The sequence below is a fragment of the Micropterus dolomieu genome, linkage group LG06, assembly GCF_021292245.1.
Source record: "Micropterus dolomieu isolate WLL.071019.BEF.003 ecotype Adirondacks linkage group LG06, ASM2129224v1, whole genome shotgun sequence".
Taxonomy (NCBI): Eukaryota; Metazoa; Chordata; class Actinopteri; order Centrarchiformes; family Centrarchidae; genus Micropterus; species Micropterus dolomieu.
The window spans coordinates 18,543,664-18,615,178 of NC_060155.1; the positions used below are offsets into that span (position 1 = coordinate 18,543,664).

The 71,515-nt window shown below is 41.1% G+C and overlaps 5 protein-coding genes across 8 annotated transcripts in view; 3 read left to right on the forward strand and 2 right to left on the reverse strand.

The window, feature by feature from the left end:
* Window positions 1–3,810, forward strand: part of LOC123972334 (phosphatidylinositol 4-phosphate 5-kinase type-1 gamma-like) — a 14,105-nt gene extending 10,295 nt beyond the window's left edge. The window contains exons 15-18 of one of the 2 annotated variants that reach the window (XM_046051778.1): window positions 1–348; window positions 957–1,031; window positions 2,163–2,249; window positions 2,360–3,810. The exon at window positions 1–348 is cut by the window's left edge and continues 202 nt beyond it. In XM_046051778.1, coding sequence (XP_045907734.1) covers window positions 1–348; window positions 957–1,031; window positions 2,163–2,249; window positions 2,360–2,362 — 513 coding nt within the window. In that variant the 3' untranslated portion in view covers window positions 2,363–3,810. The remainder of the gene's footprint in view (window positions 349–956; window positions 1,032–2,162; window positions 2,250–2,359) is intronic. The other variant, XM_046051779.1, reaches the window with a different exon arrangement.
* Window positions 3,811–10,792: 6,982 nt separating this feature from the next.
* LOC123972067 (ephrin type-A receptor 4-like) lies at window positions 10,793–34,276 on the reverse strand. 2 transcript variants are annotated; one of them, XM_046051283.1, is made up of 19 exons: window positions 34,120–34,276; window positions 33,349–33,416; window positions 30,715–30,912; window positions 30,340–30,450; window positions 29,565–29,919; window positions 21,561–21,716; window positions 20,346–20,879; window positions 18,738–18,862; window positions 18,434–18,593; window positions 18,215–18,326; window positions 17,341–17,399; window positions 17,038–17,151; window positions 16,739–16,924; window positions 16,563–16,624; window positions 16,179–16,388; window positions 15,703–15,879; window positions 13,372–13,559; window positions 12,973–13,158; window positions 10,793–11,740 (listed from the first exon to the last, which is right to left on the reverse strand). In XM_046051283.1, the coding sequence occupies exons 1-19, from the start codon at window positions 34,274–34,276 to the stop codon at window positions 11,623–11,625; spliced, it is 3,276 nt and encodes a 1,091-aa protein (XP_045907239.1). In that variant the 3' UTR covers window positions 10,793–11,622. The 2 variants fall into 2 exon arrangements, with proteins under 2 accessions (XP_045907239.1, XP_045907240.1); XM_046051284.1 differs by lacking the exon at window positions 10,793–11,740 and having other exon boundaries at window positions 12,969–13,158; window positions 13,357–13,559; window positions 34,120–34,222.
* Window positions 34,277–41,820: 7,544 nt separating this feature from the next.
* On the forward strand, window positions 41,821–43,856 carry ccl20l (C-C motif chemokine 20-like). 2 transcript variants are annotated; one of them, XM_046051297.1, is made up of 4 exons: window positions 41,821–41,905; window positions 42,052–42,172; window positions 43,389–43,466; window positions 43,552–43,856. In XM_046051297.1, the coding sequence occupies exons 1-4, from the start codon at window positions 41,824–41,826 to the stop codon at window positions 43,697–43,699; spliced, it is 429 nt and encodes a 142-aa protein (XP_045907253.1). In that variant the 5' UTR covers window positions 41,821–41,823; the 3' UTR covers window positions 43,700–43,856. The 2 variants fall into 2 exon arrangements, with proteins under 2 accessions (XP_045907253.1, XP_045907252.1); XM_046051296.1 differs by having other exon boundaries at window positions 41,824–41,905; window positions 42,055–42,172.
* A 7,772-nt stretch (window positions 43,857–51,628) lies between these two features.
* Window positions 51,629–54,250, forward strand: LOC123972073 (eotaxin-like). The gene is made up of 4 exons (XM_046051298.1): window positions 51,629–51,750; window positions 53,363–53,442; window positions 53,586–53,694; window positions 53,903–54,250. Exons 1-4 carry the CDS (start codon window positions 51,644–51,646, stop codon window positions 54,018–54,020), a joined length of 414 nt encoding a protein of 137 aa, XP_045907254.1. The 5' UTR covers window positions 51,629–51,643; the 3' UTR covers window positions 54,021–54,250.
* A 7,475-nt stretch (window positions 54,251–61,725) lies between these two features.
* LOC123972071 (C-C motif chemokine 13-like) overlaps window positions 61,726–71,515 on the reverse strand; it is a 66,609-nt gene continuing 56,819 nt past the window's right edge. Inside the window, exons 2-4 of the mRNA XM_046051295.1 lie at window positions 62,912–63,020; window positions 62,699–62,813; window positions 61,726–62,216 (exon numbers count right to left, since the gene is read on the reverse strand). Of these exons, the coding sequence (XP_045907251.1) occupies window positions 61,955–62,216; window positions 62,699–62,813; window positions 62,912–62,978 (444 nt within the window). The 5' untranslated portion in view covers window positions 62,979–63,020 and the 3' untranslated portion in view covers window positions 61,726–61,954. The remainder of the gene's footprint in view (window positions 62,217–62,698; window positions 62,814–62,911; window positions 63,021–71,515) is intronic.

The window sequence follows — 71,515 nt, forward strand, 5'->3', positions numbered from 1 at the left end:
ACACTTGCTTCGTCCATCCGTCCGTCCACGAAACCGCTCACCTCTCCCGCAGCTGCTCAGTCTTCCACTCTTTCTTCTCCAGCCTCTCGTTCAGCCGCGCAACCCACACTTCTCACTTCAGCTCCAAACACCTCCGCCCTCTCTCCTGCCTCTGCGTTCACTCCCATCTGCCCTGCATCTCCTCACTCCTCCACAGAGAGCTCCTCTCACCGTCTGCCCTCGACCCCTCCCTCCTCCCACCCTCCAAGCCCCCAGGTGCCTCAGCCACGTACATCGTGCAATCAGCTTTCTGTGTCCAGCAGCCACAACTCATTGGAAGGGGAGGTGCCAGTGTCTGACATCTACTTTGTAAGTCCCAATTATGATTATTAACCGTTTCAACTAAGGATCTAATGCATCAGTTCAAACCCTGCAGGAAGTTCTCTTTATTTTTGTTTTGTTGTCAGCCCTTTCCCAGAGAGTAAAGAGCATTTTTCTTCTTCTGTTTTCCTTTGATTTACTGGGTCTCTTGCAGTGGCCCAGTCAGGACAGCGTGGTAGAGTTATGATGGTGAGGGGGGGAGGGCGTGTGTGTGTTGCACGTACTATGGGGTTGCTCTCGCTGTCTAAAATGCTTTTTTCCAAAGCACGAGGCTGCCACCAGTCATAGTTCATGCTTTTGAATGCATCAGCAACACTGGGGTTGTCTCTCCTGCACAGCATGATGTAGTTATATTTGTCAATCTACAGTCATGTGCGCTGTCAATATCATGCACAGCTCTCCATAATTCTCTTTCATTGTGTGAATCTTTTGTTATAGCATTCTTTCTCCATTTTCCACTTTCTTTCCGTTCTCTCATTTATTACAACTTCATTTTCTCCTCTGTTGCATAATAATTCATTCAATTAACTTTATTTTCCTGTGTGCACATTACATGCATTTGTGTGTTGATCTGCGTGTGTGTGTCCATCCATCAGTATGCAGATGGCAGATATTGGGTGTACTCTCCGGTTCTTGGCCGTCGTAAGCTAAACTCTAGCTCAAGTTACAATGTAAGTAAGTAGTTAGAGTCATTTGTAATGTTAAGAGGTGTTCCCACGCATTGCTGCTAACTGTTCCATTGGGACTGTCACAGGCACAGCTGCTTATGGTTCCTCAGAAGTACTTAAAATAAAGCTACAGTGCATTTCACATGACTTATTTAGCATTAACGTCTGCAAAAAAAACAACAACTTTGCATTGTAATAACTGTAGTTTCTGAAGGGCCGTCATGTGCATTTAAATGGAGCATGCATCTTCATGTAACATGTTACCAGGAAATGGTAATTTAAATGTTTAAGCCTCTTGAACCTGCAGTTAGTTAACTGTAGCTTGTATTGCACTTTTCTAGATCAAGCTTAAGCGTCTGCCGTGTCGCACTCAGACAGAGGAGCTGACAAGCTGAGTAGTGTTGTCAGCAATTGGCTAGAATGAAATTTCTCTTTCTGACATTGGAAATCACCTGTTTATTAAAGCTCCATCTAGAACATCTTAAAACCTCTGAAAAGTTGATTGGATTTCAAATATTAATTATCTTTCTATAACCTTAGATATCTATGACTAAATAAGCAACAATGATGTTAAAGGTAATTATTTATTAAGAGTTTCACAGTCAGAAACTCAACTAATCTGCTTCATCGGACATGTGCGGACATGGTTCAATCAGATGGGATTGACAGTGCTGGCAACATAAGCAAACAACCCCACGGCGGTCAACAGATTTTGATTGAAATGCTTTTAAACTCTAATTAGTGCAAAGAAGAATGTGAGATCGCCTATGTCCAATTTAGTCCTGCCCACCTCAAAATACTGAAAAAAGGCAGAACAAAAATATCAATGCAGAAATCTGTGAAATTGTGTGTTTATTGAGGATCTGTCATAATAAGGTGTTGATTGAGAAATTTTCAGGTGAAATTACACCAACCCGAGCCAGGATTTGGCTGTGAGCACACTGAGCAGTTGAAAATTTCATCTGAAAGCAGTTTGGAGCTCCCAACATTCAAAATTGTACCGGGCAGCTTTAAACTATTCAGTGTCCTGAGGAATGTCTTAATAAATGTATCTTTCTGCAGCTCCTCTCTCATCTTTCTTCTCTTGTCTCGTTTCTCCTGTTGCTGCCGTCTGCTGGCTGTGTTTGATAACAGCAGACTCAGGAGGATCGGGGCTGGGTGTACTCTCCTCTGCACTACGGCTCAGAATCCAGAAGGGGCTCAGATGGGGAGAGTGAGACAGTAAGTGTACAGTTCATTCATTATTCATCAGTACTTCACAAACCAGAGATGACTGAATAAACAGTTTTGTTTGCGGTTTTCCTACTTTGTCTGTCTCTCTGCTCTTTCAGTAACAGATGGGTGGAGCCAGAGGCCAAATACAGAAGCTGTGAGGTTTTGATAAAACAGCCACCAGGACACTGCTTGCCCAAGCTGCATGTGAAAGCTTGCTTCGCCAGCAGAGACTATTGGAATGAACTCATAGAAGCATTCAAGTATACAACAGCACAACCATGCATATACTCACATACATTTAAATGAACATACAGATATACAACTATCAAAATATTATGCAACGAAAATCAAGAAGCATCAATTCCTGAACAATCTGACTGTCATCAAGCAGAGAAATGAACTTAAATCATATGGTACAATCAGCTGAGTGGCACTGTGAATGATTTTGGTGGCTGTTAAGTCAGGTATAGCAGTCCTGCTGCCTGCTGTTTTTAGTTTTTTAGTGTTCACGAGTCACGCGGCACTGTGTCAGCTCTGGCTATGCAATATGGGCATACATGTTATTGATTTCTCTGTTTGACTAATGCATAACTACTTCAGAGAGAGTTTATGCATTTATTTTTCACTAGGAGAATGTTAAAGCTGTATATGATTTTATTTTTAGCACTTTATCAATGTACATGTGGCTGAGGTCATTTGAAATCATATATTTTGTTCTTATGTGTCATCAGTTGCAAAGTTTCAAAACACTCACATAAACACACAGTTCAATATTTTTTTTTGTGCTGAGTATGCACAGTGTTCAGTTTTAACAGTGGTGTGGTCCACTTTAGAAACGTTGATCTGACAATGAATGGTTGTGTTCAAAATGCCTTATTGACAAACTCATTTTCATAACAGTTTTTGATATTTCGGTCACATGTAGGCCTAATCGTTAAAAAAAATATATATAAAATATAAATATACAGAACATTTTATTGTGTGAGTAAATACCAAATCTTTGAAGCAGATATAGAAATCATGCATTAACACCTTTTCAGAATTTACAACCAACACATCAAGACAAAACAAAAGGAAAAAAAAATCTAATGATCTTTTGTAAATTGTAGATAAACCGTGTGTGTAAAGCACATGCATATAAGTCTGTACTCGCCCTCATGTCTCAGTGTGTGCATGTTGTTTGCATGCAGATTGATGTGTGATTGGGAGAAATGTAGTTGTGAGACTCTTCTGTTCTGCCTATTTGTCAAAAGGTGTAACTTCTGTTTATTGTTATAAGCCATGAACGTCTGAACCAGCTATAAGCATGTTGGCTGTGTGAGAAAAGTGACCCCCAGTCTTTAAAGAAACTGGACTAACCATAAATGACCAAATTAAACAAACTGAGCTGAACTGAAATCTATTTTCTGAACAGTTTAGTCAGAAAATAAATCTGCTGTTGCCACCTTCCTTCCTCCATACGTGGTGATGCTTGTTGCAATATGATTGACCATTATGAGACTTCCTGACTGTGTCGATAAGCACTGCTATAACAGATTACTGTATTATTTGAATCAGCTGAAGCTAACCTGCCTGTTTGTAGGAATCAGTGTCTGTAGCTTATCACTGAGTAAAAGAAAATAAAGATTACATTGTGTAAAAAAATATATTTTGGTGGATTTTTAATATAATTTTCTAAAATAACCAGATTCACAAACCAGCTAACAAGAATATTATTTTAGTTGTAAAATGTTATTTGCATAATTAGCCCACTAGATGGCACCACGTCTCAGTAAGAATAGTTATTGAGTGAAATCCCAACTGTGTTTTGGGCTACTCGAAAATTGCACTGTGAAATTAAATTGCACAAAGACATCTCCCCACACATCACACATTTTACCTCACAAATAATGATATGAAATCTTAATTGCTTTAGCAGACATTTTATTTATCTGCACAGACTTTGCTGTTAAAAAAAACTCTGGAATGAAACAGACAAGGATCAATATGGCTTCAACTAAAACAGCCCATAGGGATCTCAGCTGGCTCTCTGCAGTAATATGCTCTCTATATAAACCCACACATACACTCACACACAGATAAAGGAAGTAGGAAGATTTGTACAGTAAAGTAGAATCAGCCAGGTTATTCCTTTATCAGTCCTGCGGTGCGACTGATTGACTGAAGTAAAGAACTGGCTAGGAAGGATATGGCTAATGACATTATAAAGTTTTTCTTATCGTCAACAAATCCCACAGCTTGATTTACATTTGCGTATTCCTCTGTGCGATAGACCTCCATTGTTATCCAAAAATTAATTAATTAATCAAATTCAAAAAGGGAGCCACACTGTACCTGTTGACGTGTTCCTACCAGGAACATGGACATTGTTTGGAGTTCACTACAAAAAAAGGCGGTTCACAAACTTTTTCAGTCATGTCCCCGATCAGACGCCAAAAAAAGTACCACTACACGTAAACGGATTTAATCTATATCAACCAATAACAATATTGGGGGAGCAACAAATAAAAAACTACCCCAGTTGAATTTGATTTATATAAAAGAAATGATTCAGGTCAACACAATAGCCTCACTCAAACTCTCTCTTCAACTTATTCCCACTCCATATTTTTCCCTGGTCATCCACGCTCCCCCTAGGGGGCGTTGTTACTCTACGCCCCCTCCAGGTATTTCTGCCCCACAGTTTGAGAACCACTGCACTAAAGAACCAAATGTGTATTAATCTGCAGCTGAAAATAGTCCCTAACAAATGCACTATCAACTCCCGTTGGAGTAATATTTGCTAAAATGCCAGTGCCCAGTTGTTTCAGGAAATTGTTATGTCTTTTTTTTTAAACCAAAAGCATATATGGACTTACACATGGCTGGTTTATGAAATATGAAACATCATCATCCTTATTCATTAAGTGCTGATGGGAAATCAGGGTGTCATGGTGGTACCACACCTGCATGGTCCTTTCCGGGTATGAGTTTGAATGTTCTCCTAGTGTCCACTTGAGGCTGCTCTGGTTTACTGCTGCAGACCGATCTCATGCATGTCAGATGGCTTGAAGAGTATAATAGATATGAATGTCTTTTTCATGTCAGACTACTCCTGCTCCTCCTCCTGCTTTCTGCCAAGTGCATGCTTGGAAAGGCATCAGACACCTGTGACTTTGAATAAGAACAGTATCATCATCATTACCATATAAAAGCACACAAAAAGACATACATAAACACAAAACATAAAATAAGGAAGCAGTAAATACAAATGACCATAAAGACAGAGTTCCAAAGTTTTCATTTAAAAAAAGATTTCATGAACTTAAAGAAACATTATGGAGCGGCAGCATCTGTACTTGGGGTGAAATGGGTCGTCGCAAAGCTGCACTTTCATCTGCAGGAAACATAAACAAATGCCTTTGTTGTTTCAAAGGAGAGAGGGGCGAAAGCCACAACAAACAGGACGGGTGTGCGTGTGTGTGAGCGCATGTGAAAAGACGACAGAGGGAAGAGGAGAGAGAGAGAGGGCAGATAGAGATCAAAGCAGGGGGTATGTTTTGAATCTCCGTGTGGGAGGTGAAGCCTCACCTACCCACAATGCCTTGCCTCACTCCTTACAAGCCACTCAGGTTTTTAGGAGCATCACTTCTCTTAGCAGCGAACATATTATGATTCTACCTCCTCATCTGTCATCTCCAGATATTCTCAGAAAGTCTTGAAACAGTGTGATACATAAACTGCTTCTCCCACACGTGTGTTCTTCAAGCATCATGGCGTTGCAGTGTAGAAAACATAAAGTCTACAAAATATCAACAGAGACTTTATTGCGCTTCACTGTAGAAGATTGCTACTGAGTTGGATTAGAGCCCACCCCCCATTTCCCCATCTCGTGGAGGGATGAAGTGTTTCTTTTCAACTCAGCGTGAGAAGCTGCAAACAGATGTCCGTCTGTCCACACAGAGGGAATGTGGTGCCCTCTCACACAGATGAAAAGCCATGAAAGTCTCTGTGTTGCGTTGTCAGTGTCTTAAGGCAGTGTTTATCTCTGGCAGGCTGAAGAAAACAAAGCCATCGATTTCTAATCCTAATCCCCTTCTACTGCTTCTCTCCTATTGATCATCTATCCATCCTTAATGAGGTGGAGGGATAGAGGGATGGAGGGCTGGTGAAGGGCAAAACTTTACCCTGCTGGATTGCTGCCGTCTTTTTCCCTTACAATATCTCTTTTCAATCGGTCTCTCTAGCTCGTGGGGCTTTCATTAACTGGACGTTCTTTATGGCGGTATGGAATATAAATGCAGCATGGCGCTTTTGTAGAGGTTTATCAAACCTGGAGGCTCGCAGAGCTGTGGTGGTTCGCCTAAACACTGAAATTGGATGACATGGATGAATGCATTTGACAAGCAGAAGCACATGCAGACACAGTGAGAATGAATTTGAGTTGCAGTCCAAACACCAGTGCTGGTATTTCTGCCTGTGTAGTACACTGTCTCTGAGTCAGTAATGTTCTCTCACCCGTTTCCCCTCTGCTCTGCTTATACAGGATCTAAGAATCTGTCCCTCATCCACCTGATCTAAACTTATATTATTGAAGCTTTGGAGTTCCCTCCTGTTGGTACATGTTTATGTCTGCTCTCGCTCATCTATGCCTCTGTCTAATTCAATGTTAGTTAGTTTGAGGCTCGTGTGAACAAGACTCAACCTGCCGTGCAGTGAACCTTAAGTGCAACAGTTCGGGTTGTGACACAGGGACACATACTTGGCAGCAAGGTTTGCCGTATGTCCTTCTCCTAGGATTAGTCTTAATTTATTGTTATCTTCAAGTTCTTTAAAATCTGGTATTAATAGATGGTATTTCTCAAAATATTATGCTTCTATATGTATCACATTTCAGAGAAAATGTTGAGAAAATGTGTCTCTGTCTCCACCTCACCTGTCATACAGTGCTTACAGACTCTCTCTCTCTCTATGCAGGTTAGGCAGATACTAGACAACTGTGGTTTGTCTTGGCTCCAAAAAGTATGATGTCATCAGTTGGTTGGAACTGACCACTGAGCGCAGGGTGAAAAAGCCAAAAGTTACATGTAATAGGAGCCTCCCTGAAGACTGTTTGACCTTTGCACTTCATTCCTGCTGAGAGCCATTGTTTTGTTCTCATTATATTGTATATGTTCTTTGTACTCCATAGCAAGAACTTTTTCAGCAATTAATTGGCAGTTTGGGATTCACTGTCTTCAAGGACACATTTACTTTTTACCTAAATCTTAAGGGCAAGTTTTTAGTGCAAATATCTCATTTGAATGGCCATATTCTTAAATTAGGCTTCTATACGGCTAAGGAGGACCAGATTCTCATGTGAGTCATTAACTGGAGTAACCTGTCAAGTAATACAACAACCTTATTATTGTCAAGTTTCTCTCTGACTCATTTTGGTTATGACAGAAAAGAAAAGATCCCTGTGTACTCCCAAATTTTCAAATGCTTGACCCTCTGTCCTTCTGATGCCTAAGACCACAACAAAATTTGAAAGGAAGGGCAAGCTGTAATACCATGTAACATGACCATCGTAAGCAATGTTATTCTGTGGACCCACTCATCTCCTAAACCTGGACAGACACAATGTCAAATACTGAACTAGAATGTGAGGAAGAGAGAAAAGGTCTGGAACACCTGCTGTTGATGTTAGAGATCCTGAGACGTTATTTGTGTTGTTTGCGCACAGACTTGTAGGATTAATGTTAATCACAGTTGTATTTCCTTTGGGATCATGGGTAAACAATGAATCTGATGTGGGAGGTCCACTAGCCACGCCCCACATTCCTCAGACACCTCAGACAGCAACTCACGGACATCCTGGACAACCCCCGAAGAGCTTTCAAAACGCAACCAAGTCTTGTTTTTACAAAGAAAGCATTGCTTTGCTTGCAGAACGCTGGAAGAAAACTGGATGATTTTGGATATATAATGCATGTCACTGCAAAAATGGCACTCTGGGGATGTTTCTCCCTAAGTGTGTGATAATGGCTGCAGCAGAAGTCATTAATAGCAGGCTAATGTGTGTCAGATGGTACCTGTCCAGCAGCAGCAGCAGGGGAGAGAGATCCAGGACACGAGTGACTGGCCAGCATAATGAGAGGGACATGGCCTGCCAACTTGGGCAGCTGCTTCTCTAGTGGGACTGTGTGTGTGTGTGTGTGTGTGTGTGTGTGTGTGTGTGTGTGTGCACGTGTGCATATCTCTCTTCTCATTTTCCTGTGCTCTTTTCTCTTCTCATCAGCAGCATCTAGAAGCACACACACACTTACACACATACAGATAACCTCATCTGAGTTACCGTGGGAATGCCTGTGGCATTATGTCAGTCATTGAGGTGATGCCTTTAATCCTGAAACAAATCTAGACTTTGTGCTGTGTGTCTCTGGCTGTGTGCGAGTGAGCGTGCCCGTGTATAAATCCCCAATCTCACACCCATTAGATTACGGCTGGCCGCGCAGCAAAGACACCCCACTGCCACTCCCACATGGAAGAGAAGGCAGGATTAGCCAGCTCCATACCCGCCCTAATCTGGGGACAAAAACCCACAATTGCCTCCCACTGAGATGCAGAGACAGAAAGATTCAATTTGATCTGCCCTCCTCAATGTAACAAGAGTGTCTTTTAGGGTTAAAATGACTACTGCTCACTCTACCATCGGTCAATGTGGATTCAGCCCTAAACGGTATCCTTTCTATCCCTATGATCGACCCCTTTTATCACAGTGTGGGACGCCTTCCGGCAGTGCTCTGTAGCAGTGAATGCAAACGGAAAAAAGCTTTTCCATATCATAAGTCTTTAATCAACCGTTAAACACTATCCACTGCAGGGTACAGATGTGTATTTGTGTGTATATATGTGCATTTTTCCATCAGTCTAAAGCACGCTAGCGGCTCTGTGAGGCTGTACTCAGGCACAGCAGTGCTTTGTGCTAAATGCTAATGTTGGTGTGCTAACCACTTACAACAACTACACTTGTGATATGATGATGTTTAGCAGCTGACAATGAGGTGAATATAATCAGTTTTGCAGGTATTTGGTCATGAAACAAAGGAATGGACAAATGACCTTTTTGACACGGCTCTAGAGGAAAGGTCAGAGGATCCATCCATCCATCCATCGTCAACCGTGTATCCTGCGTACAGGGTTCGCGGGGGGCTGGATCTAATCCCAGCTGACATCGGAGGAAAGGCGGGGTATACCCTGAACAGGTCACCAATCCATCGCAGGGCCACATATAGATAAACAACCACTCACACTCTCACTCACCTAAGGACAATTTAGGGTCACCAATCAACCTAGGCCGCATGTCTTTGGACGGTGGGAGGAAGCTGGAGCACACGGAGAGAACCCACGCAGACACGGGGAGGGTCAGAGGATCATCAAAGTTAATTAAATTCATCCTGAGGTGGACATGAATGTCTGTACCAATTGTCATGTCATTCCATAAAGTAGATGTTCAGATCTTTCAGTGTGAACTAAAATGGTGGACTGACCGACACTGTTATCCAGAGTCATGCTGCTCTGTGGTCTGAGCCGCTCAGTAGGGAATTCATCCACCGTTTGCATGCCGTTATTTTTCTACGAGAACAGATGCCATTCTATCACTTTTCAAGTAGAACTCAGCGTGTGAGGCATCATCACAAGAGGCTACCTGCTAAATGTGTTGTCAGTGTCTCATTATTTGACAGAAGCCGCCTGTTTTATTGCCCCGAGGCAAGCACACTCTCCCTCTGTCTCTCTTCCTCTCTCTGTCTTTTACTCAGAGGCATCTGCCTCATTAACCACCATCAGCATTTTGTTTGCTGTGTGTGATTTGGAAGTATTAGGAGTGAGGCAGGGGGTTTGTCAATGTGTGCGTTAACTTGGTGTGTGTGTGCAGGCAACTCTCATTAGGCTGGAAAAACTTGGGCATTTTTTGCTAGAACCCAGATCATATCCTCTCTTCCTTTATATTTCAAAGACTTCCTCCAATCAACTCCCTGGTGCGTGTGTGTGTGTGTGTGTGTGTGTGTGTGTGTGTGTGTGTGTGTGTGTATGTATATATATATATATATGTGTGTGTGTGTGTGTGTGTGTGTGTGGTGGTGTAGTGGGAGACAGATGTTTGCTGATTCGACAAGTTTGCACAGCAAAGTCAGCCCAATTTAGCCGACAAAAAACATGATGCCACACAGACGCTCACGGTGACAGCCCACTCTTAATTTTCCCTCCTTTTAATTCAAGCTCTCTTTCTCCTCTCAGTTTTTGCTCTACTACTCATCTCTCTGTCTCTGTCCTCTCTTTCACACACACAAACACTGTGTGTGATTACACCAGCAGCATTTCAGCTGGGTGTTCTTCTGGAGTTGTTTTCCTTGTTACAGGCACCTCTGAGTCTCAGCTTTCACAGAAGACACTTTCTTCTGCCAAACTCAGAAATGATAAACACAAAGTGCTCGAGGCTTCATCGGACACTGTTTACATTACAACTGATTCAAAAGTTCTGTTTATAAAAAAAATTAAAACCTACATAAATGGATAAGTTTTGGGATTTATTGCAATATGGCAATCATAACAATATTTCCTCAGTGTTTCTATTTTACAATGTACAAACTAGATAAAAAAAGACCATAAATAAACAAAATTCTTCATGTAGCTAATTCTTAGCATCAAACAAGAGACATATACAACTGACACAGATGGATGACATTCTACTCTAAATGTCTAATTCAACAGAAACAATAATTCATACAATTAAAAATAAAAATAAAAACATTTAAAAAACACAAGCAAATCATACAGTTTGTTAGTATGATCTTCCAATATGACACAGGTAAGAGCTCGTAATGATACATTCTGTCCGGCTCCTCTCACTCTCTCTCTTGGGTAACTTTGCATATTCAGAATATTCAAAGACAGGGGAGATTCCATGTTGTGTGCATTCAGGCAACATACGCCACACACACCTCACACACACACACACACGCAGACACATGAGCAACACATTTTATTCAAGTCAAGCCCAAAGCAGCAAAAAAAAAGTTGGAAGCCATTCTGCTTATGCACAGCCTTATGTGTCAGCCTTCACAAAACAGATAATAAAAGAATGAAAAATAGAACTGGATAAGAGGATGGGGCTTCAGTCTAAGCTCGCAGTAGCTTAATGCTATCTGTGGCCACGTCCAGATCATGGTTTTTTAGAAAACTCCACGGGATAGAAGTTCACAAAAGTGCTGCTTTTCTCTCTCTCTCTTTTCTCTTTTCACACCGTACACTTACTTTGCTCCACTCCTTGTATTCCCACTGGTGAAAAGGCCCTCTAAAGTGCATGGATGAGGTAAATGAAATTCTTCTCAAAACAGGTTTGTATCCACTCTTTGGCTCAGACTGGAACCATAGTGTGTTGCATGTGCTGCATTTGAGACAACATTTCTTGCTGCACACTAGCAATTAGTATGTCCTGGTGAGACGGCGTGATTATTCCAAGTCTGTCCATCTCCCTGTGGGTGCAGAGACAAAGATGTACGTTAAAACACACAAAACCACACCATGCAGTATTCAAAGGATAAGGCCGGGTTGGATTTTTCTTTTTTTATCATCCATTTCAGGAAAATTGGCAGATGCTTTTGTCCAAAGGGACTTTTTCCTCAAACACATACATGAAGCTGTTTGGGCTTCAGCATCTGCTCAAGGACATGTGAACAACCATTTTACCACCAGTCTGACAATTAAGAGCCAGCCCTGTCTACCAATTAAGCTGTAACCATATTATCAAGTTGTCTGCGTAGCCAAAGCCTGATATAGTTTGTGCCTTTGTGTCATGCAACTCCATTTTCATTCAGAACTAATACAAACACAGAAGAGTAAAGCAACAAAGCATTGCAATGTTAACAAGAAATCACATCCCTGAGCATGCTCAGTGACAAGAAAATGCACTTACAAAGGCCACATTCATTTAAATTAGGGAAATATATCACCCAAGCATTGGTATGATTCTGGATGACAACAGAGCTGTGTGACACAGAGAAAACATTACACAATACCATTTTAGTTAAAGTTTAGATAAATTCACTGTTGGATTTGGGATCTTAAGGAAAAATAAAATGGTGAAACGCGAGTTATCATTTAATTAAAGGAGTATTTCACTGTAGGTTTCTGCTCACATTACACACTAAATAGGGCAAGGTACATCAAAACTTTATTTTGATATAATGCATTTGATCTACTGACATCTTGACAAAGTGTAAAGGTGTCAGTATGTTTATTGGATCGCAGAACAGCGCCCAAAACCTCCTCACTCCACACGCCGCGGTTAGCAGGGTGTGTGGAGGTGAGAAAGTATGTTGAATTTAAAGTTCTCTTCCAAACTTTTTCATGCATTCTTTGTTGAGATACTTCATACAAACCTGTTTTTTGCTGTTTTATGCTCTGTTCTTTTATGTTTGCAAATACATTTTGCTGTTTCATGTTTGTGCTACTACAATACCACAAAATACAGCAGGTGTTAATGTTATTATGAAGACTGAATAAGTAGGATATCTTTTCTCATGTGACAGATTTTCTCCTTCTGACAGTAATATACGAAAGAATTGCTGTTGCTTGTTTTGACTCAAGCATGACTGTTGAGTAAAAGCAGAGATGTGATTCTGTGTGTGCAAGCTTAAGTTTTTCCGCTGAGAAATGTGATGAGTAAACGCCATATTAATCCATTTTCACACGGACGTGCACTTACTGGTGTGTGAGAGCGAGGAGGCTGTCAAGGCTGGTGTATCCTGCTGCTGCCAGAGTGTCTCTGTACCTCTCCAACCGGATGGACTGCAGCCACTCACACACAGACCACTCTGGCACACACACCTCCGGTACGACTGACACACACACCTCTGAACTCACCCCCGACTCTAGCATAGTGGCTGTGGGTCTGTAAACAGAGAGAGAGAGAGAGAGAGAGAGCAAGCAGGTTGGTGGTGGCAAAGTACTGAAATGGAAGCACTTTGCATGTAGGCATAATAATCTGGGTGAAAGAATGCAGATGTGGGTGTGAGTCCAGTATGAATGCGGATATCAAAGTTTATGTACCAGTATGTATTTCTACATAATCATTTATGCCTGTATTTACATTAATAGTATGCACCTGTCCCCTCCTGTGCGACGCAGAGTACCAGGGTTACGGATGAGTTTATCCAGCATGTTGAGTATCTGGCTGAAGGTTGGTCTCTCTGCTCGCTCTCTCTCCCAGCAATCCAACATTAACTGGTGCAGCACCATAGGACAGTCCATGGGAGCAGGCAGACGGTAGCCCTCTTCAATCGCTTTAATCACCTAAAGGAAGGACAGAGGTGGAGGTTTAATATTTTTTCAACAGGCTAGATACAAAGATAAGGCTTTCACGAATGCCGAACTAAAACAATAATAAGAAAAAATAGAAGTTTGCACAGCTCAGTGTTTGTCCCAGTTCCACACTGTACACTAAGAGTATACAGTGCACACACTATACTGCATACTTATTGTCATAGTATACTGTTTTTACAGTTAGTATAAAATAAATCATTGTACTTCGAGGATTGGTACAGGAAATAATGAAACAGACATCAATCAAACTGCCTCTTTGAAACACCACCGCCCATTAAATTTCACAAAAAGAATGTAAAGCCTTTTGCTGAAAATGTATTACTTATCTGGTTGTTTTCCAAGCTCTCTGAAGAGCTGTCTCACCGCCATCTGCAATTTATTTTAATTTTTTGCAGCTGTGAGCAGCTCCTCTATTTCCTTTGTACATTATACTGTGGGACAATACTGTTCATCAGGGGTTTTCAAAGTCTGACACTGCAGGCTCCCCGCTCAGACACAACTGAGACAACTGTGCTTCTTGAGCCTTAAAAATATTATACTGCAACATTAAAAAAAGGTTCATATCAATGGATTTTGTAACTCCTGTTCTCCCTTTGTCTTACTCCTATTTAGAGGATAATATAAGCACTAAGTTTTGGAACTATAGTTTAAATGGTTCGGGGATTTAAACAGGTAGTTTATTGTTGCCATGAAGTAAGTTAGTTAGCTGTTATTTTTTAGTCTTCATTTATTTACATTCACTTATCGATGCTTATTCATGATGGACATCGGAGTTAGGTCTCAGCATTTACAAATTGCTCCTCAAGAAAGAAAAAGAAAGCAAATAAGATGGATAAAGTATCTAGAGAATGGCTCATCAGGAAAGTTTTCTTAGACTACAGCTGTGCTGCAGATGAAATCAATCATGTTTGAAAATTTCCATATGCCAGACTGGCTCTTTGACCTACTCAAACTTAACAAGCTTTGATAGAAGAGTGATTGCAAATTTGCTCTGAAACTGGATTTTTGTCTCAGATCACAAAAACTGTTCAGAACAACTAAATCACCCCTAAATTTATATAGTGTGTGCTTGGCCTGAGGAACACTATGTAGCCGTTTCTATGAAATTTATGAGTCTAAATGTTTATCTCCAATAAAACATCCTGTGACTGGTGAACAAAATCTTGGCCTTCTGCTGGGTGATTTAAAGGCTTAATTTACTATATTTTAAATGGTGCAAAGGTCAAAGACACTGAGTCAGAATTCAGTATGTCACCCAGAGGAATTTATTTTCCTCTAAAAGTTTTCTCTTAAAACATCCTGAAGAAGTGGCTCCTTTTTCATTTATTTATCTGTCAAAATTATGTTAGTTTAAGTCCAATTGGTGGACTGTATGGAAGAAAAAGTTTAATTTGAACATTATTTCTCACAGCACACAAATTATCTTTAAGAAAACTGTAATTGATGATAATGTTAATGGTTGTTACTGTGTTCAGAGACTGTGCTACGAACGGTTATTTAAAATGGGAACTTGACAAGAAACTTGAGAGTTCATATTTTTGGCCATCTTCCTTTTCAGTTAACATTTTACTCATCAACTTCATAGCTAACATCTGATAGACATAGTTTCACAACAGAGTGCACGGGGGCGACCACATGAGCAATAACACAGACAGCTTTTAAGCAAAAGCCCACGTTGAGCGCATTATATTAACCTCTTATTTGGAAATGAATATGAAAGTGAATCTTTGAGTTATTACTCAGACCATAAACATTCATTAGATCTACCGTACCTTATATACTTGTGTACATAGTTTTACAAAGCAATGGGAAATCTTAAAGAACATTTTGGGTGAAGTCTAAATAACTGTTTAAAACAATATGGTTAAGTCGTAAAGTTTGTCTACATCAGACTATGAAGTTGGGTTGCGACTTGTGCTGCTAGTAAGTGCAAGAGTAATCCATATGCTTGATCTAAATCAGTCATTCTCTGAATTCATTATACATTAACAGTGGAGGTGACCCAGTATTTTGATTTCACATTTACCTTAAAATTTACAAAAGCTTTCATAAATGAGCTCACTCTTTTGTCTTTGAGGCAACTCATAGTTCAGACAATAAAAGTATTACTCACGTCCTGGTTGTTCATGTCCCAGTAGGGTCTTTCTCCGTATGAAACCACCTCCCACATGACGATACCGTAACTCCAAACATCGCTGGCCGTGGTGAACTTCCTGTAGGATATGGCCTCCGGAGCGGTCCATCTGATGGGGATCTTGCCTCCAGGTGAAAGATAAGTCCCAGTGGCCTCCTAAAAACAGCAGTAAAAGTCATTTTGGTTTAGTAAAAAATTGGAATTAGTTTGTTTCATTTGTTGATTTTTGGCTCAGTTGATTTCCCCATTGATTCATTTATCTGAATCGAGAAAATAGATAGATAAATTCAAAGGCATCTTTTAACAGAAACAAGTGCATATAAATAAACAAGCTGTAAAAGTTTAAGTGATGAACAATAATAAATGTGGAATCAAGAGAATAACAAACAGCAGATGGTATGTATAAGTTCACATCCAGTTTGTGTGTATATATATTATTTTTGCATGTGTCTTACCCTTGTAGTGTAGGCAGCCTCTGGGTCTTCCTCCAGAACCCGACTCAGGCCAAAGTCAGACACCTTACACACCAGGTTGCTGTTGACCAGGATGTTTCGAGCTGCCAGGTCTCTGTGAACGTAGCTCATGTCTGACAGGTACTTCATACCTGAGGCGATGCCACGCAGCATGCCAACCAGCTGGATCACTGTGAACTGGCCGTCATGTTTCTGAAACATTGAAATGTAGAGACAGGAGAGGAGGTTAACATAAACATCTGCAACTAGCTGGACAGTCAGCACTGATCTGTGATTTGGTACATTTTCAGCAAACTGGAAAAATACTGCTAAAGGCTGGACTTTTTTTCAGAGTCAAAATAAGACAACGTAATAAAATGCATGTACCCGAAGAAAAGCATCCAGGGATCCATTTTCCATGTATTCTGTGATGATCATTAATGGCTTACCTAAACAGGTAAAGAGTTAGTTAATTAGTTAGTTAATATTAGGCTGAATTACAACACGCACAGAACCTAAATACTACTACTCCTAAGAGTTTGCTGATTCTGTCAACAACTCACATCTTGTCACAACACCCTCCAGCCTGATGATGTTTGGGTGGTCAAACTGTCCCATGATGGACGCCTCAGACAGGAAGTCCCTCCTCTGTTTGTCAGAGTATCCTGCCTTCAGACTCTTGATGGCTACGTAGATCTCCCTCTTTCCATGCACACGCAGCCGACCACTGCACACCTCCCCAAACTCTCCTACACGCACAGAGCAAACGGCAGTGTCAGCCCCCCAAGTAAGCAAGTAAGCATGTGTGTGGGTTTGTGTGTGTGTGCGTGCGTGCGCAAGCAAGCACTGATGCCATACTTACCCATGCCAATAACCCTCTCAATGTGAATACTGCTAACATCAATCTCCTTGGCAAACTCATGGATGGCCTGATCGGGGTCTTCGTAGGTGAACGGGTCCACGTAGATTTTAACTCCTGCCATGGAGGAGAGGTGGGATGCAGAGGAGGGTGAGAGATTTGAGTTGTATAACTGCTGCATATGTTATGTAAATGTCTTTGGCAGTATGTGTATAAGATGTGTGCAGGTGGATTGAAAAAAAGAGAAGGAAAAAAACAGCATTTTGTCTCTGTCTGTTTTTACAGTACAGTGTGTTCGTGCAGTACCTGGGTTGAGATGTTTCTCCTCCTCTGAGTCCTGCTTTGCTTTACTGTACTTGCTCCTCCTGATGAGACATAAGAAATGACATTTAACACACAGACACAAAAAAGACATGGAAGTCTGTCACAGCATTCCTGTGACCAGTTCTTTCCACTTCTCACGCGTTTTTATTGTGCTTTTTACAGTTAAGACACCTGACAAAATACCACGTGTCATCTTGTTTTTAACTTTGTGTGGTTTTTCCCAGTAGTGCTGTGCATTCATTGGGTTTTTCCGGATTCGCCGCAATAGAAAGCGATGACAATGAGAACACAGAGTAACCGGCTGCAGGAAAGACAGAGCGAGCAGATGAAAGCATTTAAGGAATAGAGGGAGGATGGGCGATGCCTCAGGTAGCGCAAGATAAAAGGTGTTTTCCATTAAACAAAGAAACTGTCAAAAACACCTTTGTGGGTGAGCAGGTGTGTGTGCAAATGTGTGTGTTTGTGGGATTTGCGCGTGTGTGTGTGAGAGTGTGCGCACCAGCGGAAGCTGACACACAAGCTGTGCTGCTGAAGAGACAGTAATGACAAGTCAGGGACAAAGGGATTATCACTGTCTCCACTCTAATCCCCTTTCAAAGCTTCAGGTAACACACACACATTATTTAGCCACACAATAGTAGGGGAGTTGTGTGTGTTCTTTGTGTGCATTGAGGCAGTTTGGTCAAAAGCAGTAGTTAAGGTAGAGGCAGTACATACTGTATACTGACGTCAGTGATGCATTGATGGGAAACTTCTAGTCTACCTAACAAGCTTATAGGTGTGCATGCCTGCCAGTATGGATGCTTAGATGTGTGTGTGTGTGTGTGTGTGTGTGTGTGTGTGTGTGTGTGTATACCTGCGGCTAATGATGAAGACAGCTGCAGATATCAGCAGTAAAATTCCAACCCCACTGACAGACAGCAGCAGGAAGGCTGAGTTAACTCCTTCTCCAATCAGAGGGAAGGGGTCTAACAAATAAGGGCCCAAAATTCACCAACCAGAAAAGTTGTAAACTTTGTAACAACAAATTTGAATGCATCATCAAAAACTACTCAACATTACTGTCACTGAATACCTGAATTGGTGGAGAACTCAAATGGAGCGCTGAACTCTCCGTATCCAGCAGCTGTGCGAGCACGCACATGAAACACGTACACAGTTAGGGGGTTGAGACCCGTGACATCGACAATCCGAGAGAAAGTCCTCATTATGCGGTAGGACCTCTCTCTCTGATCCTGATTAGAGGGGACAAAGAGAAGGGGCTCTTTTCAATGCCTGACTGCAAATCCATCTTCCCCATCAGTGAAATACAAACAGCGTGCCAGCGTATTGACATCCCAGACATCAGCCTGAGCTGCATTAACCTGCAGGCGCCTCACCTTTTCATAGAATTTGACCTCGTATTCCAGGATGACCCCATTGGGTCGATCTGGCTGTTGCCAAGCCAACGACAGACTGTGCCTGGTGACATCAGTGGCTTGGATGGACGACACCGGAGAGGGAGCTGACAGGGAGAGTAAGATGGGGGGAGATGATTCAGTAACACTAGGTTAACTTTGTAGAATGGCAAACTGGCTTATAAGATGACATCACTGCATACAGCTCAGATGGTATGTAGGTGCCTGTTTGTCAACAATCCCATTCACCCAGTGCACCTGAGAACTGACCTAAAGCTCATTGGTTTTAATTCATTTTCCACTCTCTCTCTTCTTACATCGCTCATTTTCCCAACCCTTGATGGTGTCTGTCCTCCTTTGTGGCTGTTCATATAATATCGGGGCCATATGGTGGTGCAGGTTGGACTTGACACATCCCAGACAGCTCTCATGCTGTGCACACACAGCTAAGTTATTTCCCCAGGGCACCTGGAACTAAGCAGGTGCGCCGTTTTCTAAAATGCCACCATAAAGACTCGAAGTAACGACAGTTGAGATGTAACAGCATGCACAAAAAAAAAAGGAACAAAAAAAGCACACACTGAAACTAATGGAGAGCATGTGTGAGGAGAGCCACACACCAGCTGACACCTTCACAACTAAAATGAAACACACCATAAAATCTGGGTGCTCACACACTTCCGTGGTCAAGAGCTGACAAAAGGAAAACCCCACCCTGAGATACATTAATGCTGTTATGTGTAACAATTTTGCTATGTACTGTTGTCATTTACTACGTCACATCTACTTTCCGCCCAACCGGCTAAGTCTATTTGCATTTAAGTCAGTGATTTACATTTCCCAGAATGCTTTCTGACATCCCCTTGAGAACAACCCTATAATTAATTCAGCTGCTGTTAGGTGTAGGAGGACAGAGTAATAACTATGGCAACTATGACAGTGATAGTAAGAGCAAGAGTTTCCAGTAGAGAGAAAGCAAGAAAAGTGGAGAAAACAGGTCCTGCCTGTTCTGTGATGGACGTGTCTGTGTTAAATTATTTTTCTTCTACTGAACTCTATTGTAGCATTATGCAATCAATGCATTTGATGTGCATTTGCAATAGAAGTAGTTGAATACATTATTACAATGTAATATCTTTAATGTTTCAAAAAGTGCTAATGTATTTTAACTGCATTTCAAATTTATTGTAAATGTATAGCATGTCTATTTAAATGAAGAAACCCGTGGCTCATGTGGATCTTAAGAAAGCATTCTTAAGATGCAATTGGACCATTAAGCATTATGGCATAAAAAATAAGTATATTGTATATTCTAAATACATCTCCATAATTTTGAATGCAAAAACACATCAACAACAGCTATTTTTCAGCACTGAAGTGTTTAGGGTGCATACTAGCCTTAGCATGCAAGTATGCAGAAGTACGGAGCTTGTTCATATCATGCTTCCACAGTTTTGAAGATTACTCACGGGGGCTTGCTTACCTGTGGACCTACATGCAGTGAACAGCAGTTTTCATTGTGCTGACCCACTTACGAACGACATCTATAAGCACATTTTGTGTTTATCACACTCAAACAATTCTTCTCACCAGCTTGGTTGGTGGTGACGGTGACAGACACACTCTGGGCTGCCCCTGCACCGCTGGCTTGGGAGACACCATTGCGCGCGTGGACGATGAAGGTGTAGTGTGTGTGGGCCCTGAGCTCGCTCACCACCACCCTGGTGGACTTCAGGCCTGCCTGGCTGGGAGAGAAGAGCACATCGGGCCCACAGGGCAGGCAGAGCTGAGAGCTGGAGATGGAGCCTGAGCCAAGTCTCGGGTAGTCGCCAGGTACTGGCCTGCTCTGGAAGACGCCTCTCCCTGACTGGACTTCAGATCCCACGATCCCCTGGTCTGACTGCATCCCCAGGCCACTGTGCTGAGCCTCAAGCTGGGAGATGCTACGATTCCTGGGAAGAGCTTTACCGCCAGTCTGACTGTGGCTCCCTGTTTGACAGATGAGACACTCCAGACTGTAGCTGGTGTCGCTTCGTCCTCCCAGCCGGCGAGGGGGGGCCCACTCCAAGACCACCGAGGTCTCATTCACCACAGAGATGAGCTGCTGCGGGGCTGACGGTGGCTCTGAAGAAGAGAGAGGGATAAGCTTAAACATGAACAAGCTTACACTATATACTGCACAGAAAGGAAGTGGAAGTATATGGGGTGTTTGTGTGTGTGTGTGGGGTGGGGGGGTGGGGGGGGATGTGAGGTGCTGGCACAAGTTAAAATGTAGAGATCTGGCATCAGACTGAAAACCATACTGTTCAGAGATGTTTTTGATGGGTTGGATGTTTTCTTCTGTGGTATTTCGTGTGTGTCTGTGTATGTGTGTGTGTGTGTGTGTGTTTTCATTTTTCCCAGGCCAAGGAAACCATGTGCTGTAAATAGGCATAATTAAGTTTATGACACACAGACTGAGGTCTCCAACTCTGTCAACCAGGACCTACTAAGATACTTAAGAGAGAGAGAGAAATAAAGAGAGGGAGAGAGAGAGAGAGGGAGAACATTTATTCACTTCTCAATGTCTTTAGTTATCACTCCCAGACAGGATGTAGATGGTGGCTTAGTCATAAGTAATGGGATCATGAAACAGAGGTGGCATTCAGACAAGTTTGTGTCTCCTTCTGTTTCGTAGCGATAGAGAGGTTGGGAGACAATGAGTGTGCTTTTTTCGCTTTTATTTGCAAACAATGCACACACATATTGTCACATTAATTATCTGTGTGTGAGTGTGTGTGTGTGTGTGTGTGTGTGTGTTCTTACGGGTACAGGCCATGGAGGGAGGGTCACTGTCAGCGCGGAAGAATCCAGAGTTGCAGTCACAGACAGTCGCCCCGTCTCTGAGCGAGTGGCTATGTGGAGGACACTTGGAGCATCCTGCATCGGAAGACTTGGCCTTGTAAAAACCAACAGAGCAGGCTGCAGAGGGACAGAGACAAAGACACATTTAAAACTCCACTTCAGGAACAATGTTTCACCATGTACACCAGCATCAGACAAAGATGATAAAAACAGGCCACATTGACACAAACTTTACTAAAGACACAAAAAAGAACTGAACACAGTGCTTGTTTAAAGTTAACCTGTGGGATTTTTTGACCACTAGTGGTGTTATAGAGCAACGCTTTGAAAAGCAATTCCCAGCTTTACCTGCATTCATAATTAACTATCATGTGGACATGGACAAACAAATGTTTATTAGAGCTGATCAGTCGATTCATTGGCAGAAATTTAATGAGCAACAATTTAGATAATTGATTGAATGTTTAAGCAAAGTAAAATGCCCAAATACTCATTAGTTACAATTCACAAAATGTAAATCTTTTTGGGTTTTTTTGTCTTCTATGATAGTTAACTGAATCTTTTGGTTTTAGACTGTTGGTGGGGCAAAACAAGCAATTTAAATATGTCAACATGGGATGTGGGAGATTATGTGTGGTTTCCTTTTGCTGTAGCTGCTACAGTTAATCAGTGAATCAACAGATGAATCAAAAATGAAAATAAATTATTAGCTGCAGCCCTACTGTGCACAATCACAAAGGTGACAATGCATATTTACAGTGTCATGGTGCTCCACTGAAAAAATGTCAAGCAATGTTGGTTTAGAAATATTCCAAAAATTGGCTTTGTCAATGTACAATGTGTCTTGATGAAAAACACTCCTTTAAACACTATCTTTAAAATATCAATTTATAGTAACTAAAGTCCCTCCTGATGTGGGGACAATGACTTCAGGTCAGCTGACCCTTGACCCTTGATACAGTCTTTGCTGTCTTCCATACTGACAGCCCAGACAACAAGTTAATCAACACATGGACTGCATTTCGATCTGAAGATAAACAGCTGTAAAGAAAACTCTATAGAGAGAAATAGATATAGGGTGAAGGGGAGGGGGACTGCTTTTATCTTTGATGAGCAAAGAAGAAACACCTATAAGAACACTTACTGATGAGCTCCCACTCACACACTCACACACAGAAACACTAGAACTGAATACATCAAAACTCCACAGTGTCGGCAGCCCACACAAATATAACTGACATTTAAATATATGAAAGAGGAGCAACAGAGAAAGAGAGAGGGTGCGAGAGAGGCAGAGGGGGAGGGGAGGGAGAGAAATCTTCTCTCTGTATACCAAGGAATTCAAGCATTGACAGAGCAACAATACAATAAATGAGTGCATAATTATACTGCTTGACATCCACTGGTGGAGCAAAAGAGAAGACAAAGTGTGGCTGGTTAGAGATGTTTTTTTCTCTCTCTTTAATTTCAGAAGGAAATCCTTCATTTGTTTCCACTGCAATCATTTTTTCAACACCTTCTTTTTCATCATCACACTCTATTCACTCTCCTTCCTCAATCCCACCATCTTTCCCGGTTCTCGCCCCCCACCCCCCACCCCTCTCCAACCCTTTCACATTTCCAAGGGAGATGAAGACATCCCAGTGGGAGTGGATAGGAATGTGGGAATAGTGTGTGTGCGTACATGAGAGAGTGTGTGTGTGTGTTCGAGTGCTTTATGACACTCTCATCAAGATGATGAGAGGGAGGAAGTCTCCTCTGTAATCTACTCACACCGACCATCCTGCCCCATCTGCACGAGCCTCCATAGATTTGCTCTTTCACACACTCATTTGCCCTCCCTTTCACATTTTTCACAACCACCCTCATTCGCTCCCCGTGCACTTCCTCCTCGACCTCTACTTATCTGTCTTTGTGTTTCTGATACTTCTCTCACTCTTGCTGTAGCCCCATATATCCCTCTTCTCTCCAAGTGTCAGACCTCCAGAAAGCTTTGAAGCCGGGCAGCAGCTTTAATGGCTCAATACTGATATCAGTTCAAGTGAGACTGCACGCAAACACACACGGCCGAAAAACTGTGCAGTCAAAACCTGTGAATTCATAAAAACATTTACAGCTGATAAGGTTGGCTGTCATGTGGTGAATGATCATCATAGTGTGCAGATATCATCAAATTATCACTCTTCCTCTGTTGTGCACATTCCTTTGTTTTTAATCATCAGTGTAGGTTCGTAGGCCATAGATGGGAAAGAGAGGGAATTAAACGGAGAGAGACAGAGAAAGGTATTTGACCTGCTAAGGACTTAAAGGTTGATTATAGGGCTAAACAAGACTCTGCCAGGGGGTAGCACACTGCCTTCGTCTCTGTCCCACCCAATCCTCTATTCTTGTTTCCAAATGCAGAGGACAGAATGAGGGAGGAAGAGAAAGAAAGGAGCAAGTATTTGAAGCCATAAACTTCCTTCAGCGCCCTCTTATGTCTCTATTGTCTCTGTTGTCTGTAGACTTTTGTGTCTTTTTTAGTGCTGGTTTCGACAGGGGTGGGGGAGTGCTGCTGACCTGGAATAAGAGCTCATAGGAGTGCCATTAACCCAACATTAACCCTACGCCACCAAGGGCCGTGAAGAGCGCAAGCTCAACCAGTAAACCGGGAGGGACGTGGACACAAACATACACACACGCTGATAGGGAAAGCTTGGATAGATGTGTGCATGTCTAAACACATTTTCACGTTTTGCCTGTTAGCAGCGGAGTGAATAAGCTGTAATCAGCTGTTCCTCTGCTTGAGACAAGTAAGGGAAAGTGACAGAGAGTGTAAAGGATGGGGAAGGTTGACTGGGAGAGACAGGGAGGGGGTAAAAAAAGACTGACAAGGAGCGAGAGATAAAGAGGGGAAGAGAGAAAAAGAGAGCGAGTGAGGGGGAGGGAGAGAAGCGGAGGGGAAGGTGCCCTTTGATTACTATCAGTATTGTCGGCATTTGCATATGCATTCTTCTGCTACCTAAAATGCTAATGCAGCTCCCTGCAAATCCAACTAAGAGCCTTGTCGGCACACTGTATACAGTGTGCCGACAAGGGTCTTAGCCATGTGTGTGGGTGTCTGTGTATTCTCCTTGACCCCTTGTTATCTGTCACCATGTCTTTTTCCTTCCCAGCAGAGGGGTGTAGATGGAGGAAGTACCCATGACTACTCCAGTCTGACACCTGTCTCTGTGATGGATGGAGGGAGGGACAGATTGACGGATGGATGGACGGATTGATTGTCACACGAGAGGGAGGGACACTATTAATCACAGGGGTCATGCCCTGTTAATTAAAACCCACAGAAATGCTGGCGATAAGCCATGATTCTTATCTTCTCCCTACTGTAAGTCTTCATTGAAAGGACAGCTTGCCCCCCCCCAACTCACATTCTTATCAGAATCATCTCATATCTTACATGGGCACTAGCTTCTCACATCACTTTGCATTTTAAACCATAGGAATGTGCTCAGTGGAAGCCTCAGCTTTATGTTTATCTAAATTTAAATACTCACAAAAACTGGTGGTTTAAAGGGAAAGTGCGCGTGTGTGTGTGTGTGTGTGTGTGTGTGTGTGTGTGCGCGCGTGTGTGTGCCTGCCTGCCCAAAGCCAACAGTGCGAACATTAGCATGTGAAAGGGGCTCTACAACAATAACCCCCCCAACCCTGACCATGGATCAGGGAGAAGAGTTGGAGAAGAGAAAGGAGGGATAATGAGAGCAAGACAGAGAGGGAGAGTGCAGCTTGTTCCGATGCCAGAGAGCTACAGACGGACTGGTGGAGTTGGCAAACCTCCTCTACATTAAGAACAACCTGGGAGAAGGAGACAATAGCACACACACATTCAGAAACACACACACACTTTGATTGTGATGGTGGAATGCAAACCATTCCCCCCACCTGGGTTTGGCTTGCTTCACACAGTCACTTGTGCCATTCCTTTGCCTGCTTTGTCACCTGCCATACGTGCACATATACACACACACACACACACACACAAACACACACACACACACAAACACACACACACACACACACACACACACTCCACCCTCTCTGTTTGCCCCACCACACTCTTCTCTAGGCATTCCTGGGCAGTCCTCCAACTGTGAGTACATGGGAGGGAGGGCTTTGTTAGGCAGAAAATCAGAGATACAGTACACACACATATGATCATGCACACACACACACACACGCACACACACACTACATCAGCAATCCAACATGTCCAGAGTCCAGAAATGGGATGCAATAATTAGAGGGACTGAATACAGCGATTACGCACTCTTTCTATCATCCGCTCACTCTTTCTCTCTGCCTCCCTCTTCTACCTCTTTTCATCCCTCTCGTCCAAACGCTTTCTGCTGTTGACGAGACACTGCAGGTGCGTTGGAAAGAAACACAACCATAAAATCTCTCTGGATGCAGGAAACACACACGCACACACACAGAAAGATTCCAACCCTTCCAGGCAGTGAGCAGAACTGAGCAGAATCAGATGACAGAAAAAGGAGGCTGGTGGAGAAACAGTGAAATAAAAAGCAGAATGCGAACGGTCGAAGATAGAGCAGCCTTTCATTCCCCCTCTCCGACCGCTCGCATTTCAAATTCTCTCTGTTGTTTCTCCTCTTTTTGCCTCTTGTCTCTGCTTACTCGTTTCCGATCCTCCCAGACGGATCGCAGCTGTCAAACTTTTGACGTCTTCATCTACTTCGGTCATGACCCTGCACTCTGCAGCTAAACTCTCTGTATGTGTGTGTGTGGCTGTCAGTCAAGAGTTTTTGACGTCTTCATCGGCCTCAGCCGTGACCTCGGTCTTAACCGCGGGTTTAGAAAAGAAGGGGAGTTCCCTCTCTCTTGTGTTTCTCTACTCGTCCCCTTTTGCACCCGATGACGAACCCACAGCGGGGGAGGGGCTGCTCTGTATTGATGCCTTCTGCTGTCAGTGGCCTTCTTTCAATCCCTCTCTCGCCCCATTCAACATCTAATCCCTTCTTCCTCTCCAGAGCTTCTCCTCTCATCCGCTCCATCCTCATTACTCTGTGTCAAGACTGAAAATGAACTTTTCACATTTCACCGTTTTAGCTGAGTCTACTCTTGTTTCAGTTTGATTCAACAGGAGTGTTGGGGAATGCTAAATTGTATTAGTAAAGCAAAAGCATAAGGCAGAGAGTAAAAATATTTACAAAAAAGCAAACTGTGGTTGTTGCAACCAGGACACTTATGCATAATGAAAAAAAGTAAGGCTATATAAAAAGAAATGCAAAAATTTGATGTAAATAACAGTCAATCTAACTAAGATATATGATATACTTAACAGGCAGACATTTAAAACAGATAGGAATGAGAAAATTTAAACTATTTCTATGATTTAGCTTGCTGCTATAATTTGAGGTACTTAATAGATAACTAATGAACATGCTATATCTTGTTTGTTTAATATGCTAAAAAAACAAAGAGAAGAAACAAGAAGTCCTGTTATACAGGGGGGATATGTGTGGGACTATTTCTTGGCCTGGGAGCTGTGGCTTCCTCGACCTATTTATCTGACTCTCTACAAGAGTGAATAGGCATTATTTCCCAAAATGTGAAACCTTTAAGCCATGCATAAATCAAGGATACATGATTCCTTTTTTACCTGCATCGTTCAGTATGAACCCACTCGTAATACCAAGTGTCTCTTTCCAAACTATACTCAGTTTCTGTCTATCCATGTCTGTTATACTGACTGAGTGAAGGCACGCGAGTCTAGAAGATCCAGAAACATTTAGACATCAGTGACAGGAGGAGAGACAGATCGTCTAAATCTCCTCTGAAATCTATCTGCCTTTTCCCTCCATCCCGCTTGCCCCCACCCCCACCCCCCTTTCTCTCTGCAAATTCCAAACTTAAAATGGAAGAAGCGTCAAGGCGCCTTTCCAATACTGCAGGGTCAGAGTTTTCGCTGAGCAGCATTCGGTGTTCATCCAGACTTTGATGGATTTCCACTGAGGCAGCTGAGCCCGGCCAACAACCTGACAGCCAGTGTGAGACGGAGAAGAGAGCAGCAGATAGATAGATGGCACTTCACATCTGCTGGAGGTTCAACAAAGTCAAGGGTCTCTCCTAAATCTAGTTGAGAAGCACCATCTTTCAGGCCTCAGGGACCACCCCGCAAACCTCCTCTTCTTTTCAGACAGAACAAACGAGGCAAGCGAGGTGAAGGTTTTAGAGAACGTTTGTCACACAGCGAATTTTGGCTACTGCTGTTCTTATTGCAAAGAGGATGAAAAAGTCAAGTTTTTTTCCCCTCTACATCCAACTGTCACCAACTGCATCCCTCCCTTTATGTCCATCTCTCCGTCTTTCTCACTGTCAGCTTCTCTTCTTCTCTCTTTGAATTATGGGTCTGTTTGTTATACAATTAGCCTGCTGGGATAGGCTTCATAAATAAAACTGAGAGAGCAGATCAGTGAGTCGCTCTCCCTTTTCTCTACTGGTGTCTGTCCATCTGCGTGTGTGTGTGTGTGTGTGTGTGTGTGTGTGATCGAACATGTTGTGTCTCTGTGCTGTTTTTGTGTTTGAATAGGGGGAGTGAAGCCATGTAAAAGTGTCTCCACCGAGTCTGTTGTCCCCCTGTTCATCCCACATTCTCACACAAACACACATATTCAGTAGTCTTCACTATCACAACAGTCACTTCCAAACATTACACGTCATCCACTCCACATGTATGTTGGTGAGAGGTGAGAACAGCTTGCATATTTGTTACCATAAAGTTCAGACCAGATTTGTAAGTGATAGAAAGACATTTTTTGTCCAGATGGCTGCTGTTAGGTCAGCAACTTGTTGTCGCCAGCGGAGCATCCATAAGATATATCACATTAATTGGTGAGCTTTGTTTGTTGGTTGCTGCTTCCCCCTGTTTCCAGACTTTGTGCTAAGCTAAGCAACCCATTTGTATTTCCTAACATGTTGAATTATTCCTTTAAGGCGTCTGTAATTTTTACTGCAACTTTTCTGGACTGCAGTTTGTTACATACCATAAAACATCAATTGAAAGCCTAGTCCCAATTACACGCCTGACCCTTTTACTGGCCTGGTGTGGCTACACGTTTTGACAATTAATCAGACGCCTGTTTTTATAGAAGTTCGTTTGGATGCAGAAAACATCTTAAAGCCCTAGTCCTAAACTGCTTAGATCACAAATATAAATGTTTACACTTGTGTAAATATAGATATGCTACACATCGTTAGATTGGTTAGATTCAATCGTTCAGCTAATTTTACAGGAACCATGAGCACCAAGGTATAATTCATTCAGCTTTACGAGAATTATATGTTAAATAAGAGAGATGAAAGAAATGTTGTGACTCAGTAGCCTAATTTTTATTAAGTACGTAATTAAGTAATATTCATACAGGTAGAAATACACAATTTGATTCCCATCCTGCTGAGCAAGAGTTTTTTGAAGGCCTGTCCCATATAGATGCCTGTCCGACATATAAGTTTCACAGTAGTCTTGTCTTGCCAACCTATCTTCAAACTTAAATTTGAGTAGAATTAATGTCTGATCTCACTATCATTCTGTAAAAGATGGAAAAAACACCCCCTAATATGTTGTGGTGCTGTGGACCATACTGCATGGTTAAACGTATGTGAGTGTCCTCTTTAAGGCAACAATAATTCTAAACAAAATCGTTGAAAATAATTAATTCAATCCACGGAATAACCAAGCAGGTGTTAATTAATACACAAACCAAATCTCTGTCACTGTTTTCCAACATTAACGGAAAGCTTGTTAACTCGAGCACTAATGATTGTTACTCATAGAGACATGGGACTCAGAAGTGGCAGCACAACGGGAGCGGAGAGCCGAGTCCAATACCAATGAGTCAGACAGTCACAAAAACAAACAACAACAAATGATGCTACAGTAGCTCTGTTGTACCCAGCATCTCTTACCTTTGCATGTGCCACCCTTCTCTTGATATCCTGGGTTGCAGAGACATCCACCAATAGGAACCAACCACTCTCCATCAGCACCGCAGTACATTTTAGGCTCCTCCCTCTCTTCTGATTGGTTGACACAAGACCCCCTGACCTCCACTAAGGAAGACGTATCAGCCCCAGTAACAGTGTCGGGAAAAGTTGCCAGGTTACGGATGGTGAGCGGGCAGGTTTTGTAGAAAACTCTGACGGAAACCAAAGCGATGCAGGCGCCAACATCCTGAAAGGCCAGGTAGAAACCCTTCCGGGTTGTGACTTTTACATCCCGCACCTCAGTGTTCAGTTTCATGATGCGGTCACCAACGTCCACCTGGAGAAAGGGAATTAATCTATATTAATGAATTGTGCAGTAAACTTTGTCAGCCCTAATTAACTCAGTTTGCTTTTTCAACCTAACGTGGGAGTTGCTATTGAACCATGGCTGATCTTCACGTTTTCAGCATTTGGCTCTCATCCAGATTGACTTCTATTGATTACAAAGGTAAAATAATCTGTAATGCTTACAATGCTAAAATCAGAAGTAATTTTAGTAAGAACTAAGCAAAAGCACCGTGCCAACATTCCTGGGACTGCAGAATGGACATCCAAGATAAAAGTGCTTGTAAAACAAATAAAAAAAATCACAGCTAAGTGCCCACAGGGGGGTTCACTTTCAAGATAAGAGCAAATTAAAGAAAGCGGAGGAGGGAGCATAAAGAACTCAAAGCCTGACTCAGTTGTTTAGTGTTACCTGGGTGAAGCTCTCGTCTGCTGCCACAGTGTCCACCTTAATGAAACTGCTCTCTTTGATGTAACTCTCTCTGTCTTCGTTTGACTCGTGGTAGTACAGATTGAATGTCTCCTACAAGACAAAAGCGACAAAAAAAAGTCAGACTGAGGCAGCTATTTATCATCATCAGCGCTCATCTTTTCTCTTAATATGATAATGAGTCAAAGCAGCTGTAATATATAATAAAGCTCCATTAGCAGCAGTCAGTCCACTAACTAATTAGCATAAGTTAACGTGTTTAAGAATCATCAAATTTTGTTTAAACTTTCTACTGTGCCTAACCCATAGAATGTCCATTAGGCTCTGTCAAGACATTAGAAATATGTTTCCTTGTACCTTGCAGGTGCCCGTGACCCCTGGCAGGCTATTGCAGTCTCTCAGGGTGAATTTGACTTCAACATAGACCCGCTGAGCGCCGGACCGAGGGATCCAGTCTGTCCTAAGCCAGTTGTTTTGATTGGGTTCCAAGACATTGCACACCTGGTATGTTCTGATGGGGATGTTCTTCTCATCCATAATACTCACCTCTTCCCACTGCAAATGAAGAACACATTTACAGATGTATTACTACATTTGTGATGGCGTCCACTGATTACACTTTACAATAAACTGAGTATACTTAACATTACAGGCCACCACTTTACAATATGTACCATAAATACATGCTCTATTTCCGACTTTAAAGGCATCCACAGGGTTCAATTCATGCCAATAGTGTGAAAATCAATTTGTAGATACTTGAAACATCATTAAAACATATACAAAGTGATCCTAATCAGTGACCATTAAACGCCAAAAAATTAAAATTTGAAATCTAAAATGTAATAATTTGCGGCTATGTAGCAATGCTTTTAAGTGATGTAAACAAACAATTTACGCAGATGCTGTGAAAAGATAATGTGAATGTGGAAGCGTCTTGAGTTTCTGTACTTGAATGCGCCAAGTAAGTGTTTTCAAAATAGACCCTGGTGGCAGCTGCAAAAGATGATGCAACTTTGACAAAAAATTAAATGTGGATAAATGTTTACTGTGTATTTTTATACTGTGCTGGCATGAACTGAAAGCGGTGACACAACGTAGAGTTTAACTCTAAAGTTAACTAACTCTAATCTTTAGCCCTGGCAGACACATGCTTTAACACTCTCACAATAGTAGGGACTAGAAAAACATGCTCATTGTGGAGAACTTATTTTTTTGTTCTATCCACTTGAGGAAATGTTGGTGCTCCTGAATACAGAAAAACAAGTCTAAATGCATTTCAGATGCTGGGGCATCTAATTCACTGCTGTCATTTGAATCCTCGCAGGCTAACATTCATTCTTGCATCAATATTCTGCAGTGGACAGTGGTTCAGATTTGTTGCAGCTCCAAGGTTTTTACAGGCACTGTTTCCATGCAAGTGAAGTAGGCTCAACCTTCACTGCACCATCCATCTCAATAGAGCCCACTGTTTGCCTTGTACTGTGACCCTTCAAATGACCGCTGAGCCTCCCAGCCCCAAATTGTCTTTTTATTGCCACTGAATAATAATCTGCTCTAGTGAGAGCTGTATAGACACTAAATGCGGCGTGTCGAAAGAAAGAAAAAAGAGGTCGAGTCAGAGAATGTCAGAATGTGTGTGTGTTTGGGGGGGGGGGTTGTCCTGTGTGTGAGTGTGTCTAATTGGGCCTGATCGATATGTCATCAGAACTGATCTTATTGGCTGTTAGAGATGATAAATGCTGATAAATTAATATTGACGTAGATGTTAGAAGATATGCAAAACCGCAGTGCAACAAATGTTTCATGCATATTTGACATTATTTATGATTTTGTTTTGATTTTATTCTTTTTTTTTCTTTTTTATGTTTACTGTTGAAAATGCATTATCTTTCTTTCTTTTTTACAATAAAGTATCATATTAAAACATCGGCTGACATATTGTTATCAGATATATCAGTATCGGCCTCAATAAATCCAGTATCGGTCCGGCTCTTTAGTCCGTAACTATGTGCTCCTTTGTGTACAGTATGTGAATATAAGTAGCCTACATGAGTACATGGTAACGTCATTGTGTGTTGTATGTTTATATGTGTGTGTATTGAGGAAGAGGGCTGTGAAAAAAGCTGTCATGGGCTGTCTCCTTTGGAGTCTTTGTCAGCAGACAGAAATTACAGCTGTCAGAGGGTAAAAAAGCTTTGCACTTGCCCCATCTATACAGAGATGGTGTTTTGTGTGAGTGTGTGTGTGTGTGTGTGTGTGTGTGTGTGTGTGTGTGCGTGTGTGTGTGTGTGTGGGGTGTGTGTGTGTGTGTGTGTGTGTGTGTGTGTGTGTGTAGCTAAAGGATGAGGAAGGTGGGGGGTTTCTGTAATCAAAAGCTCAGTGCGTGCAGACCAGGACCCCGTCAATCAAGCAGCATGTGAGAGAATGAGAGCATGGTGACTGAAGAAATAAGAGTCAAGTTCACCAATAATTCTTAAACCAACAAAGAGGAGAGAGACACTGAGCAAAAGGGAGAAGGAGAAGGAGAGGGAGAGGAGGAGGAAGGCCATAAAGACAGAGCACAATGTACCAACAAAAAGTACAAAGAGATGAGAGGATATAATGTAAAATAGATATTTCCAGGATTCATTCTGGCAACTGCATGGTAGTAAAAATCCCTGAAAAACGACACCCACCACCAAGCTGGTTTATGCCTTTTTGCGTGCCAAACACGACGCCAGCAATCTCATATTAGCACTTAGGCTTGGTGAACAACAGCACATTTCAAAATCTGTGGGATGAATCTTTACAGTTTCCAGACCAAGTGTGTGTGAGTGAGTGAGTGTGTGTGTGTGTGTGTGTGAGAGAGACAGAGAGAGAGAGAGAGAGAGAGAGAGAGAGAGAGAGAGAGAGAGAAAGTGAGAGAGATAGGGTGAGTGTTTTCCAAAGAGAGAACAGGTTGTAAACAGTGTATCTGTAATAAATAAATAAAAAAGAGCTCCCACTCACCCCTCCCTCTGAAGGACTGGCTGCCCATTTCAGCTCTCCTGGCACTGTTCTGGTATCCAGCAGGGTCACTAAAATGCATACACACATGCAGGTGGTTTAAGGGCAAACAGCCTACACTGCTTCACTAACATAAGAAAGTACAATTATTTAGCAGTGAGAACCAAGTTACATTTTTGCACTTGGAAGACTTTACCACATCCCAAGATCACCACAATATAAATGACTGGTGAGCTTGGAAGAATATAGAATTAGCAAGAAGTTTACCTAACTTGATTCTCTATAGTATATAACTACTTTTAATAATAACTGTCATTTCTATTACATAATATTATGTAAAGAGTCTACATCATTTCAAATGTTGTTGGTTTAAGGACATCAAACCTTATACACAAAAAAAACTACCAAAAGTGTGAGTTTGGAGATTTAACTGTTACGAATAAAAGGTAAGTCTTTAAAGTAAACCACAGTACACCACAGCGTGCGCTGCAGTGGCCACATCATGTGGAAACATCCAAGAAACATAAGATTTTCCTGACACCACTGGAAAGAGAGGACATAGTGCTGAACTCCTTGGGGGCACAACTCCGCGAAATGCAAGGAGGGATAAGAACTGTGACATGTTGTCCAAATCCAACTTTTTTTTTGCCTGATCAAGTTTCGTGCATATGTTCGCCCTGCTCTTGACCATCCGGGAGGCGCAAGCAGCGGTGTCTCCCGGCGTGCAGGAGCAGAAATGTGCCACCCAGGTCGGACGATCCCCTCCTTACTTACCTTCGTTGGGTGGATAAATCCTCGTCCTCGAACTTGAAACTAATGTTATTATCCAGATGAGCGTAGGAAATAATCGCCATAAATTTGCAGCCATGTGTGCCGTGTGAAAGCGTGTGTGTTCCCCGTTGGCTCTGCGCGCTGCCAGAAGCGGCTCCATCCCGGTGGGAAAAGTGTGTGTGAATGAACCCAAGTGTGAATGCGAGTTGGATACAGCAGCGGATACTGGGGCGGTCTCTTACACTCAGATACTTCCCTCACTGGTAATTCAAATGGCATGAGCCAAATGACACACGGCACTGTGGTCCATATCAGCGTCAATGTATCATCTCCACTGTCTATTTTTCTGTCTGAAAAGACAAGTGACCACACTGAGATGGATTTTGTAAATAGTATAATTTGGTGGACTATTTAAGGCCCCAGGGATTAAAACAGTGGACCCTGAGAATCAATAACACCAGGCAACATCGGTGTGACCAGTTAGGACCCCACTTTGAAACCACTAATCTAAGTAATAGAGGACAGTTAACAAATGCACATCTCTTTAATAAGGTGGTCGGCTTCGCACGTCATTTAGCAGTGATAACCCTGAAGGGTGCCAGCAGGCATGGGGTCATAAACGTCACACCACCACTTTTTAAAAAAAAAAAAGTGCTGTCGCGTGAACACCAAAACATGAATGTGTCAGCCATTTCCTGATAAAGGGCTGAACTGCTTGAATTTTTGTTGCCTTTATGGCACCTGAGGTTGTTAGAATCTCTTTGTCCCGAGGAGCAAAAGACCGGAGAGTGGGACAACAGCGCCACCTGTTGATGGTTGTTGTGAGAAAGAGGAGAAACCCAGTGAATACTAAGGGGCATTCATTGGAGGTTGTTGGATATGGTAAGGCTAATAAGATGAGGATAAGGGGCTTCAATTATCCCCCACCATCTGTCAACTACAGTTTTTTTTTTATCATTTTCATCTATAAACCCCATAAGTATGGATATACTAAAGAAATAGGAGCAGATTCATTATTTAATAATAAGGCAGTTATAAAGAAAAAGAACTACGGTCTTGTGTAGAGGCATGGTGGAGCAAACAAAGAGCAGGCTCATGACCCGTCCTCCTACACTCTCCCTCTCTCAAACACTCTGGTGAACAATCCCTCTCGATGGAGGCACAGCTTAAAGAAGTAAATACATTGATCTAGTGGGGCTTTCCCATATCTGTTGTACATTTTAACCACAACAGGTGTAACAGAGATGTACTCCACTTTGTTTAGTCCTTCTTTAACATGTACAAAGATAAGTTCTGATAACCTCTGTTGTATCGAGCAATAAAAAGCACTGAATAGCAAATGCTTGGCAGATTTCAAGGAGTGTGTTTTAAACAGGGAACTATGTGTGAGTGCATGTGTAACTGTGTGCCTGCATTTGCATGTATGTGCTTATGCGAGTCTCCATCTCAGCCGGTCTCCATCTCGCTTTGTGTCTTCACAGTTGCTACGCCGAAACCATCTCGATCCCCTGTAAGGCATCATAATGGACCCAGGAAGAGCATCTGGTGCTTTGAGACGCCAAAACCGATCTCCCCGCTTCGACCTGCCACTCTTCCCCCATCCACAATAATACCGTTTTCACGTTTCATTCTCCCCCAGCGCCACGACAGACTGCGCAATCACAAAGACCCAATTAGCCAAGAGGGGATCACGATTTCACTTGGGAAGCGATGGGCCAATGGGGATGAGCGGTGTACGACAAGGGCCTATGGGGCAGCAGCGCAGGTGGGTGGGACATGGTTGTGGGGCGGAGGTGACACAGTGACATGGATGGAGAACAGCCCGTTGTTTCTGGTCATTTGTGTCACCAAAGTTTTGATTGATGACCGTCGGGATGTTTTTCCCACTTTCCCCTGAGATTCCCAGCTCTCAGGAGGGGGGTTTCAACCTCAAACCCACACTTTAAGTTTGGCCCTTAGCCCTACGCCACACATCAACACACACAGAAGCACAATACACACTTACTTTTTTGTTCGATTTGGGGCCCCAGATGGCTGCTGCCCACACATCTGTATTGTAAAGCACCAAATATAGGCTGTGTCTGTTTTTGTTTGTATATGTGCGCATGTGATTCTGCCTTCATACACAGTAGAGTATCTCCAAGTGTCTGAATGGGCTAAAGAGAATGGAAAGGACAGGAAGAAATAAAGCGAAGTACATACGAAGTAACCAAATGTAAATGCGTACATGTGTGCAAGAGAGTAAAGAGAAAAGCCCAAGGGACGGTAGGTGTGTGGGCGGCTGAGAGAGATGAACAAAAGAAACAGAGAGGAGAGATGAGGAGTAGCGCACTGCCAGTGAGGATTTGATTGGGTGGGTGGGTGGCGGTGGTGAAGGAAGGGGGGGGGGGGGGGGGGGGGGGGGGGGGGGGGGGGGGTGTTGAAAAAGGATCTTCCCTCAAAGCCTCGCTAAGATATTCCTGGAGGGAGTGAGGGTTTCATTTGGCTTGCAGTCCTACACAGAGTGCTTAGATCGTACTGGGAGCTAAAACCATTTTAATATTCATACGACTAGACTGGTATTCTCTGGGTTATATGACAGATAATAGGCAGATTTTCTAAATCTGTACGGTGTGAGGTCTGTGTGTTGAACTCCTCGGGTCGACAAAGCGTCATTAGCATGTCAGAGGCATTTCGTTAGTACTCGCTTCTCTCCGTAACAGCTGCTAGTCTGGCAAATGACTCAATTCATGTGGATGTGCGTCCATGTTTATGCACGTGTGTATAAACAAAGGAAGAAGCGAACAGAAGGTTTCATCAAAAACACCAAAAGTGTGTGTGTGTGTGTGTGTGTGTGTGTGTGTGTGTGCGTGTGTGTGCGTGTGCTGTGCATCATGTGCTCACTTTGATGATTGAGAAAATCTCCATCAGCATCTTGCTCTGGAGCGTATATGTGTGTGTGAGTTTGTGTGTGTGTGTGTGTGTGTGTGTGTTTGTGTATGTGTGTGGAGTGTGTTTGTGTGCCGTTGTTTGTGTGTGATTGCATAAACATGGTGACAGAGTGACGAGATGTTCTCTCCATCCATCTGTTTTGCTGGCATTTACATCTTCAGAGGGCGGCAATAGAGGAGAGATAGAAAGAGAGGGACAGGGAGCACAAGAAGGACAGGGATAAACAGTTTAGTGGAGAGATTTTTACAATGATGTTGGTTTTGTCTGCTAGTCAGAAGAGCAATAACACACTATTGGGTCACCTGTGGAGCTCTAAGGCCTGTTTCTGATGTGATCTTTTGCCATGTCTGAGAATGTGTGAGAGTGAATCTGCAGTGAGTCTTCCTGTGGATGTGGTTGTGAGACTCTGAGTGTGTATGCGTGCCTTTGTGGAGTGTGTGTTGGAGAGACAGAGAGATCTCATTGTTCTGTTCCTCCTTATCTGCCGTCTCAGTGGAGAGCCCGTGCTGTTTCCCCCCTCAGCGATGTGACCCGGCTGTGATACCTCACGCCCTCGTCTCGGTAGATAACAGACCACCCTAAAAATATTCCTCTTCCTACCACTCTAACACTCTTCCCCTCTGTTCTCCTCACCTCTTCTGGCTCACTGTATCCTCCGGAGTCTCCCTGGCCAAGAGTAAGCTCTGCCTCACTGAAATACCTCTGGGCGCTTCCTAATGTCACAGAGGTCCTTTAATTCTATATTTTCCCCTCTTTTTGTCTTCTACTACTCATTCTGTTGGAGGGCGTGGATGTTACAGTGTCGGCTTCAACAACAGAAGTGCAACTCCGACTGTTACATCACAAGTTTTCTTATCATTTTCCACAATAATTCCTCATCCCCCCCGCAGCTACTTCAGTCACCCACACTCTGGACACACAGGGCAGATGGGATGTAGGAGGAGACGGTGAGGACAGATTCTGCCGGGCTCACATAATTATACATCAAGTAATTTACCATAACTCTTCAATAAAATATTGAAGAGGGCATTGTTTTCTGTGCCTCACGGGTTTGACAGTCTGGAACGATGCTAATTATGATAAACTAGGCATTTTTTTTGAAGATCATGCCACAGCCAAGTGCTTTGAGAGCTTTTTCATCTCTCTGCTGCCTTCCTTGCTGCCTAAACTCTCCTCTGTTGTGAAGTGCTTTTAAGGATACTGACAATTACCCTTTCTGTAGTTTTTGAGGAAGTTTCCTGCTAATTTAAAACGCTTTGATTCCTAGCCCCTTTGCCACAGTTGACATTCGGGGTTAGAAAGCTGTCGTTTTTGTTCTCTTTGTGTGTGCCTGTGTGTATGTGTGCGCATCCTCGCCTTTCTTTTGGCCCAAACCCACGCAGGTGACCAGAGGGGTCCTTGTGTGGGTGGACAACTCAATGGTGACCCCCTCTCTTTACCCTCATCCTCCCTCCCCTCCCATTCCCTCTTTTCTTGCCCTCCGTCCACGAGCATGATTCCAAAAAGAAGGAGAGGGACCCAGGAGGAGAAAAGGTCTGTTTCACACTCACCCTCAAGCAAACACACTGGCCAAAATGTTGCTATTGCCAAACAGCATAATAACAAGAAAATGCTATTAGAATTCATGTTTGACTTTGAGTGTAGTAGTAGCTTCTGTAAAGATGAGAGACAAGAGAGAAGGTTGTAAGGAGTTTCTTGTGAAGTAGTGCTGAAACAATTACTTTATTAATGGCTTAATCAGTAAACAGAACATGACTATTTTAATAAGGGATTAACTGTTAAAGCTGCACTGATCAATATTTTTCTATTAACAATGGGTCAAATGACTACCTCTGATGTGAAAGGAGTCACTATTAGCGACAAAATGATAGAGAATTATCACCCAACTCTGCAGCTCCCCTCAGCCCTACGGAGTGTTTCGAATGAATGCTAATGAGGCTTTGTGTCTGCTGGATCTGTAATAGCCAAGTATTTGCGACCACTTAAGCCAATCACGTTGATAAGGTGATAATTTGTCAATGTTGTGTTTACAGCTTGTTACACTGCTCAAAGTGCCCCAATACAATCTGTTGCTGCTTTAAGTCATTTATGAAGTTTATAAAATAACAAACATTTTCCGCATAAGGCTTCTCAGATTTTAACTTTTCCGAGCTTTTTGTTGTATTTGTAAATGCGTGATATGTAAATGAAATACATTATTGACATTTTTTGGACTGAATGATTTAGGACTGCAACTTATATTTATTTTCATCACTGGTTAATCTGCTAGTTAATTTCCAAGGTGACATTTTCAGACAAGACAAAACAGAGAAAAGAGTTAACTGAGAGTGAATTCTTAAAAAATAAAGGATTAATAGATTATCAAAATAATTTCTAATTAGGTTTCTGTTGCTCGACTAGTCAATAAATGAACCAACAGTTTTGGCTCAAAAATGAATAATCGCCTGATCAAAAACAAACTCAAGTAAATGAATCAATAATGAGAATAATCATTTGAAGTAGTGCTATAACCTCTCAGGAACGTGTGTGTCTGTGTGTGTGTTTGTGAGTCTTTCCTTTAGAAAGCTGGGATGATGATAAGAGCCTGTGTTTTATGGAGGATTAGCAGGGATTAGGCTGTCAAACCAGGCGATTGTCCAGTTTATCACATTACCTTTCCTTTTAACAGAAGTTGCAATAGGTCACACAGGCATCTGCATTAACACACAGAAAAAGGATAAATTAAAAGGATATAAACTGCCCCTGAACTTGTGAAAACGCGGTCACACACTGTGTTTATGACATGATTTGTGCTTAGTATTCGAAGTAGTACTCCCAAAGTATCACTGTTAAATTTACTGCTTCTCCGCTGCTGAATGACTTTCGTGTATAGCAGTGGTGAGACCATCTTATTTTACAGTTTGAGAAATAAAATGATTGATTTGCATTTCATATCTGACTACCAATCCTTATTGTTATGACAGATATTCAGGTTGTGTGGGACATTCACATCACATCCACTTATCATGTCTTGCTTGACATCCATCAGTGGCCCATACTAACACTGCCCCCCTATGAGTGAAGGTAGAAAAAACTGCTGTTGGACGCCATCAAACGTGGCATGAGCTTGTCTGATGTGCTAAATTGAGATGTGTGGGCCTGACTGCCAAGTGGAAGGACAGAGGAGGTTTCAAGGAGGGCTGAAGTTGGGCAAGTCATAATGAGAACATAATGAGTCATGATCTGACACGAAATGACAAAGGTCAGAACAGTCAGAACTAATTTAGGCATCCTAGATCAGACAAGGTGATTTCTAGGCTGTAACAGACAAAAACTATACTGAGTAAGTGTAACGACCTAAGCTTAATATCGGTATAGAGGACATAAATATTGTGATCTAACAGAAATATATTAGCACAGAAAAAAATTATAAAGCAATCAGGGTGTGTTTCCTTATTTCCCATAGAATGAAATACATATAGCAAAAGAAAATTTTCCATTCAGCTCACTTCTGCATTAATTTTGAGGAAGAAAGAGTCATTTCAGTCAGCGTCTGGGGGCGCAGGAGCTGAAAAATCAATACATTTCTGGCATATACACACCTATTAATTACTAATTAATAACCTACACTTCATGTGCTGAGACTTTGAAGACTCATTCAACTGGCAGCATGGTCTCCATGCTATGACAGTAAGCATCTGTGTTTCTGAAGTGGCAAGACAAACTGAATCCCCATCAGCTATAGTGGCCGTAATCTGTTGCTAACCTTCACACTCTCAATTTGCCTGTAAAAATAGACTTCTCCTTCAGGGATCAGTTGAGTATCACCCTGAATAGCGTACAGTTTAGTTTTAGTGTTTAGGTATTGGCTGGCAAAATATCTAGATGCAATCACATACTGTATGTAGTGTAAAAATGGGGTCGCTGAAAGCCCATGGTGACTGTACGGTGTTCATGAATTCATTCATGAATTTCACAGCTTTCAGTAGTACGGTGTTAATTTTTACAACTAGTCATTTAGAGCTTAAACATGTAGTATTTGAGATGTACAGTATGTTATAGAGTGTTTACAACATAGATTTTGTGCCTATGTAGGTCAGCTGAGCTAGATTTGGAGTTGTCAGCTTTCTGCAGTCTAAATAGGTCATGCTAACGAGGAGGGGGTTTTTGACAAGCCTCTCATACTCCATCAGTTCTCACCGCAAAACAATCTCAAGATTGGTGGTTATGTAAAACACTCTGACTCCAGCTTTAAGCTGCAATGTTGAATTATCACAAACGATATTACAGTCATTTTTGTCAACTAATATAAATATATGAAGCAAGAGAAGGGCAATATTGTGTGTAACAAATTCCATTTAAGTGCAATTATGCATGCATATGCATTGAGAGCTAAATATGCAGCAATATACGGTAGCTTTAGAGAAATCTAAATGAAGCGAAGAATGTGTGACGACTGGAATCTGCAGTGCTGTGTATGAAGAACTTCACAGCACGATTATTAACCCAGAAAGCATAAATATAGATGAGAGCCCAAGGAGACAATATGAACCTAATGCATCATTGCACCAGTTCCGCAGTGATTTTCTCACATGCCCACATAAAAAATCTAGGTGTAAGATTGTGATGAAAGTGCAATGTCTGCAACTTTGGCTGCCATGATGCAATAGTGGGCTTCCTGTCCTCAATTTAGGAGCCACAGGTTACAAAAAACATGTGTAGATCCACAGGTATATATACATATGTGCAGCGTTTATGTATTCAGCAAGTTCTCTGCTGGTTCTTCACACCGTCAACATGGCTCCCAGAGGTATGATCACCGTGACAACCATTCTCCTCTGCTTCATACTGGGCCTGCTCAGTCCGGCTCCAGCTGCCTGTAAGTTTATTTCATCAAATTTTGTCAATCGGATTAAAATACAGTAGATATTTCATCAGGACCCTAAGCTGAACTGAACAGTAAATCATGTGGTGTGTGTTTGTGTGTGTGTGTGTGTGTGTTTGTGTGTGTGTGTGTGTTTGCAGTAGGTTCCCATATGGGCAAAGCCTGTTGTACAAGATACAATAGGAAGCCAGTACCGTTCCAGCGTATAAAAGGCTACAGAGAACAAACAACCACGGAAAACTGCCGCATCGAGGCGATCATGTAAGACTCTCTCCAACAAAACTACAACCCTGCCAGTCCCAATCTGAATCGCTGACTATGATATTTGAATTTCATGGTCTCAAAAATAAGAAATAATAACAAGAAAATCAAAACATTAAAATAAGCAGGCAGCTCAAATAAAATCAGGATATGCTTTCTGATAAAAGTGTGTTTTTAAAAGAGACATAAAAGAAGACACTGAATTTCCTCAGGCAGGTTGTTCTAGAGCCTCTGGGCCCTGACAGCAAAAGTTCTATCCCCATTAGTTTTCAGCCTGGATTCAGGAAGAGACAGGAGACCGCTACCCAAAGATCTCAAACTATGCAAAGGCAGAAATTAAAAGATACAAAACATAATCCAGAGCCATCTCATGGAGAGCCCTAAAAGTAATCGATAAGATCTTAAAATCAATCCTAAAATAAACAGGTAGCCAATGTAAAGAGGCTAAAAGTTTTTTGAATTTAGACTAGAGAAGAATGTCAGACTTTTATGACAGACGCTGGTGAAGACTAACTGATTTCACTGATTGGACTTATTAAATATATATATAAAAGATGCTTGTAATTGTTTTGTGGAAAGCAGCACTAAGGTTTCGTAGACTTTCTTGCCATAAAAATAAGCCACTGAGCATTCTGCTGTCTGACTTTCATAACTGATCAAAGCAGCTGTTTGGTCTGCCCCATATCTTTGTGATATGTGTGTGTTTGTTATTTGTTTGAAGCTGTCTAATCTTTAAGATTGACAAAATCCAACTACACAACAAATCTGTGTATCAAACCTGCATATATTTTTTTTATTGTACTGATTGAAATGTGTCAAAAAGTGTACCAAAAAAGTACTGAAAGCTAGGACTGAATACTTGGTCAGATACTTATTCTTTTGATCAGATATGTCATGATTTAAATCATATATATTTAGACTTTATTTTATTTCAAGTTTCTGCAAGGCTACATTGTGTTACTGTAAGATAAAATAAAACACTGTGCATTTGCAAGCATCTGTTAAACTTTGTTAAAAAAAACTTTGTTAAAAAAAAGAAAATTGCAGAAAAACTTTATATCTTTTATATTCCTCAATAAAAAAGTGTTGTTTTAGTATATGTACTGGAACATAAATATATATATACCTATACTACTATACTAATGTATTATACTAATGTATATATAGTGCTCTTTACAAGTGTATGTGTGTCTGATAATCTGTCTCACTATTGTAGTTTCTACACGGTTAAGAAGATTGAGATATGTGCAACACAGAAGGATGAGTGGGTGAGGAAAACTCTGGAATTACTCAGGTATGAGACTAGTTTCGGTTTAGACATGGACGCTAAAACAGTGTGTTTTCTTTTGTTTGAGTAAAAACTCTTCTCTTCTTTATAGTTCCAAACTGAAGAAGATGTCCAAGGCTGACTCTGTTGCAGGTGAAACCCAGATGAGGAAAAGTGTAACTTCTTCATTTACTGATGGAAGTGGATCTTTCCTCCATACCACGGACACTTCCCCAAACAGCACTGAAAGCTTCTATTAGCAAAAACTAGGTTGTGGTGTTAGAGATTTGAAATTAAACATAGACATGCCAATTTCAGTGAATGTTTGAGAGAGAATGGACCTATTGTAATCCAGTCATGTCGGGGATATTATCTCTGAAAAAGTAAAGAAAAGCTAACTACTTTTACTTGCCTAAACATCAGCATCAGCTCCCGAATACTCCATGTAATCACAAGTAGGGTGGGGACAATCAGAGGATCAGCTTTGAGATCATTGATGTACATTATGTGCTTAGTCACTTAACAAATCTTAACATAAACATCATAGTTTTTCTAAATCTTGTTTTTGTGACTATGTTGTTTCATCTCCTGCTTATTCAAGTTAATGTGCTAAAATCCAATAATCCAATAAATTTACGTCATAGTGCTCTCCCATTGTCCACATTTATTTAATGAAACTACAACACAGGTGTGTCATGTAACTTTCCATGTAGCCAAGGCTAATTTATTGTTAAAATTTATTTTAGAGAGCAATTAGTGGTTTAAACCATTTTATAACATATGTTAAAATACTATGTAATGACTGGATAGGAAAGCCCCTTTATCGTCACTAAAAGCTATATTTTCCCAACGATAGGCTCACAAACTGCGTAGACTGCTGCTCCGCATGGTGTATGTTTTAGTGGCGTGATGTGTGCCTGGTATACTTAGAAAAAGATTCTGCCAGCAAAACTGCTGGAAGGTGTCTGAAAACTTTTCAATGAGCTGTCCTGCCCCCCAGAGCTCATGCAAATGCATGACATGACTGACAGAGAGGCAGTCTCTTGTGCTATTTCAGATCAGCACCCCAAGGGGTTGGTGCTGGAGTCAGACAAGGTGACTCCCTCAGTGACTCGCTCTTCTCATCCAAACTGTCCTGAAGTAACTTCATGTCAACACTAGATGGCAGGGTCGATTTGTAAAAAATAACTGTGCTTCTGTTGGCTACATGATGAGGCCTTGATGCTCATTTGATTTAGCGCAGCAACCTTTGATTATAATAACAACAACAGATGTGGTAAGAGGACAAGAACATTTATTTAGTGTACAGCAAACATCAGATGATCAGCTGTATTACTCTGTATGCACATCATAGACGCTTTTTGTATCTTTAATCTCTGTAAAGCTTTTTGTTAACTGAACACAGACAAGAAATGATAAAGAAAATGAAAAGACAAATAAATAGAGCTAGAAATAAATATTAAATATGGCACACTAACATTAGAAAGCATTTTAAATATTTTAAATTAATGCAAGACAATTGTCTATAGATAGTCATAATGGCGAGGAGTGCTTTCTAAGGGCCGGAGGTTGTACTGTTCTTCTTTGCTTTGCGGGCCTGCCTGTAAAACACAAAGAAGAGATAACAGTTCAAATAACAGTTTTTGGTGTCCCTGAGTATACCTGATATATCATGTCTGAAGCAACCAACTAGCAAAAATGGACACTACTGAGACTGACTGACATGACAAAGGCCTACTCACTCTAGCTCCTTAATCTTGTCAAACACCCAGTCCTGTTTCCAGTGGCTGCAGACTTCTCCCTGTGTGGTCTCAAATCTGGGTTATAAAAAAAAAAAACTCAACCACAACCACAAAGCCAATATTTACTGGATTTTCAACTATATAACATTTTTGACCATCAGTCTGTTTGATAAAATAAGGAGGTGATTCTTACATGACAGCGCGGACACATGGGGGGTTCTTCCTCTGGATCCTGTAGCCCAAGATGGGAGCAGTGACATTCATGACACTGACCTCAGTACAGCACTTGACTATCTTGATTTCTGTTTTTTTCACAAAACAAACAAGGACTGGTTATTATGAGCGTACATCTCTTTCATTTGCAACATAAAATCTGAATAAATTATTATTTTCATCAGAACCATTTCAAATCTGTACGGCAGGGAACACGTTTGGTATGTGTGCTGTCCTGGAGCAGACTGTAATATGGTGCAGGATCTCTGACAGGCCACTTACCAGAAGCCGTTGCTGCCATTGCCAGAACCCCGGCGAGGAGAGCCAGACATGCCAGTCTTCTGATGCACAGCTGCATGGTTACTGCGTGAGATGTTCCAGATGTTCTTTGCAGAAGCTGACCGTTTGATCTGGCAGATGGAGACGACTTATCTTCTTGGACTAGACCGCTCCATTTTATACTATGAAAAGAGGAACCAGGGCAAACTGACCGGATGAATTGACTCTCAGGGCTTTCTACATAGAGTGTGTGTGGGTTCAGGGTGGGGGAAAGGATGTACTGACCATTTCCTTTTTTTTGGTGATTTCATCATGACATTGACTGAGCTTCTTTTTTTTTACTTTTTCTATTACATTTATGCCTGTCAGTAACAACTAACTTAAAGTTAAATGAAATACATTTATCTACAAATAACAAACAAATAAACCTAATATAGCAGATGTTCAGCAGGTGCATCCTATGTTTAGTATTGTTAAATGTATTCTGTGCGGGGTTTGCATATTCGTACCATGTTCTTGAGGGTTTCTTCACAGTGTTTCTTGGCGCAGCACAAAGACATGCAAGTTTAGGTTAACTGACAACTTTAATCGCCAGTGCATGGCAACATGACTATAACTGTGTCTATAAATGTTGGCTGTGAGATAGACTGGGATCCTGTCCAGGGTGTTCCCACATTCTTACACAATGCATAATGGGATACATTCCAACCCCGAGTGCTAAACAGGGTAAGCTAGAATAGAGAACAGATAAATACATTGAAATGTGGGATTCATATTTTACCATATTAACAGCAATGATCTTTATTAACCTGGCTAGTTAACTGTAATATCCATATTATGGTGTTTTAAATGATTTATATAAATCCTGCTGATTTCAGCAATAATTTAAAGGCTACATCATGTGTCACTCTGCCCAATGCGTCATCTGTCTCTCTTTCTATCCCTCCTATTTCTCTGGTGCTGGGTGTCATGGTCGGTAAAATGGCAAGAAAAGGGGAAGGAAGGGGATCCTAAGGCTTTCCGCAGCATATTTCCAAACATCCTCCACCCAAATTTGGTCATTTGTCCTTGCATGCACCGTCATTATAGCTACATGTCTCAACTTGTTTGAGGGGACCTTTATAATTTAGACGATTCACAGAGCATAAAAGATCGACATTACTGTGCAAGTAGAAATGTATTCTTTAATATAATGAATATCTGATTTTCACTGCAGTTTACTTGCAGACAAAAAGCAACTGAATCTGGACTGACTGGGTTTTGCTTGCTTTAAATAATCATTTAAACATTTTGAATGTGTGGCCCTTGCAAATGTCTATTAAAGTAACATTATGTAAGATTTGTTATTTTGTGCAGTTTGGTGCTCCTACCATTTCACAGTGTAATTCACAGCTGTGTAAATTAGGACAGTTGTACATGTGCATTTGTTTTGATTTTGTTACTTGTTACAACTTTGCTAAAACAACCAAACATCAAGCAAGTGCCACCCCACAATGGCGCTGTTCTCCACCAGCAGCAGCATAATGTTGCGTGGCCGGCAAGCTAGCCAACACAGCTAGACAGCAAGCGGCGCAAGAGCACAAACTGATGTCCGAGTGAGTTATCTAGTAACTTGCTAACATCAACTCAATATTCATAGCTAGCAGATAAACTTGATAAAGTCTGTGAAACCTCTGGCTGATTTTGCTTGTGTCGAAAAATTCGCTAAAACAGGCAAACAAAGCAAGTGCAACAATACATGAGACAGCCAGCTAGCTACTAAGTTATTATTTACTAGTCCAACAGAAAGAACGCCAGCTCAGCATGTGTCCAGCATCCTTTCAGCTCTTTTAGCTCCCGTTGGCCAGTTTGCATATTTACTTATAATATTTACTATTGTCCAGTCTCTTGCTACAATGGTGACTCTATCTTTTTCTCTTCCTTGCTTCCTTCGACGTCTTCTTCAGTCTCTTCACAGCCTCTGCCATGATGTCCATACTGAGAATTCCGAGCTAGCTTCTTCCAAAAAAAACCCTACATTGTACATTAAATACTTTTTGCTTCTTCCTATAGCTTGCTTGCTGAAGAGTCGTGTTGGTGCCATATAAGCATTACACTATTGTTGTGATAAATGCAAGCTGCGAGCCTGGAGTGGCAATGACAGCGACGCCATTCACCCTATTACATGTAAGAGTACTACGGCTAGATTATTAATGGAAAAGTAATCGAAACCGAAATTCAGAACCTCTTACCAACATAACCGCCTTCACTTTCCATCAGTTGGGGAAACAACAGACAGACATTTATTAACGGACACACAGTGGCCTACACATACATTTACTGGCAGACTGACAAGTTATGCTAATGCTTTTGCTTTCAGTGATCGCTCTCTCACATTTGCTCACTAACACACTCGCTAAACACACAAATTGCACAGCCTTTCAAAGACCTAACTTTGGAGCTGTTGCAACAGCACCTGTCATGTAGCTGTCTGTAGAAGAATGAGGAGAGGAAGCTAGCCAAGCCTTGTGTGTTACCATGAGTGCACTGTGTGCAAGGGAAAATCATTAGCTGCACATTGATATCAATGACCATGTGAAATTTTCATTCAGCAGCGGCGATATGCTTCTGTGCTCACCACAGACTGTCTGGTGCTGCACTCCGAGTTCAGCCTTTTGCTTTCTGTCAACATAACGCTATTTAGCAGTTAGATAATCGATTTTTGACATTTGTGAATCAAAAAAAAAATAAAAATCCTACCTTTAATAGTTGTAATAATATTACTATTTTGGAAATAGTAATCCGTTACACTACTAGTTACTGGGAAAAGTAATATTATTACAGTAACGCGTAACTGAGTAACATATTACGGCCCACCACATTTCTCAGTGTTTTCAGAAAGCGGGAACCTCCAGGTCTGACAAGTGAGGCGAACGTGTAAGCCCCTTTAACCTGCATACTATCGAAGGGCCAGCAGGGGTTGAGTCCTCTGGTTGCAAAAAGAAGTCCGGTGTAACACCAAAATCCGTGACCAGATTCTGTGACTACACCTAAACGACGATGTTTTCCTAACCATAACCAAGTACTTTTGGTGCCTAAACACAACCAAACTGCAATTACTTCACATTGTCAACAAAGCCTCTGGCGCTTAACTTCCCATTTGGGTCACAGAATATGATAGGTCACACATTTTGGTGTCACACCAGTCCAGTTCCATTACAAATAATGGTAAAATGACCCTACTTCTCAGCTGATTTATTATGTCTTCTTCAATACAGTAAGATGTTCACTTAGTAAATTATGGTCCAATTTAGAGAAAAATAGACCATAAAGCAGAGTATGCTTTAGGGCAGGACTATCTTGTGATTGACAAATCGATACCATAGTAACCTGTCAATCTGGCTAAAGTGACTTGCATCCGGCAATGTATAAATTTAACCAGCGCCAGTGAAAAAGCTTATTAAGAGTTGGTTGTTCATTTTCTCTGGTGAGTACCTTTTGTTTATTGCCTGTTGTATGCTAGCCAAAATTTTGTTCGCAGTTAAAATTATAGTTAACATCAATTACAGATGCATCTTGCTAACCAAGCTAGCTAGCGTCACACCTGGAGCCACTGGCTTCACCGTTTCGTCCAAATCTGATCACGTCCGGTGCCGCTGGTTGCAAAAAATCAACATGGTAGTTGCCTACCAGCCAATCTCAAGGCTTGAAAACGGTGACTACATCCACTTCTTTTATACAGTCTATGGTTTTCAGTGAATAATGATAAAAAAGTTAATTCACAGTAATAATTAACTAAAACTGCGACCCTGGGATTTTGTTGCTGAGTGTCAATGTCTTTTAGCAAAAAATACAAAAATAGGCCTCCAAAAAGACAGATCTCATACTTTCTCAGTATGCTTTGATGAGGCCCAAAGCTTTATTTCTCAAGAAAACCATGTCCTATTTCTGTCTTAAGAAGGTACTAAAGTATTTCTAATTAATTTTGCAGAGGCCTGCAGGTTTGAAATGGGTGGCCACTATGCCAAAGGACAAGATCTGCTGATAACAAAGAAAATAAAACCACAGCATACAGTAGTTTAGTCCTAAGGGACTAATCCTGTGAATTGTGTGCACACAATTATATAGAACAAATAAAAACATGGTTAAGACAAAATTAATAATGCTGAAAATGTGTTTTAACATCCATAAATGTCAGCACCTGGTGAGAAAATCACTGCCATTGTTATCAATCGACAATCCTTATTAACATATATATTAACTTTCATATATACATTATTATGATCTTTAAAGAAGAAGGAAAAATTGGCACTGACACCTACTCGACACTTCCTGATGTTTGTAGTCTAAATTTTGTTTGGTTTGTATCTCATCAACGTGTCTTTTGTCGTTGTTACAGAAGGACTATTTTTAGTTTGTGTGTTTGCAATTAATGTGCTTGATGATAACATTATCATACATGAGATACAATCCACAGTAAGATGAAGATTGACATGTGCTTAAACTCTTCAGAAAAACATCAGTATTTATATGTTGTAATAATGTAATGTAAAAATAATTTATATACATCTCAAAATGTATAGCTTTATACAGAGCACCCTTACCAATGTCAACTGATATTGAATTACAAATCCTTGACTTTTCTTTTTCTTTTTTTTTTGAATGAAACATTAAAATTCCATGTAAATAAAAAGCAGAAGCGATTACTCAAAATGAGGAAGGAAGCATGAACTGCACTTGCACATGCACGGTCTGATTCATGAATTGAAAAAGAAAGTTTCTTTTATGCAAATAATTCACACGATTTTATCTTCATCCTTATCAAAGCTGTTAATCTAACAGATTTAGTCAGATTATGACTGTAACTGTGATTGTATGAGGTTTTATCAAAGTCAACAATCCAAGCACATTGCCACACTGGGTCATGACATCTCTCACTCGTATCACTATCTTTATGGGCTCCAATTTACTACTAATGAGAAAACAATATAGTGCTACTTTGTAGAACAATCTAAAAGTGATTGCGGTTCAGCACTTAGTGTCACGACTAAGGGATATATCAGTAAGTCATAATAACAGAATATCATTGAGACAGGATAATGCTAACTAAAGACAATTGACCCATGTGAAACTCGACTATAAGACATGGCTGAGACATGGCTGTAGAAGAGTTGAATTCCTGGTCTCATTTTAATTTTGTGTTCACTTTTCTAGATTTATAAGTATAATCTAATTTTGCTTAAGCATTGGCTCTCATGAGTGATAATCCACCGTATGTTCTGCATTATGATATAAGTCTTATTAGTAATTTCCTCAGTCATCAGTTGGTCTCATTTGGACTCATTCTCAAAAGTGAAAGTGATGCACTCTCTGTGCTGTCTTTGGTGATGTACTACTTATTAAGGACTGTGGAGGCCAAGGATGGGAGTGAGTAAAACACAAAATGCTGCAGAAAAACAAAAACAAATATCACATGGCTCTCTTTACATTTGGAAAAAAGTCAACAACACCGACTTATTAATTACATTGTTTGTCATGGCCTACAAAAATCACAGAGGCCTATACGTTTGAGCCTTTTCCAATCTAATCCTTCTCCTACTGACTGGAAACAACTTGTTGTGTAAGTGCCTTCAAAGACACTTACATATATGTATATATACTATTACAAAAATGTTTAGTTAGATTTAGGCCCAATAACTACATGGATAAAGCTGCAATAACTAAAGCTAAATGGCTAAAAACCATGAGCTGAGACTCGCTATAAAGCTCTGTACAGCCAAGGGGAGCTTCAGAATCAGGTTCACCACAATAAACAACCTTCATGTTTTCACATTATTTTCATATTGTCTGTTACGACTGACCCGTGGGCCGTTTATGTGTATATGGGATGTTGTGCTTGTGTCTTTTCCCTCTCTGCCCTAAGCAGGATCTTGCCCCGCCCCCAATGCTGCAGCCAGCAACCTGAGGAGCACGGCTGATTTCCCTCTCCTAATGAGTGGAGAGTATAAGGGCTGGAGAAGGAAGCTGCTCTGGGTGAGAGTATGGTGGTCTACAGCGAAAGAGACAGTGTTACAGTGTGAGAGTGTTTGGAGTCTCCGGTGAGTGTGTGGCAATTGGCAGTAACCAGCAGTAGCAACAGTGGGAGTCCTGCGGTTAAGTGTCGTGATTTACTGTTTTTGTTTGCACTGTGTGCTAGTGTGTGCTAGTTTGCTATCACTATTTTTGCATTTGTATTTATCAATTACCTTAGTTCCCTTTTTCTTAACTTACTCCTGTTTCCTTGTTTTCTTCTGCCTTGGAACAAATTATTAATTGCACTTACCTCCTTTTTTTTCATTAAAAACATGATCAATTTAGATTATCCTAAAATCTTCAAATGAACCACAGTATCCCTAAACACAATACACTTTCTCCTGGTTACCTTTGACGTCAAACTTTACTCTTTCAGTTAGCTAGCTAACTTCCATCCATCTTGAACTTTTCCTTTGCTTATAATAAGATGTATTTGCACATGCTAATGCCCTCTGTTGGACAACTGCACTTATTCCATGTAATATAAACTATTCCCTGAGAAGTGATTATAAATATTAAGTTATTTAAGTATTAAGTAATTATCTTAATATATATCATGCCACTTCTTCCTGATGTTGTGGTTGGGATTTGTTGGCACATAATTAGCATGACCAGATAACTCTTCTCTAACTGCTGTTTTCTCGGAACTGTTTAGGCAGCCATGATAAGCCACTGGGGAGGGACATTCCACTTTTTCAAAAGAACTGCCATGCTTTTCCTGTCATGCACAAAAGAACCTGTGACAACAAATCAGGTTATAGGTTACAGTGGAACAGAACAACATGGTTTAGTGTATCTGTGTATATATAGATCTGTGTTTGTATGTATAACCTCAAGAGTGCTTGCAAATGCCATGACACCAGCATACAGGAACGTCTCACTCTGCATGCACTGTGGTATCAAAAATTAGTATGGCAACATCAGTAGCATAAAAATCACTCACCTCAAAAACCTAACTTTAGAAAGCTTCTGTGTGTTAGAAAGCGAGACTGATAATACTTGTACTGTAGGAGTGAACCCTAACCTTTGCAGTTGGTTACCTTAAGGCTTTTCCTTTGTGTGTCGTGCTTTAACATTCCTCAAGTTATGAGTCAGTGGATCTATTTTTATTTGAGCCAAACCTAACAAAGAATCTCAACAGTTTTTCATCTACCATCAAAATGTATTTAATTTGCTGTTTTGTCAAACATATGATAGGCTACTAATGACATGTTTAAAGTTGTCTGAAATACTGGTATGTGTGGAAAAGTGTAAAACTTTAAAATGAATGTATTAATTGTCACTGAACATAATGATCAAGCTCAAGTGTTTGACACCCTTGTATCACAAGTAAAGGTGTAGTGGGTATTTCCCATGTAATAATTAGGATTCTAAATGTTATAATAATTCATACAAAGAACTCATAGTTCCGCAGTGGAAAATCTATTGACACCCTCAGACCACCAGTAATGAGTGAGATGAGGGGCAAAGACCACACTGGTGAGCTGTTGTGGGAGGAAATATGTACTCTACTTTCCAGCCGTGTGCGTATCTGTAGGTGCAGCATGCTCTACTTTCAAGGCATAGATGAATGTGCTGACTGTGTTGGTGTGCTTAAAAAGGGCTTGAAGTACAGACTACACATCATATCTGTTTCAGCTACAGACACACAATGACAAGTCTCACCTTTGTCTCACTTTTACTTCTAACTATTATGGTGTACACCGCCTCAGCTCAAGGTAGGAGCAATATGAAGAATTTTCTCTGTGTGTGTTTTGTTCATTTACGTAACATTTCACATAATGATATGATGTATTATTTCATCTTACATTATGGAAAAGATGGTGATGATGATGATGTACTCTAATATTTTTATCCTAAGGTGGGATAGGCAGCTGTTGTCGACAAATTACAACCACCCAAATCCACAGAGACCGGCTGAAGAGTTATTACAAACAATATAAACCATCATGCCCTCTTGAAGCAGTGGTGTAAGTCATCCATTCGGTCAATGTTGGATTTATGTGCATAGTGTCTCATAATAAGTTCATGGATCTTTTGATACCAAGGATACATGTATCCTGCGATACACTGTATTTCAGAAGAACCCATATTCATTTTTATGTTTCGATCAATCATCTTTTCTTCAAAAATGTTGCAACGTGTTACTGAATGCGTCCTTTCTGTGTTTTTCAACAGATTTACCACGGTGCAAGGCAAGAGACTCTGTTCTGACCCCGGCAAAGTGTGGACAAAGACCAGCATGGCCTACATAGATGGAAAGAACTGGCAACTCCAACGAACAACACACAAGTGACACAATGTCCACCTTCACACAAAAAGCCAGCACTATTAAAACAATACTGTTTGAGTTCCACAGACTTTGAATGTTACGTTAGAATGTCATATTTTCTGCATGTTCTTTACCTCATTCTAATGAAGTGATTTGCCTTTGTTATGTATAGCTTTCAAATGTATTTTATATTTGTATTATTTGATGTGTAAATATATCATATATAAATACACATATACAGTGTATGTGTGTGTATGTATGTATGTGTGTATGTATGTATGTGTGTATGTATATGTATGTATGTGTGTATATATATATATATATATATATATATATATATATATATATATATATATATATATATATATATATATATATATATATATATATATATATATATAAATGATGTGTTATTTACTGACATTAGCTAATAAAAATGGTCACAACATAATAGCTAAGTTTTGGTTATTGCAAGTCACAAAAGTGCATGTATGTAGAAAAGCTACAATCGATCTCTCAGCGTCTAGAAGCGACGTCTGCTTGTTTTCTTATCTCATCTCTTTATGTGCTTCATTTCCTAAAAATGACCACAGAGCAGAGAGACACAGATATTACCTCCATGGTAACATAGTTTCTATGAGCAGTGCCACTTTAAGTAAAGTGAAAGATGGTAGAGATTCTTAGAGGTTAACACGGTCCAAAAAATGCCATTAGGTTTATAAGAAAGTGAGCCCAAATCTAGTGGAGGAGGAAGAATTTATATTGGAGCCGACAAGCTCGTATATGGAAGGTTTCGTGTATTTCATGACTAAAATATGCAACTTTTAAAGTTTCTTTTCAGACATGGAGGCATTTCAGATTTGACCTCTGGGACTAGGCAGATATTGAAAAACTTCAGACTGTCAAATTAAACATTTTTCACTTTTTGCCAGGCATAAAGTTTTATTTATGTTTTATTTTTTAACACTGTTATTACACATAGATTGCGCAGAACTGCTGTAATATTTTGTTAATTAATTAGAACATGAACAAATGGGAAAACCCAGCATGAGCAAAGGGCAGTGCACTTGCACTGCATAGTACACTGTTTCTTGCAGCCACAATAGATAAGTTCGTAGCAGCTCTGTGAAGCTTCTGGAAGGGTGGTCAACAGTGGCTGCCATCCTGTTGCTTCCTTCACCCAGGCCCAATGGCCTGATAGGTGGCCCATTTAAAGAATCATTTCAGAATTTTTAAACCTGGGCCCTATTTTCACATATTTTACATCCATTAACACCCCCCTTTTTTAAACAGAAACAAAAGTCTCGCAACAACTTGCCTCTCACAAGATTTCAGAGCGAGCATCATCCATGGTGGGAGACTTCTGTTTCTGGTCAAAAGCAAGCGGTGTCACTGGGTGTTATTTGTAGGGATCATTTCCATGATGTTGTCAGACACCAGGTATAACAGTCTGTGCCAGTCGGTGGCAAAAAGAAGCACTTTTTCTGGATATAATTTTGATGGGCTCAATTGCCCCAAAGAAATATGTTGCAGCCACTGCAAGTAGTAGTAAAACAGCCCTTGTTTAAGAATACAGAAATTACCAACACATTACTTTAATGTGTTGCTCTAGCACAGCCTTCATGGGTGGTATGTTCTCCAGAGCTCTAGATTTCTGAGTGAAGAGCTGTTTTCTTACTTCATTCACCTCCATGGTGTCGCTTGTCCTATCGTACATCAGCACCACAAGGGGCTCCAACAGTGATTTGGACAGCTCACTCGTATTACCTGGCATCTGCATGAGCTCATCGAAATTACTGTATTTCTGTTTTCTACATTTTTGCTAGTGTAGCTAGCTAACATTAGCTCAGAATCAAATCAAATCATTTAATTCCATAAAACATATAGCAGGAGATCTCAATTTTGTTAAACCCCCCTGGCCAAAATGTTGCGCAAAGCAGAATTACAGCAGAAAAACAGTGGCTTATACACCTGTGAGAAAATAAACATTAAAACAAAAATGCAATTTTGGCAAAGATATACATGATTATTATGGAGTGATGGGGCAAAAACTGGAAAATTTACTTAGATTTAGAAAATGCTTTCCTGGTCTACCGACCACTCAAAACGCTTTACCACACTTGTCACATTCACCCACACACATTTTCATACACCAACGTATCTTGCCCAAGGACACTTTGAATGGACTGGAGTGAGCCAGGAATCAAACCAGTGACCCCTCGTCGGTTACTAAACAATCCACTTTAACACCTGAGCCACAGCTGCAATACTGAGGTCAATGACCTCTCAAGGTCTCCAGGTCACCAGAGGTCACATACAAATTGCCTCCATATATGAAATACTCAAGTATACAGGTTCCAAATGCATGTACTTAAGTACATTAGCCTAGTAACTTATTATTATGTAAATGTAATATTTCACCACAGAGCAATATTATCAGGATCTTTAATTATGATCTTAGATAGACACAATAACAAGAGAAGAATAAAGTGTTGTTTGCTGTGGGTCTCTACGTCATTAATGTAAATATGTCTGATAACTTTAAAATCGAAAATATCTCCATCATCTGCTTGAAATACTGTAATTCCATAACATATCTCTTTAATATTAAATGTTGATTATGTACAGTACATTAATCATTTCCTTTATAATGCTTATAATGTTGAATTTAATGTAACGGCATAGTTTGCATTACAGAGTATTTAGGTTATTTTACCAACCCCAGGACAGTAGTAGATGATGCACGGTAGTAGTAATAAATGAAGTTGGATGCATATCTAAAAAAACCCCAGAGTTTTAAATACATATTGGAAAAGATACGTTGACAGTCTAACCAGCTGTTATGTCAAATCTTTGCCTCTCTATGCTCTCCGAGCAGTTCTCTAACCACACACAACCTATAAATGGCACTCTCATGAAACATACTTAAAGCCACATGTCAGCCCCAACACAACATGTCCTACTCTCAAAAGTCTCCTCTAAACTCTTTGTCAAGACCATGGGTGAGTCACTTGCAGTGTTTAATCATTTTCACCCATTCTGGTGGCCGCCATGTTCCATCTTCCCTCACTGTGATGGTGTGACAACATGGTGGGCTTCAGGCTGACCGGGTGGACGCTTTAGGGGCTTTCAGTTCCAATGTTTCCATTTGGTGGTGCTAATACAATGATGTGTGATTTAAAAAAAAAAAGGTATCAAACAAACTGTTGTTTACTTTGCGTAGGCAGAAAGAGAAAGTACAGCTCGGCATCGATGTGCTGCAGCTGGGGGAGGTTTGAGGGGCTGAGAGCGCTTGAGGTTGATGCAACGTTTGCTTGAACCACAGTGCAATGGGTTTTCCCCACCCCTCGCCTAGTGGCCCATCATTGTTGCCACTTGTAATGACTGAACTGTTGAATACATGAATGCAAGTCAATTACTACTTAGGCTGTGACTAAATACAAGTATAACTTTAAGTGTGATCTAAATCTACAGGTAAAAACATTTTTGTATGTAGCAGTGTTTGCAAAGGATTGTGGTTCTTCCTCAACTCTGCTTTAAGCTGTCTTTCTGCTATTTTACAAGGCACCTACACATGAGACGTTTGGGGTGGAAATATTCACAATTACTTTGTGTATGTGTGTGTGTGGTTAAGTTTAGGCAAGTGGTGGTTAGGGTTCAGGGTAAGGTAAATCTCCAGGGAATTAATATAAGTCAATATAATGTACACAAAAATGATGAAAACACAACTGTGTGTGTGTGTGTGTGAGTGCGTGCGTGCGTGCATGTGTGCGTGCATGTGTGTGTACGTGTGTGCGTGTGTGTGTGTGTGTGTGTGTGGTAGGAAGATGACAATGAACATCTTCCTATGCCTTGGTGAGTTATGTTCTTCTGATGTTATGTGGAGCCGAGAAAAGCAGTGTGAAATTGCACTTTCCTCCTGATGGGTTAACCACAAAACACCTCTCCAGTGCACACACATACAAGACACACACACAGTGACACACAGTCACATGTCGTGTGACAAAGGTCCAACACTGTATGAACATAGAGGAATCATTTTGCCGTTAATAACTCAGCAGTAGCTTTTAGTGACTGTGAAAAAGACAAAAATATATTAGTACATACATATTATACATATACATATACGTGTTCTGAGTAAACTATGGGTATTGCACAGGTGTGCCTTAGGCTGGCCACAAAAAAAGACCACTCGAAAATGTGCAGTTCCATCACACAGCACAATGCCACAGATGTCGCAAATTTTGGGGGAGCGTGCAATAGGCATGCTGACTGAAGGAATATCCACCAAAGCTGTTGCCCGTGAATTGAATGTTCATTTCTCTACCATAAGCTGTCTCCAAAGGCGTTTCAGAGAATTTGGCAGTACATCCAACCGGCCTCACAACTGCAGACCACGTGTAACCACACCAGCCCAGGACCTCCACATGCATGTTCACCTCTAAGATCAACTGAGAGCAGCCACCCAGACAGGTTCTGCAACAATCAGTTTGCATAACCAAAGAACATAGTCTGTACAAACTGTCAGCAACCATCTCAGGGAAGCTCATCTGCATGCTTGTCGTCCTCATCAGGGTCTCGACCTGACTGCAACTTCGCACAGCCACTGAAGAGGAGGGGACCAATATTTCACAGGCCACAATCTACAACCTGATCAACTCTATGTGAAGGAGATGTGTTGCACTGTGTGAGCCAAATGGTGGTCACACCAGATACTGACAGACCCCCAATACAGTGAACCTGCATATTTTCGAGTGGCCTTTTATTGTGGCCAGCCTAAGGCACACCTGTGCAATACCCATGTTGTCTGATTCGCATCTTGATATGCCACACCTGTGAGGTGGATGGATTATCCCGGCAAAGGAGAAGTGCTCACTAACACAGATTTTGACAGATTTGTGAACAATAATTGAGAGAAATAGGCCTTTTGTGTACCCAGAGAAAGTCTTAGATCTTAGATAGAGTTCACCTCATGATGAATGGGGGCAAAAACAAAAGTGATGCATTTATAATTTTGTTCAGTGTACTCTGGACTGGGTGGACAGATGGTTCGAAACATGAGTGAAAGGGGCCATTTACACCAGAATAGAGAGACCATTGCTATGAGGAGGGCTAAGGTACTCAACTGACCCTTCGCTAAGCCATGCCCCCCTTAGTTACCGCTGCCAAGTCCAACAAACTGTTGGACCTGTTGGATCTATCATGGCGCTGCCACTGTCTATAACTGCACTCCCTGAAAAAAATAGTCTAATTTTTGGAAAAATGAAAAAAGCAATCTCAGAAAGGAGACATAATGGTTTGTACTATACATCTGAAGGTTGTATTCAGGCTGTCAAACTGAAGTGAAACAAATACATTAATTTATTAATTTACTTGACGCTTTTATCCAAAGCTATATATGTCAGAGGTCACACGCCTCTGGAGCAACTAGGGATTAAGTGTTTTGCTCAGGGAAACAATGGTGGATGTGTCACAGTGTCATTTGAATCCGGGTCTCTCACACCAAAGGCATGTGTCTTATCCACTGCCCCATCACCACAGATAGAAGCCAAAGTCTACAGATCACAGAGTAAAAGTGAACTACCGCATCACCTGAGACATTGAGACTAGACAATGATATTAAGGAGAAACACTGTTCCTGTAAAAGCGTTACTTTACATTCAATAGTAAGTTAAGTTAGGAAGCATTTAACTAAAATTACATAAGGAACAATCCACGGCCTACATTTTTCTGGATTTGTTTTAGGTTTAGGAAAGCTAATAAATCGTACTTCTTACAACCTCTCTGGGTAGTGATTGTAATTATTACAAGTGTCCCAGGAACATCTTTTGACCATATCTTGAAAAATGCAACAAAGCTAGAAAATTACACCTTTTGCATACCTGTCAATGGAGCGCAGCCATGAAAGTGTCCTTTCATCCCTTCCCAGGAGATTGAAGGAACACTCAAGAAGAACCACAACTACTATTTTTACAACAGCCAGGAGCACTAATGAACCAAGCTGTATCCATCACCTGGAGGTACAACCCCACAGGGGTTAAATGGCTGGGATTGCTTACCAGCCAGTCAGACAAGACATTTTTAAGTATCTTCAACCAAGTCCAGTTGCCCTTGATTTTAACCTTCCTTGGTTTACAGTGTAGTGTTTTTTGCAGAGCTTTTTTCCAATAAACTGCTGCCTCCTGCAGCTAGAAACAGGGTAAATGAGAGCACCGAGGGAATCAAAACATCGAAGTTGTGGGCAGTAAAATCAAAACAATGAGCTGAATGCCAAAATGCCCCACTGAGCTGGGGGGTACAGTAGAGTCGAGTGAGAAATCTCTGTGGATTCATCACTACAGACTTTCACATTACACATTTCATTGTTAGTTTAAAAATGCCGAATTAGTGCTGCTCAAAATATTCTTATATATTGTTGTATGTGTTCACCCAGAGCTGTATGTATTATGTGTGTGTGTGACAGTTAAAATGTTGTCACATTGTGTTTAATTTTCTAAGAAGAGAGGAAACAGTCCCCCTAATACCCTTCTGCTGAATTAGGCGACCACAAACATGCACGCACAGATGCTCGTTTGAGCGTTCAGGATGTGGTAGCTGTGGTGGCCTGGCTGCCCCATAGTTTCACGTAAAACCAAATATACCCCTGACACAGAAAGGCAATAATATCAGACACAAATGTACAAGCCCTTTCTACTTATATCAAATATCAATTACAGCAGAATGTGATTGTTTTATTTTTAAATACAACAACGATGTTGTGATATGTGTTTGTGTAAGAACTTGACTCTTAACTTGATAACGCTCAATAAACCTATATAATTACAAGAGTATGTAGCATTTTCCAGTATGCCGAAACGACAAATGACCAAAATGATGGCAGCAATCACTGAGTCTTTTCTCCGTTCTTCCATCAGAGTCTGGTTTGGATATAGCACCGAACAAGAAGCTGCTAAAGAGAGTCAGGACTTTAATGATCACTGATGCTGACCTGCACAGCTCTAGGACTAGAAGACATCCCAAGTTAGGAAAGGGTCAGGTAAATCACTGCAGGCCCGTGACACCAGAAATAGTTTTTGATCACACACAGATAGTGAGACCAGCCATTTGATATCTCAATGCAGATTTTGTAAAATGTACATATCATCATGTGCATTTTTTTGTCAAGCAATAAATATTAACCCTTTTATGCATGGTGTCCACATACGTGGACAGTTAAATAATTTAAAAATAAAACCCAATTTTGAGTAAAGAATCTTAAAAAAATCTAGATAATGTTTTTAATAATTCATGCATGAAAGCCACCCATGTATTTGTAAGTTATATATGCCGATACTTATTCCAGTTGGTTTATGTGCATTGTCGTGCACTACATGCACAGTAAAGCTACTAAGTAGGCCACAACGTATAGAGTATAAATGCACACTGTATATCTGTCTGTATAATAATATAATGTTTAATAATCAGTATAACAAACAGCTGTTGTTTCTTATTTTCATAATGATATCTACTTGTTGAACATAACTGCGGTATTATTGCGTATCTATGATGTTCGTCTTTGTCTAGACGTGTTATGTCTGTTGGTTTCCTTCCTGTATATAAGTGTTTAAACACAATGACAGTTACTAAGAAACAGTCAGATTATCTTGTACTGTATGCGTCAACATACAAACCACAATATACCAATTCAGTTTCAGATTATATTTCATTTTTTCATAACAGAAACACAAGATTTGCTCAAAAAGACTTTATTGGCACCTGACTGGAACATGTACACATATTTATGACAACAAGCTATGGTTAACATATATTAAAGGGATATTTTTCATATTTAATCAACAATAAAATAATATATAAAAGTCTGTTTTTGTTTTAACTGTTGATGTGATATAGCAGGAAAAGTCCAATTGGAAAGAGTAATGTTTGCTGACTGTGGAAACTTTGATTTGTCTTGTGATTCCTCAGACACAATTTCTCTGTTCCTTCCTCCCTCTCCTGGAATTGTTCCTCTGCCGTCTCCTTCCATTCCTGGTTTTCTTCTGTGGTCCGTTTTTTGATGTGGTGGACGCTGCTGGTGTCATGTCGCTTGTTGATCTGTCTTCATTCAGTCTCTTCTCTAGCAATGTTTTTTTTTTTTTTTCCTCGTCCACCTTCCGAATCGCTTCTTTGGCCCAGTCACTGTTAGGGTCTGAGCAAATTCTTTTTCCAAGCTTTGTCTGAAACCTGCAATGGATTGTAATCTGTTAATATCATTGTAGTGCCATTTTAACAATAATAAAATATATATAATAATAATTTCTTAATGGGGCAATTGTGCCAAGTTCAAACTAAATCTTGTTTTCTCACTTAACCTTTAGGGGACAGCTGGCCATGCAAATAGTTTGTTCAGGTTTTGAAATATAGATATATATATAATTTCACAGCTGCAGCAATGTCATACAGTGCATTGATTCAACTGAAAAAATGCAAGAGATGACTCAAGTCATGACTTTTAAGGGGCAACCCTATGAATAAGTGGCTAGTAAGAGTGACTGGGCTACACACCACTGGCCTGCATTTGGAGAGTGGTTCTAATGTCAAGCCCTGCCATTAGAGGTAAATGAGGAATTTGGGTGAACCTACCATTTAAAAAATATACATTACATGTAGATATTTGGTCTAAGTTGAGATATAGTGTTTCATTGTGAAATTACAGGACCACTTACATTACAGCTGCGATTGGACAGACGCCTTCAGACTGAATGGTGTAATCCACAATTCGCTTAAGTGGGACTTGGGTGTTGGACCACTGCATACAACAGATTGACACCGGCCCATGGGCTAAACAAGACAGACATAGAAAGAGAAAGATTAAGTACCCTTAATTCTAACCTGCCAAACTCAGACCATACACTCTGTACTTTTTTTGCAGTACTCACTTGCATGGACTACGCTCATCCATGTGGTGAAGCAGAGAAGAGCGGCTACCCCCAGGCTGAATCTCATCTTCAAAATAACACCTCGGCTTTGTTCTTCAATAGCAAACTCCTGAATCGCTCACAGAAAATGATTTCTTGCTTGAGTAGTTATCAGAGCACTGAATCATCCAGTCTCGCTCACACAGCAGGTGCGGTGTGTATGTTCATGGATTCACAAATTAGCGAAGTCCTCCCTGTCTTTCTGATGATTCAAGTTTTGATCCTAGCTCTTATAAAACACGACCCCCCCCCCCCCCCCCCCCCCCCCCCCCCCCCCCCCCCCCCCCCCCCCAATCACACCCCTAACCCGTCACCATGGAGTTTAGTCAATGTGGCCGCACAGTGGGGAGAGGAAAGAGTGAGTTCACCTTTCACAAGTCAAAGATGAGAAACAGACCATTTACCACAGGCCTGCCCACAATGCAACAAATACAACTGTAGCACCACTAAAAAGTACAAACAGTCATAGAAATGTATACACATTCACACAGATACTCGTCACTTTCCACTACACTCACTCAGAAAGCCACAACTTGTCTCTGCCTTTGGAGTCACTGATAGTATGAAAAGTGTAGTAGCTGAAATGAGCATTATATTTTATTAAATGTTAGATTAGGTCTGGGGATATTTCTTGCGGTTAAGATGAATGTTGTATATATTATGTTTTCTTATCATAAATGCTTGGGCCAGGTTCAACTCTAAATAACTACCTAAATAAACCATCGACAGTGACATTCTCAGCCAACGGTCCTGTGCTTCCACACAGGTGGTTGGAATTATTTTTGGTTATTTCTAAAAACTTCATGGGTGTGTCAAGACAGCTCCCAGACTGTTCTACTACTATGAAATTTCCAACCGAAATACATTTGTTAAAATAGAATAACATTATGAATTTTATATATATATATTTTATGGTTAAGTTAATTTAACTCATCACAGATAAATTATATCAACACATGTTGGGCAATAAAGAGCAATGCAGAAATGCAGAAAAGATATGTTTGAGACAACTTACAGCAGTGTTACAGTTTGTCCACCAAGTTTAGTTTTCAACTGTAAAATATCTCGCTCAATATTTCTTGGTCACAATCATCTCTAATCATCAATCATGTTGTTTATGTATATCAGCCAGTCTGCTTTTTTAAACTCTATTGATATCTACCCTAAGTAGTACACGGAGTTGTGTGACCATCATCATTAGCAGTAAATAGCTCTGTCTAACTTTAATCTGAGCAGCCTTTCATGAAAGAGATGGTAGTTTTGGATGGCGACAAGGTGGTTTCATTTTCACAACCCACTTGAACGTTCAGGAAGAAAGGGTAAATAAAATATTTACTGGACGGGGGAGGAAATTGTTTAGAAAAGTACATTTCTATGGTGGTTTAAGGGCACACTGAGAGGAAAGAGATGGCATCAATGGGAGGCATGCATCAGTGCTCAAGTTTTAACACAGCATTTAACCAACAGTAAAGCCAGGTAGCTGACAATATAATAGACTCAATTTAAAGTTAAAAATGAGATAGACAGAGAGGATGGATTAAGTGAGAGACTGAAAAGATGAGAGTGAAAAAGGTGTATAGAGAAGCTGAGGGTCATAGATGCACAAAGAGATAGAGAGGTAAAGAGCAACACAAAGACGATCCATTGAAATCCATTAAAGAAAGGGTTGAGACACCAAACAAGTGTGAATCAGAGAACAGTATGCATGGCCACTGTGGTATGCTATCTCAGCCAGCACATCATTATCCCAGTTCAACAATGACAGCAAAAATAAATAAAAATGAGGTAATGATAGCTTTCCTGTCTTTGACTCCTTCAGTCAACAACAGCAAATTCCAAGGCATTAAAATCTGTGAATTCACCCAGCACAACATACATACAAATACAGACACTTGAGAATATACTACATCCACAAACCCACAAAGGCATGCAGGCACACATGCAAGCAAGCATACACATAGTGACCTGCCTGCACTGATGTACTTGGCAATCACACGCACACACACACACACACACACACACACACACACACACACACACACACACATTTCTCCACACCCAATACCCAAGCCTCATCATTATCATCCCTGTGGCAACCTGTTTGTCAGAGGAGAAATGCCTCGCTGGATTATTCGTTCCTCTCTTATTCATTAGTTGTTGTCCTGGGCAGCAGCCTGGGACGTTGGTTGGCCGACAGCGTAGCTGATAGGAATTAGTCTCCTGATAAAGCAAGAGAGTGGAACGTGGCGTCGCAGGAAATTACAATCAATACTGACTCTCATATCCTCATCCGATATCGACCGCAAATGGGAATGAGAAGCACATTGTCGAGACATGAGGGCATGCTTAAGAACATATTTACATACGGATGCATGTAGAGAGACACACACACATTTTAAGGCTGCATTACATTTAATTATTGTTTTATAGAACTACACCTTGTCACAACGTACAGAGAGTGAGAAAAAGGATAATGAAACCTCCTGAAAACTCCTCTGTCTCAAACCACAACTTTCGAATCACACTGTATGCACTCATGCCCACTCATGCATGATTCACACACCCTAAATCATGGTTGTACCCGTACTCTTCCGTGCTAGTCTTTCACAGCAGATGTGGGGGTTTGAGGATCAGGCGGAGGCAGAGAGGAGCGTCTCCTGATATGAAACACATCTCTGGTTGGTGCACAGCTAACACACACACACACACACACACATACACACACACCTGCAGGCTATGACACAATGTGAGTGACATGCAGCAAATGAGACCAGTAATTAAAGGAGTGTCTCATCAGATGGATATATTCGGCTGTGTCAGCTCTCTTTTTAATAAAGAATCAGCTCCAGACAGATCAAGGTTTAATTTTATCCTTTATCCAACACTAAGGAATTTTATTGATTCATTTTGGAAGATAAAGATATGATTCTGTCTTCTTCTTTTTTGCAGAATTATAATGATCAGACAGTCTGATTAAGTCCCTCGCTCTCTTTCCTGTCTGTGTGCACATACTGATAAGTTCATCTCGAGTAAGAAAAACAGCCCGAAAACTTCTAGAAAGGCCAGGTATGCTGTAACAAAGAGCTATGTGTCTGGGTCTGAGTCTGTAAGATGCCGGGGCCTCGCCGTGACAGACCAAAGGGCCGTCTGGGGATGGACTGCTGTAAAGATCAGTGCACTTCAGGTCATTTTTAGAGCTAGAGAAGTGTTGGGAGGAGCAGAGATGTTTTTGATATGTAACAGTGGAGCCATACACACCGATCAATACACCAACCTTTCTCAGACTGATTGCCTGATGCTCTGTTTTGCCCCCAGCACCATCGCCTACCACCATCAAGCATTGTTATTCTGTGTTTCAGCAGGCCAGGTATGGCCAGTTCTCTCTTTGTGCCTTGCTCTTTTATTTTACCTCTTCAACTGTGTTAAGCTCTTTTCATTTTAAGGAAGAGAGAGAGAGAGAGAGAGAGAGAGAGAGAGAGAGAGAGAGAGAGAGATTGTGCAAACAGCCTATAAAGAAATATATATATATATATATATATATATATACCTAAATGATGCCTAAATGAAACCAGTTAGAGGTTGATCCTCAACAAATGAAGGTCTCTGGCCTATTCCCAAGGGCCTCTATAGATGGATCTTGTATATTTCTGCTCAATACCAGGAGATGAACAGAAATCCCACTTGGAGTTGAGAAATGTCATTTACTTTCCAATTAATATTAAATTAACCATAAGTCATTCCCAATTCATTCCCTGAAACCCGTGGAGTTGAAATGAAACTGACCTCCTGCCCCGGTCTCAATCTCGCTGCTATTGACCCAAGCTTCAATTGTGGATCAACCGTTCATTTAGGCAAAGTGTCAATAATCGACTTAAACCGCTATATTACCATATACATTAGCATAGTGAGAGTGACTGACCCGCCTCCAGCTCATGGTCCAGAGGACGCAGGAGCGCGTAAAGTATAATCAATAAGCGCTTTAATTATAGTGGTGCTCGGTCCGCAGTTCTTCACGGTTGGGATACGAGCAATGCCACAGCTGATCCAGCATGATCATTTCAGACGGAGTAGGTTTTCACCGCCTCAGTAACCTGTCTATTTAGGCCAGTGCTATTATAGACAGCAAATTGTCCATTCCTATCCTTAGATTTGGTAAAATGGGCCGATTAGTAGGTGCTGGCCACATTTTTCTGTTGTGCTGTTGTGAAATGGGCTTTTAACTGTACTACAGCACTCAATTTTAAATAGAATAAGGTGTAAGAGAGGACATTGCCTCCAACTTCCAACAGCAAACATGTAAGTGTTAAATATTTATAATCTAAGTGCTAATATTTGTGATTAGTGCATTAAATCAAAAGACATTTAAATATGAAGAGTTTTATATCCCAAAATGTTTTCTTACGAAACCAAGTGGGCAAAACAGGCAGCTATGCCCCGGAAGCCCCAGGTTCACAGCAAATATTCACTTTTCAGGCGTAGAGTGTATATGAGTTAGGCCTATCTCTTTAACACATCACTGTAAAATATTGTTACAGAACAATTGTGATTTAAAAAATATTACCTCTATGCGGAATGCCATATAGACAAAATACTGACAGGTGTTTCTATTATTTAATACACTCTACTACACACTATATCAATGACGAGCTGAATAACAGAAAGACCTCTCAGTATGATTCAACACACTTCAACAGCACCACAAACCACATCCTCCAGAATGATCAGACCGTTGAATCAACACCTCTCTACAACAGTTTCAACAAAAACTCGACATTATAATTTTCATGAAGGTAGAGCTTATTGCTTGATGCATTTGACTGCATTTAGCTAGGTGTGCCTAATAAACTGGTAACTGGAGTTTATATAAAGACGCATAGTATCCATCTTTTTCTTTTTTCAATTTTTCTTTTTTTCCATTTGGAAAATTCTGATCTGCAAACAATATATAGTTGCTGATATATCCCCTCCTGAGGATGAGAAAGTAAATGATACACAGTACATTTTGGATTGTCATCAACAGAGACTTTATACAGCTGCTACTGAATCTGAATGGAACTTAAAATGTCCACAATGGTAATCTTTTTAATTTTAGTGAACCTTTTTTACCACTGAATGTTTGGGGCACACAACAAACAATCTGCCCCACTGTCCCTTGTGAACCTTCATACTCGTACACTAGATGGCGTACTTCCCCTTCAGTGCGTGAACAGGGAGCGGGAGCTTGACAGCCTTGAGAGAGTCATCCGAATTTAGCTCAGAAGTCTAGTGTGGCAAAAATACAACTACTGCGACCCCTAGGCTATAGCTGACATTAGTCTGCTCTTCATGGCAATACGGTAAGTTGTGAGGCTAAAGAGATAAAGTGTCAGCTTGCCTTGAATAATTTATACTTTCATTCCAGACACTACAATGGGCTACTTGTTTAATATTGTACCTGGAAGAAGTGTTCAAAAACCAGTGTCTTTTCACGGGCAAGTGATGAATTCACTTGTTGATTTTTGTGTCTGGTTGTCAGTCATTTGTCTCCCTTTGGTTTTGGCATTTCAGATGAGATGAGGCTGTGCTTGAGAAATGTTATTAGAGGAGGATCAAAGAGCATGCATCCCTTTTAGACCACCAAGCTCATTCATGACTCAATGCAGCAAGGTCTCCCTCTCTCTTCATCTCTCTCTTCATTTGTCTGCTTTGATCATAAAGTCCATTCAGTCCATATCTCACCCTTTTGCGTCTTCTTTCTGCAGTGGGCATGTACTAGCTCTCTGTCTGTTAAGGACATGTTCCATGATTGCCCTTTTTATCCCCATAACCACCACTTTTTTGTCTTAGAGCCCACATAGACCCCCCACCCTTTGAAACTTTCTTCCTACAGCCCTCTCTTCCCTCTGTGACACCCCGTCATTCGTTCCTCTGTTGGGTTAAGCAGGTCATATCAAAGCCTTGATGCCTAAATCTGTGTGTGTTTGTGTGTGTGCATGAGAAAGCATGGTCCCTCCTGCTTGAGCTAGATTATTCTAAGTTCCTGACCTCTGGGTGGTGAGAGGGGCCTGTGTTTGGAAACATAGGCACTTGTCTTTGTCTCTCAAGCCCAGTGGGGGAGCTCAACCAGGGGCCTCTCTTGTCAGGCGAGTCCATGGATGCACTCGGCCTGTCCTGGGGCTGCCGCTCTGTCCTCTGATCCTCACCGCCACCATCTTAATATTAATATGCCGTGACCAAGCAGACAGCTGGTTGGGCAGGCATACGCTCCCTGGACACACACACACACACACACACACACAACAGGACGAGTTTGGCTTGCAAGCAAAAACATTGATTCCGAGTCCCCTCGCTGTGAGTCAATCTGGCCTCAATAGCCATTCAAGTGTATCTGCTTGATCTGATGTTTCCCGATAAGAGAGATTCCTCCCAGGGTGTGTGTATGTGTGTGTGAGAGAGTGTGTGTGTCAGTGATATTGATTGTTGAGTGACATGGTAGTATAGATCCCTAGCAGCTGCTAAAAGTTTAAATGAGACCTAAAACATATCATTAAATCACTATGATAATGTTGAAGGAAACTCCGGTAGTGTTTTCCTTTTTCATCCTCTGGAGTGTGTGCATTATTGCAGGTTCGCTCCCAACTCTCGTACTGTAACAATGTGACAATCAGATTGATCAACCTCTATCTGATTGATTCTGTGTTGGTGAGGAAAGTCTATTTATGATTAAGGGGAAAAAAAGAGAACTCCAAAATTTGAGATGAGGGCAAGGCAGGGTTTGGGGTCTACCAAAATACTGTGATTGTTTGCATTGTGGGGAATGTAGAATCCAGAGTTTTTGGAGCTTAATTATACTAGCCATAGAATAGCATAGCTGCAACACACCTTGGATTGGTAACATGGTGACTCAAAATTGGTGGTTGTGAATATGCTTTCTCTGTGATAGAATGGTCCCCTGTACCCTGCCTCTTATGCCCAATAGATGGATTTATTTGTGCATTTTCAGTCTTTAGAAAGGTCTATACAAAAGTAGAGAGCTTACAGAAAAAGAGAGAAGGATAGGATGATATTCAACAAATGTACTCAGCCGGAGACATTGCCACCATGATACTCCTGGATGGATTATTTTTACACACCTTGAAATGTAATGTTTTTCACAAAAATATCTTTTGGAATAAGCTGCATCTTTCAGGTTTGAAGAGTGCCAATCCTAGTTGTATGTGGGTATTTCAAAAGCCAGAGATGATTCCATGTGAGAATTTATAGGAACCCGGTGAAACTGTGCTTAAGATTGCAATTTCACTGGGTTGTCAGCACTGAAAAGCATCAACCTTCCACTTTACACATCTCTATGTGACTGTAGTAATTTCAGAGAAAACATTCAAGGCCACTACAGTGCCACCACCACTGAGGGAAAGTCTTTGTGCTTCTGTTTCCATTCACTGTGACCATAGATATTTGTATAGAGGAGTTTATGCACACACACGCACACACACACACACACACACACACACACACACACACACACACACACACACAGACACACATTCACTTCCAGATGGCGGAGGTGGTGTGGTTCTGAGCGACGTTACCACAGGTAATGCAATCACTGTGCAGACAGAATGATGTGTTTATATCATCAAGGGTGAGACAGGACGGAGGGAGGATGGAGAGTAGCAAAAGGGAGGGGAGGACAAACATGACGTTAAAAAGGTGTGGAAGGAGTAGCAGACAAGAGGAGGGTAAAAGTAACAGAGCAATGTATACAGCAGGAAGGAGGGGTAATAAAAATGAAAATGGATGATAAACAGTGAAATAATGAGTAGAAGACAGAGGAGGAAGTCTGCCTGTCAATCAGATTACAAACTAATCATTTGTGAGAGGATTGCTTTGACCTGAAACCTGGTATATCACATTCGCTCCTACACACATACACACATTCTCAGATGCACTCAGCACCGTTTCCACACACTTGCATTGAGATAAATGGGTCTCGCTCGCATCCAGTCTGGTGTTAAGTGCACGTATTAGGGCATATCAGCATTCATGTATGTGCTCAGTGTGTGTGTGTATGTGTGTCTGAGTGTAAGTAAGTGAATGAGTAATGAGTGAGTGATGGATGGACGATAATGCACATTTACCTTCTCTCACGAGGGCTCGGAGCGCTTAGATGTCTAGCCTCTAACACATATACGCTCACACAGAATTGTGTTTGATAAGGCGACTTCCCTCTTATTCATTGTATACCGCGCATAAATCTCTTCCCTGCTCCTCTTTCTTTTTATGTTTACCTCACTACATTTATCTCGTTCTATGCCCCTTACTTTGGACCTTGTCTCTCTCTATTTGTCTCTCTCACCCTTGCTGTCTGTCTCTTAGTAATGGAGCTAATTTGTTTAGCACACAAAGAGTGTCCGTCCATTAGCCCAGGCCTGTCCGTGCCAAGAGAGATGGTGACAAATCACACCAACATGTGTATCTGCTCTGTGTACATAATTGTGTTTGTGTCTGTGAAGGAAAGGTAAAAGACGAATCCACACTTCCTTGGAACACTCCTTTACAGTTAAGAAATATTTTCTATTTTAACTT

Coding starts and splice junctions, on each gene's coding strand:
- LOC123972067 (XM_046051283.1), bottom strand. CDS start 34,276: ATGGAGCCGCTTCTGGCAGCGCGCAGAGCCAACGGGGAACACACACGC. Junction 29,920..30,339: donor CAGACGAGAGCTTCACCCAG/GTAACACTAAAC, acceptor CCCTTTCTCCAG/GTGGACGTTGGTGACCGCAT. Junction 16,925..17,037: donor TGAGAGGGTTATTGGCATGG/GTAAGTATGGCA, acceptor CTGTGCGTGTAG/GAGAGTTTGGGGAGGTGTGC.
- ccl20l (XM_046051297.1), top strand. CDS start 41,824: ATGGCTCCCAGAGGTATGATCACCGTGACAACCATTCTCCTCTGCTTC. Junction 42,173..43,388: donor TGCCGCATCGAGGCGATCAT/GTAAGACTCTCT, acceptor TCACTATTGTAG/TTTCTACACGGTTAAGAAGA. Junction 43,467..43,551: donor AAAACTCTGGAATTACTCAG/GTATGAGACTAG, acceptor TCTTCTTTATAG/TTCCAAACTGAAGAAGATGT.
- LOC123972073 (XM_046051298.1), top strand. CDS start 51,644: ATGAGTGGAGAGTATAAGGGCTGGAGAAGGAAGCTGCTCTGGGTGAGA. Junction 51,751..53,362: donor GAGAGTGTTTGGAGTCTCCG/GTGAGTGTGTGG, acceptor TATCTGTTTCAG/CTACAGACACACAATGACAA. Junction 53,695..53,902: donor TGCCCTCTTGAAGCAGTGGT/GTAAGTCATCCA, acceptor GTTTTTCAACAG/ATTTACCACGGTGCAAGGCA.